The sequence below is a fragment of the Camelina sativa genome, chromosome 12 (genome assembly GCF_030686135.1).
Source record: "Camelina sativa cultivar CO46 ecotype springtype chromosome 12, ASM3068613v1".
Classification (NCBI taxonomy): Eukaryota; Viridiplantae; Streptophyta; class Magnoliopsida; order Brassicales; family Brassicaceae; genus Camelina; species Camelina sativa.
Window position 1 is genome coordinate 33655927 of NC_141891.1, and position 72089 is coordinate 33728015.

Sequence of the window (72089 nt, forward strand, 5' to 3'; positions counted from 1 at the left end):
ACATATAGAAGAATAATATTTAGGATATTTTTGGATTTCCAAAATTTTTGTGAATGTTAACTGGTTTTTTTACTGATTATTGTAACACCCGCGAACCGGAATCCCGGTTTAGGGTGTGCATCAATCAATGCAGTGGTAACATCGGTCGATGCTGGCTCAATTCTCTGCGTTTTGACTTAAGTCAAACGCTGCGTTTTGGTCAAAATAGAAAAGAAAACCCTTAGGGTCGAGGCTTTTGGTCTCATTTTCGTGGTGTGGCCGTTTTTGGAGAAAAGAAAAAGAGAGAAAAAGTTCTTGAGAGTTCTTGGTGATTTCTTGGAGATTTGGGGCGATCCTGTAGAGATCTGTAGATGGGATCGAAGTAGGAGCTTCCTGGGAGCGTGTTCTTGATTGTTTAGGGTTTAGTTTCTCCTGTGGCAAGGTAAGTGCATGACCATGGCTTATCTAAGCTAGAGAACTCATTCATCTTCATGTTGTGTGTTGTTAGACGTATTAGGATGTTGCTATAGACGTTAGGAAGCTTTCTTGTGGCTTGGGATCGAGTTTTGTGGTTGTAGGAACGAAGATCGGCGAGAAGCTTCGGGGGAAATCACGGTGCTCGACGTTGCGTCGATCGATGCATAACTTGCATCGGTCGATGCAAGTGCGAGGACGGCGCGTACAACTCTAGGGTTTTCGTGTTACGTCGAGCATGCGTCGGTCGATGCAGACTGGGTATCGGTCGATGCAATTTACACTTGCATCGGTTGATGCAGCTTCTGTGTCGATCGATGCTTCCCCAATTGGCATCGATCGATGCATGTGTGGCGTCGGTCGATGCTAAGTCCTGGTTTGTTAATGTCGTTTGTTGATTGCTGTGTGATGGTTATTAATACTCTATTGCTTTTGTGTATAGCCCAGTAGATGGGAGGATTGCCATAATGAGTGTTTATAAAATACTCATGCATTGCAATATGTGTTTGTGGTGCAGGTAAAGGCAAAGTGTGATCGTGGAATCAAGGCAATGAAGAGGAGGATGTTCTAGTGGTTCGCTTGGTTGTCTAACTTCTGTTAGGTTGCTAGAGTTGAGTCCTAGAATGTTGCTTAGGATTGCTGGTTCAATGGTTTATGTTGTTTGGATTATTAGTTTATGGTTGGAATTTATACTGGATATTATTTGATTGGTTATTATTGGATTATTATTTGGATATTGATTGGTATTGGTTATTCCGTTGTTGAATGAGTTTGTGGTTTGGTGGCTAGTGGGTATGGGACCACTAGTTGTAGTTTATTTTATTATATTATATTTATTATTTTTTATTTAAAAAAAGAAAATAAGGTCGGTCGTTTCATTTTGGTATCAGAGCCCTTACGGTTCTAGGTTTGGGTTCACTAGGTTTCTGTTGTAGATGTTTGGGATTGCATGTCTTGGTTGATTATGTGAGTTAGTCAATTTTGTGTGGCATGGAGTCCTAGAACATCCTCTTCGAGCCGACTGTGTGATTCCACGGTGAGTTATTGTTATGTTTCTTTGTGTGGTATTGATTTGTTTTATGCTTGTTAGCCTCTGTTCTTGGAAGATCAGTGGTTAAGGTGTTTGAGTTGTTGTTCGTGGACGGGGACGTGGTCATGGTCATTGTCGGGCGGGTCCCGAGGCCAGCGAGTGTGTGGTCCAGAGCTCCACGAGGAGGTACGTCAGAGGGTCGCAAGCGTATCAGGAGGGACCAGAGGGGGTTAGCCGGTGAGCGTGCCGGGGGTGCTGGGAACCTAGGTGTGGGGTTGCAGCAGGTGGAGCCCAGGGTCGAGATGATCGCTTGGCAGATCTGTTGGCGTGCTTTTGGAGCGGTTACCGAGAGGGGTACCAGTGTAGGCTCCAGTTGTGCCGCATGTGGCGGGGTGCAGCCGAGGGCTGCAGATGTTGAGGACTTTCCACCTTATGTTAAGAGGATGGAGCGGTTGTAATTGACCGGTATGAGATTATTCTCAAGAGGTATCGAGCCTAGAGAGGCGGATAGGTGGATATATGCAGTTGGAGCAGATATTTCTCTGTTTGGGGGTTAATCCAGTTGGATATTAGAAGTTTAGTGGGCAGGTGTAACATTGCAATGTTATACTCGGACCACAGGAGGTACTTGTGTCAAGAGATGTTTATAGTCGTTAAGGATTGTTGCTCCTGAGGGGATGGTGATTCCCCTGAATACCGATGGCTCGAGGGGCTGAGGGCTCCGAGAGTGGCAGAGGGGACGTTGTTCTCCTGAGGGGATAAGTAATTTGCCTGATACCAAGATCTTGAGGATTGTGGTCCAAGAGTGAGACGGTATAACTCGAAGACGCTGGTCTGAGAGTGAGATCGGTATGACTCGAAGGTTGCGACCTAAGAGTGGAAGAGGTGGGAGCAAGCAATGTATAGAAGGTGAGTATAAACACAACGACGGAATGTAGACCTCGAGAGTGATGGTGGTTTAATCTTGGATTTTAGGATTATGTTGGCCGATGGGCCAGGGTTTTATGAACCAAAGCGGTTATGAATCTGTGGCTGATTTGCCAGGATTGTGAGGCTGGTGGTGCTGGAGTCCCAGGAAGGGGAGTTACAGCAGGTTTAAGCCGGGAAAGGCATGTTTGCCAGATACATAAGTTCACGAGAAGCCTTCATGGCAGGATAAACTAATCGTTGCGACGATGCTGGATGAAGTTCATTGGAGATGGACAGGGTTGCTAGATTCAAGGTTTTGGTAAGCTTGTTGGAGGAAATAAGTCAAGTGGTTTGGGTTTAGCGGCCTGCAAAGCATTTGACGCGGTAAATCAGAATATGCGAACGTATGGTACTTGTTTGTTTTATTACGCTCGTATTGATGATTTGCTGTGGAGAATAGCTAAGCGGAAAGCTAATTCTGGATGAATCTATCTTGTGGAAGTTTTCCCTACGAGACAAGTTACTAGAGGTTCTTGGAGGAACAAGAGGGTTGACATTCAGGTGGCTTCGAGTTGATGTCGGCATACTTGAGTGTTTGTTTGGCAGAGCTGAAGAAGCAGCTAGAGGATTTGTTGAGTAAGGGATTCAACCGTCCTAGTGTATCATTGTGGGGAGCGCCAGTGTTATTTGTCAAGAAGAAGGATTGGAGTTTCCGGTTGTGCATTGATTATCGGGGTTTGAACCGGGTCACTGTGAAGAACAAGTACCCTCTTCCTAGGATCGATGAGTTGTTGGATCAGTTGAGGGGTGCTACTTGGTTCTCTAAGGTAGATCTGGCGTCGGGTTATCATCAGATACCGATAGATGAGGCAGATGTGAGAAAGACGGCTTTCAGCATAAGGTATGGGCATTATGTGTTCGTGGAGATGCCTTTTTGGTTTGACTAACGTACCAACAACGTTTATGAGATTGACGAACACTGTGTTTCAGGAGTTTCTAGACGTGTCTGTCATCATTTTCGTCGATGATATCCTGGTATTTTCTAAGAGTCCTAAGGAGTATGTAGTGAATTTGAGGGCAGTTCTGGAGAAGCTGCGGGAGCAGAAGTTGTTTGCTAAGTTGAGCAAGTGTAGTTTTTGGCAGCGTGTTATGGGTTCTCTGGGTCACATTGTTTCTGCGGAGTGAGTTTCTCTAGATCTGGAGAAGATTCAGGCTATCAGGGATTGGCCTAGACTACAGAATGTAACTGAGATCAGGAGTTCCTTGGTTTGACAGGTTACTACAGGACCAGGAGATGAAGTCTCTGGTAGGAGGAGTGTGGACCGTGGAGACGGTTGCACAGGAGTCCTTGGCTGATGGTTGTTTGAGATTCGAGGACGAATCTATGTTGGTGGGGGAGAATTGTAACATCCGCAAACCAAAAATTGGTTTTTTCTGGGATGGGTGTCGATTGACACCAAGGTGGTGTCGGTCGACACCAATGTTATCTGGTTCGATCAGATTATTTTAATCGTCGATTTTGGTCGGTTTGGTTTAAGGAGAACCACTAAACCGTGTTATTTAAGTAGGAGAACGACCTAGGTCGTGTTTTGTTGTTGTCTAGCCGCTGGAAACAAAGAGAAAGAGGAGAAAGGAGAGTAAACTTGAGTGTTCAAAGCAAAAGGAACAGAATCGTCAGAGTTTTGGAGAAGGAGGATCCGACTGCTCAAATCGTTTTTAAAGGTATTGATATTTGGTAGGATTGTACGTAAGAGATTTTCGTACACTCTCCTTTTTACAGAAGTGAATTTGAGTTAATATTGTAAAAGATATCGGCAGTTTGGTGGGGCGTTTCTTCTCAGACGCGGATTGAGACCAGCGGGTGTTTCGGGATCTATTGTGGTTTCATCTGAGATCTGATCGTGCTGAAATTTTGTGGGAAGCTTCGTGACGTCTAGGGATCGCTTTTCACCGGAGGGATAGCTTTTCACCGAAGGGATTTGATAGTTAACGGTTGGTTTTCATTTTAGGAGGTGAGTGCATGACCATGGCTAATCTAAGCCTTTGATTCCCTTGTTCTTGCTTGTTGTTGCTTGTTTGTGTGTTTTTCTTGCTGAGATTGGTTGATACAGGTTCCTACGGAGGTATAAGACTTGGGTTTTGAGTATTGGACGATTAGGAGGAGATTGGGAGCGAGATTCGACTCTCGACCTCGCGCGGATCGCAGTTGCAGAGGGAGTGTCGATCGACACCACTTGGTGTCGGTCGACACCAGCAAGTCAGGCATCGATCGACACTTTGGGGTAGTGTCGGTCGACACCATTGTGCCAGTGTCGGTCGACACTAGGCTGGTGTCGGTCGACACCTCCCTTCCAGCGAGACGATGTCTGATTTCCTGGTTTGTGTGTTTGTTTGTTGCTTGTTTTGGAGCTTTGGAATCATTGTTGCTTGTGTGTATAGCCCTGTAGATGGGAGGATTGCCTCACTAAGTATTTGTGATAATACTTACGCATCTCAATTGTTGTTTGAGGTGTGCAGGTAAAGGCAAAGTGTGATCGTGGAATCAAAGGCAATGAAGAAGAGGATGTTCTAGGGACTCGATTGGATGTTGTCTGGCATTGCTAGGTTGCTAGATTTGAGTCATTAGAAACATTGCTAGGTTGCCGGTTTCATGTTTCTTGTTGTTTGGTAATTGGATATTGCTTATGCTATAATATTGGAATGTTATTGGATATTATTGGATATTGTTATTGGTATTGTTATTCCGCTGTTGATTGTGATTGTGGTTAGGTGGCTAGTGGATATGAGACCACTAGTTGTAGTTTATTTATATATATTATTATTTATTATTTATTATTAAAAAAAAAAGGTCGGTCGTTTCAATATTCAATATTAAAATGTTACAAGATAAAATTTGAAAACATGTATATTACTAATTAATTATTCTCCATATTTTTCTTTTAATTTTTACCCGCGTAATAACACGGGCTTTATCTAATATATATATACTAGGTATCAACCCACACTATGTGCAGGATAAATCGATTTAAATAAAATATTATGAGTAAATTATTATTTGAGATTTAATATTCTTTTGTATAAAACAAAATATGTAAGTAAAATTGTTTTTGTTTATTCAAATTTGCGTTTATTTTCTGTAAAATACGTTTCACCCGTGAAATATTTGAACTTAGAAAAGAATTTTGAGGTGGTGTAGAAAGTTTTGATGTTTTTTTGTATTTCTAAAATCAAATTCACAAATTTTATGTTTCACATTATTATCTATATCACTATACCATTAAATAGATAAAACAATATTTTTAAACTAATTGATTTAATTTCAACTCATCTTAAGTTTAAAAATGCAATGAAAAAACGATAAAAGTCATAAATAAATGAATAGTTTTTTTTCTTGTTTTGTGAAATGTTATTTATTTTGAATAAGTAAATAAGTTATGAAAATAATAATTAAATACATTTTTGGATTTAATAGTTGATTAAATCTTTCGTATTTAAAAACTAATAGAAAAATGTATTAGCTCATAATATTTCAGTGGTATGTTTATGTAAATAACAATGAAAAATAAAGATATTTATTAAGAAAAGTACAGAAGCTCTGTGAGCATGACACATAAGTTTTTTTATAAGAGTGCTTCTATTTTTAATATATAGGGATACGATTACATGAATGTTTACACAACAATTCACCTACCATTATTGACTATATGCAAAAAGTAACTTTTGGTTTTTCTTACCTTCTTTTTACATTCTTTCGGAACTTTTTTTCTTGGTTTATTTTGATTATTTTGTCACAAATTTTCCTGCTGTTAGATAAAACGAAAACAAATTATCTCTTAGTTATACGTATAATATATCTCATTTACAATTTTGCTATTACATGAGTTTGCATAATAGTACATAAGACACTATATGCAAAGCTTTGCAAACCTATACGTAGATGGATTTGGGTTAGAACATACACTTACTGACTTACATATGTTTGTAAATTCGATTTCTGCCACGACCAACACTAATGTGTGTGGGGGTTTTTAGTTAATTTAGATTTTGTCAGATTATTTACTCTTGTCTGCTTACTAAACAATCTTGATAAAAATATATGTTTTTTTTTAAGATAAATCGGTGATTTGGCTAACGGTAAGTCGGGATGAAGAAAAAAAAGACTTAGTAAAACCGCTTTAAACCATTCATCAAATACAGTCTGCAGCGGTGCGGTTTAAAGATAATAAAAAGAAAATCGTTGCAGACCGTTTTTGTGTACAAATAAAGTTACTCCGTAACAGTCTATTTTCCGCTCTATTTTTGGGACGGACAAAACCGCTGACGAATTTGTCCGTCCTGATCGTTGTCACCATTCATACCCAAAATCTAACTTGGAATTTAAAGTTTTTTTTTTTGCTTTATTGGGTGTAGGAAAAACTTTGACTTCAGCAATGATATTTGGTAGACTTTGAAGTTTGAAGCATTGATTTTTGGTAGACTTTGTCAAGTTGAAGGGAAGGGAGAAGACCCCAACATCTAAGTTTTGTTGAACACAAAAACTATTCACCTAATTAATTTACAATTTATAACAGTTCACTAAAACAAATTAAATAGAAAAAATGATTATTATAACGAAAAAGATTAGAATAAAGTTCTTTTACGGGTACGACTAACGTATAAACTTTTTCTGTGCGTGTCTGTGCTTTTCGATTTACATGTTTCTTCAAACCCAAGCTTCCTTTTTTATAGTGAATTCTAAAGTTTATGTCGGTTTATTTTGCAGACTACCCAACTCGAATCTTGTATGTGTTAGTTAGACAGTTAAGATCCTCTATGGATCTTGGATGTATGTGAATACAGAATATCATGTTACTATAGATATGATTCTATCAACATATTGTACTCTATAAATAATGTCCTTCGATCAATGTTAATCTCCATGGAGTTTACATTATAACATGGTATAAGAAATCCTAGCCTCCTGCTAGTTGTTTGCTCGATCCATCTCCGCCCACTTCTTCATTCTCTGCTTTGTTTCTCTCCTTCGTCCCTTGTTTCTCCTTTTTCTTCTTCTCGTTTAAACTTCTTCTTCTTCTTATTTGTTTGGCACCCCATCTCTCATCATGGCCAACAAAACACAGAAAACAGACAAACCATTCGGTATTTCCCAAACCAAGGCTTATATTTAAATCACCCTTGACATGACCAAGACGAACTACGACGTCTGGAGAGAATTGTTTGAGACTCACTGTGATGTGACCCGAGGACACGGTCACGGTACGATCGCGGTACGGACGCGGCTTGAGCTCTCGGCCAACTTTCAATCGGTGAAGCTGTTCACGGCCGAGGTTCTGGGCTTCGGATCTAGGAGAGAATCAAACGAGGGAAACGAAATTTGAAGGAATTCAAACGAGCCGTTCGGGAGATACTTCGGTAAGCCACGAACGGTTCAATCAGACAGTACGGATGCGGGACGAGCGGGTGGACGTCTTTGAGGGAAACGATAGCGGGAATGACTTGAGGTGATTCGAGGGGACTCGAGAAAGATGAAAGTGGACAGATGGAAACGTGGTGAGGGGAAAATACGGATGGATCGATTGACGACACAAGAGGTTTGGCTCTCCTCTTGATACGGTCGCTAAAAAGGGCGAACCCGGTTCGCGACTTGTTAGGGTTTTCTCAAGGTTCAATCCCGGATTGAAGAAAGAGAAGAGTGAGACAAGTTTCAAGAATCTCTCTTGAGGAAAAGTTTTATTTTCATACAAGTCTAAGGAGGAATAAGGGCTTAAGGAGAGTTTAAATAGCTAGGTCTAGATAGGAGCTTAAGGACACGCGGATTCATCTTGATCCGCACATCGTCCTTTTGACGTGTCCCCTTTACAAAGAGAACACATCGCCACCTTTTGACTAACACGCTTAGCCACAAACACTCTCCAACGTTCACAAACATAGGATCAAAAGAGAATATTCTCAAGTTCAAAATTAAACCAAAAATAAGAGGGAAAGAGAGATAACCGCCTTGGCCTATTGATCTGTTGACGACCTCCGTTTGGCCGTCGGTCTGAGGGTGAGCCGCGGTGGAGTACAGTAACTTCGTCCCGAGCTTGCGCCAAATAGTTCGCCAAAAGTGACCAAGGAACTTGGGATCCCGATCGGATATGATGGTGCGCGGAACGCCATGAAGCCTTACGACCTGACTAAAGAACAAGTTCGCCAATTGCACAGCATCATTGTTCTTATTGCATGGAATGAAGTGAGCCATCTTCGAGAACCTATCAACAACCACCATGATACTATCTTTATGTGCCAATAGGGGTAGGCCGAGGATGAAATCCATGGAGTGATCGATCCATGGTGCGGTGCACACGGGAAAAGGCATGTAGAGGCCATGCGGGTGAGTTGTCGACTTGGAGGTGCGACAAACTATGCAACGGCCGACGTGCTTCTCTACCATACTTTGCATCTTTGGCCAGTAAAAATGCTCCTTGAGCACGGCCAAGGTGTTGGTGATGCCAAAATGACCCGCTAAACCTCCACTATGGGCTTCACGAACTAGCAACTCCCGGATAGAACCATTTGGTATACACAGCCTTCGACCTCTGAACAGGAAACCCTCGTGAATGTAGAACTCGGTGTAGATTCCTTTCCCATGGTTCTGGAAGCAATCTCCAAACTCAGCATCTCCAGCATAAGCATCTTTGATGCTTTCAAAACCCAATACGCGCGCGTCCATTGTGGTGATTAGTGCATGCCGTCTCGACAAGGCGTCGGCGACTATGTTCTCCTTGCCCTTCTTGTACTTAATGACGTATGGAAACGACTCAATGAACTCCAACCATTTCGCATGACGTCTCTTGAGGTTGGTCTGGCCGTGGAGGTGCTTGAGAGTTTCGTGATCAGTGTGAATCACAAACTCTCTCGCCAATAGATAATGTTGCCAAACCTCCATGGCACGAACGAGGGCGTATAACTCCTTCTCATACGTAGGGTAATTAAGCGTAGCTCCACTAAGCTTCTCACTAAAGTACGCCACCGGTTTGCCTCCTTGAGTCAGGACAGCTCCGACTCCAACTCCCGACGCATCGCACTCAACCTCAAAAGTTTTGTTGAAGTCGGGCAATGTAAGCAAGGTTGCTTGCGTGAGGCGTTTCTTGAGCTCGGTGAACGCCTTGTCTTGTTCCTCTCCCCATCGAAACTCGCTGTTCTTCTTGATCACGGAGGTGAGAGGCGCGGCGATCGTACTGAAATCTCGCACAAACCTCCGGTAAAAGCTGGCTAGGCCGTGGAACGACCGGACTTGAGTGATGCTCGTTGGGGTGGGCCACTCCTCTATTGCGCGTATCTTCTCTCCATCGACCTTGAGGCCCTGCGAACTCACAACAAAGCCTAAAAAGACCAATTCATCAGCAGCAAACACGCACTTTTTCAAGTTTGCGTAGAGTTGCTCTTCGCGGAGGGTAAACAAGACAGCCTCTAGGTGTTTTACATGATCAGTCAAACTAGAGCTATATACCAATATATCATCAAAATAAACCACTACGAATTTATTGATAAACGATCTCAAAACATGGTTCATAAGACGCATAAAGGTAGAGGGGGCGTTAGAAAGACCGAATGGCATTACCAGCCATTCGTACAAACCCTGTTTTGTCTTGAAGGCCGTTTTCCACTCGTCACCCTCCTTCATCCGAACTTGATGGTAGCCGCTCTTCAGATCGATCTTTGAGAAGACACTGGCGCCGCTAAGCTCGTCTAGCATGTCATCGAGGCGTGGAATGGGGTGGCGGTATTTGATAGTGATGTTGTTGACGGCTCGACAGTCAACGCACATCCTCCATGATCCATCTTTCTTCGGGACTAGTAGCACTGGTACAGCACACGGGCTCAAACTCTCTCGGACGTAACCTTGCGCCATGAGCTCTTTGACTTGTCGCTCAAGCTCCTTCGCCTCTTCGGGGTTGACACGGTAGGCTGGCCGATTGGGAAGCTGCGCTCCTGGGACTAGATCGATCTGATGTTCGATGCCTCTGATCGGTGGTAGGCCTTCGGGGATTTCTTCGGGGAACACATCGGCGAATCGCTTAAGGACGCCGCGTATGACCTCAGGTAAGGCTTCTAGTGAACCATCAAGACCTGAAAGCAATGCATCTCGAAACAACATCAAAATCACTTGGGCTGAGTCCTTAAGGGACTTTCTAACATCACCATATTGAATCAGGAAATTCTTTTTATCGTTCGAGTCTTTAGACAACTTGTCTTGCATTTCATGTACTTGCGTGGGGCTCAAGGGTTTCAAGCAAATACGTTTGTTGTCATGAACGAAAAAGTATTGGTTAGTATGGCCGCAGTGTGTGGTGCGCTTATCAAACTGCCATAGGCGCCCCAATAAGAGGTGGCTAGCTTGCATAGGCACCACATCACAAAGAACTTGATCCTTATATGGACCGATACTGAATGGGACCGTGACTTGTTCCTTTACTTGGATCACGGTCTTATCATTTAACCATCTCAAGCGATAAGGGCGAGGGTGGTTTGTGGTTTCAAGAGAAAGTTTCTTGACAAGACTGGAACTTGCCACATTAGTGCAAGAACCTCCATCTATGATCAAGCCACAAACGCGACCACTTACAGTGCATCTCGTGTGGAAAATGTTGTCATGTTGGTTGGCGTCATCCGTGGCTACACCGGCATTCAGGATGCGGCGTATCATGAGCAGTTCTCCGACCTCGGGTTCCGCAACAGCTTCTTCCAGCTCGGTTTCTCCTCGCACCAATTCTTCAGTGGCCTCATCATCGGACTCGATCTCGCCAGCCTCAGTCAGTATCATCGTCCGTGCGTTCGGACAATCACGAGCGTAATGGCCTCTCCCTTGACACTTGAAACATACAATGTCGCGGCTCCGGACGTCGGTCGTGTTGCGTCGCGGATCTTGGCGCTCATTGTTGGCCGGCTCCCTAGGTTTGAACCTCGAGTCCGCGCTGGTCGCCTTTGGTTTTTCCGGCAATCGGTTTGATGGCGACGCATTAGGAGTCCAATTGGTAGCTCCTTGAGTTCGGCCACGAGGCGCAGAGGCGCTCTTCTTCTTGATTTGAGTCTCAATTTGCACCGAGAGATGCAACAACTCCTCAAAGGTTTGATAGGGTTGGCGCTCGACCTTGCGTGCAATGCGTTCTTGCAATCCGTCCAAGAACTGAGCCATGAGTGACTCTTCGGAGTCATCGACTTGCAACCGGTTGCGCAAGTGTTCAAATTCTTCGTAATACTCCTCCACGTTCCGTGCGCCTTGCGTTAGTCGCCGAAACTTCTTCTGGAGCTCGCGGTGGTAGTAGGGAGGCACGTAGCGCCTTCGCATCTCTGCTTTCAAGACCTCCCAAACAGTGATAGGTCGGTCACGGTTGCGTCGTTGTTCAGCCTCCAGTCGATCCCACCAGGTAAGGGCGTGATCGGTGAATTGTGCCACCGCATATTGGACCTTTCGTAGCTCCGGATAGGCATGGCACGAGTATAAGTGGTCCATGCGACTTTCCCATTCAAGATAGGCCTCGGGGTCGGACTTGCCTGCGAACGTTGGTGGGACCATCTTGTGGTTCGGCTCATAACGTCTCGGACCTTCGTCGTCTTGATCATCATAGCGGTGTCGTCGTCTAGGCCTCGGTTCAAAGTCCTCATCGGACTGATCACTCGCCGGCTCGCGTCGTGGTCGCCTCGCGGGTAACGGATCTTCGCGAGGAGGATTCATAAGTTCAATCCTTGTGAGGCGATCAGCTAGTTGCTCTAGGCCGGTTCGTAATGCGGCGAGGGTGACACCAATCTCTGGTGGCGCTGGTGGAATTTCTTCGGCCATCGTACGGACTGGTTGTCGGTGACGTGGCGTGGCTCCGCGGTATAAGTTTGAATTTAAACCTCGCAAAAAGAATACCACACGTGAGTCTCACACGCTCAAGAGGACCACACAAAGATTCGTTTCACTATCAATGATTGAGGACAGCTATGACACATGCAATCCTATGACTAAAACAAATAAAGCAAAAGCAAAAGTAAAAGTGCTACGCGACAAGAATTGCTTTATGCCTAAGGCCGGAAACACAAAACTAATCGCGAAACTAGCTTTATGGATTTAAAAGTGAGCTCGCAAGAACACAAAGGAACAGAGATATGAACACGAAGAACAAATGCGAATTCTAACAACCTAAGCGGACGAAAGACAATCCTAAGCATGCACCAAATTAAACCAAAAAGAACAAGCGAGTCCTATGGAGCTAAAAGATGCAAGCTTTAAACTCAAAGATTGAAACTTTAAAGGAACAGAGAGTTCTGGAAAGAAACAACCTCGTAGGAGCTTTGAAGCTCTGATACCAAGCTGATGTGACCCGAGGACACGGTCACGGTACGATCGCGGTACGGACGCGGCTTGAGCTCTCGGCCAACTTTCAATCGGTGAAGCTGTTCACAGCCGAGGTTTTGGGCTTCGGATCTAGGAGAGAATCAAACGAGGGAAACGGAGTTTGAAGGAATTCAAACGAGCCGTTCGGGAGATACTTTGGTAAGCCACGAACGGTTCAATCGGACAGTACGGATGCGGGACGAGCGGGTGGACGTCTTTGAGGGAAACGATAGCGGGAATGACTTGAGGTGATTCGAGGGGACTCGAGAAAGATGAAAGTGGACAGATGGAAACGTGGTGAGGGGAAAATACGGATGGATCGATTGACGACACAAGAGGTTTGGCTCTCCTCTTGATACGGTCGCTAACAAGGGCGAACCCGGTTCGCGACTTGTTAGGGTTTTCTCAAGGTTCAATCCCGGATTGAAGAAAGAGAAGAGTGAGACAAGTTTCAAGAATCTCTCTTGAGGAAAAGTTTTATTTTCATACAAGTCTAAGGAGGAATAAGGGCTTAAGGAGAGTTTAAATAGCTAGGTCTAGATTGGAGCTTAAGGACACGCGGATTCATCTTGATCCGCACATCGTCCTTTTGACGTGTCCCCTTTACAAAGAGAACACATCGCCACCTTTTGACTAACACGCTTAGCCACAAACACTCTCCAACGTTCACAAACATAGGATCAAAAGAGAATATTCTCAAGTTCAAAATTAAACCAAAAATAAGAGGGAAAGAGAGATAACCGCCTTGGCCTTGCGCGTGAAGCAACTTAGCCTTTAGGCGTTTTGCGTTTAGCTCCATGCCTCGTTAAAACCTCCTCCGGTAAACCCATTGGGACAAACCCGGAGTGAGGAAAAAGAGTACATTTCCTCGCTTAACGACTTGACCATCTTCACTCTTGGGTAAGAGTGAAGACTAAGCGGACTGAGCCTTCGGAGTCTTCGTTGGGTGGCTGGTGTCGGACGTAGGTTCGGACAAATAGGTTGAGCCGCTGTTTGGCCGCCTTTGCTGAGCTCTTGGAACGTGTGGTGGCTCCGGGAAGGGTCGTTGGAGCCTTGGCCACGTCTGAAGAGGTTGCCCTGGTCGCGTCCGATGCGTCTTAGTCAGGCGTCTCGGTCGCGTCCGGCGTGTCTTGGTCTTCTTTGCTTAGTCAGGCGTCTCGGTCGCGTCCTGCGATCACATCACACTGTCTCACCTTCGCCGTTCTCGGCCACCTCGACCGTACATCCGCTCCAACTCCGGCAACAAAACAGTGGTGGACAGAACTTGATGGCTTATTAAAAATGTGGATCTACAACACAATTTCAGAATCGATCCTCGATACTATTCTTAAGACCAAGGCCACTTCCTGTGACATTTGGCTCACCATCGAAGAGCTCTTCCACGACAAAAAGGAGGCCCGCGCTATGCAGTATGAAACTGAACTGCGGACCCTCACGATTGGCGACTCCAGCGTAGCAGAGTATTGCAAACATCTTAAGACACTTTCTGATCTCCTCACCAATGTTGACTCACCTGTCACCAACCGTCAGCTGACGAACAAATTTGACTCCATCATCAACGTGATCAAGCACAAGACTCCATACCCCTCATTCACTGTCGCTCGCTCAATGTTGCAATTGGAGGAGGAATGTCTCTCCAAGCATGTGAAACCCGCCCTTAACCTACCATCAAACACATCATCGCCAAAAATCCTCTACACCACTATTGATCAACACTCTTCGTGTGGTTCTCTATCTGGGTAAAACATATGTGGCGCACACAGAGGCCGAGGTTGTGGAGGCCACCATAACAGAGGAAGGGGTTGACACAACAACCACTGGTCGTACAACAATATACCATGGGGATATGGTAATCTGCCATACAAACCTTCTCCATACCAATAACCCTACTTCTCGTCTCTGCCTCCCTACTGCGGACCTCTGACCCAAATGGCTTACCCTTTGGCACCACCGATCAACCATGCCACTCATCAACCTCGCCAACACAGTGAGGCCCACGTAGCGCAGACTACCACACCGTTGACCTACCTCCCAACTGCATTGACGAATGCATTCCATACCATGACACTACGAAACAACCATTCGTTTCTCTTGCCCCCACAAGTCACATCAAAATGTACGGGCCGAACGCACATTACGGACCATTAACAATCTTGTCCGTACGCTCATCCATCAAGCGCCAATGTGCCCTCGTATTGGGTCGAAGTCCTACACACCACTGTTCATACAATCAACCTCTTACCATCTTCGGCGATCGCCAATCAGGTACTGTAATACCCCTGATTTTTATCTAGTATACGGACGGAAGGTCGCAAACGTGGATGTGTGGCCGAGACTTGGAAAATTTTTCGAAAAGAAAAATCTGATGGAGTTGTTAGTAGACCAAGCCTTATCGAGAGGATTGATCGAAGAAAAATGGTTGAATTGATTTTATATCAAACCATGAGAGAGTTAAAGCTTTATATCGGCTACCGGCAAGTATCAAGAAAAGAAGGACCAGCTATCAGTGACAATGGGCAGTAAGGCTATGGAAAGATGATAAGTTGTCGATCAAAGGACATGATCGATTGTTTACTAAAGGTTATGGAGTTGGCTATCAAGGGTTAATCAACAATTTGGTCGATGGAAAAAATCAAATGTATTGAGAAAACTAGTTTTACCGAGAAGGAATTGTTATGGCAGAGACAAGGGAGTGATGATCGAATAAGTTTGGATATGGAGACAACAAGGTTAGTTAGTGGTTAAGGACAAGCCACACTACGTGAGTTTAGCTGTAAAAATCGGTCGGAGAACTCTTCGTTGAGTGTTGGCAGTGAAGCTTCTTTGTTGTAAAGGTGCTTGTGGTGTAAGTAGGTGCGTCAACAGCCGGGATTGTGTCGTTCATATGGTGCCACACTTCTGGATGAGAATGGTGTGTTCCAAGCGTAAGTGGGCAAAAGCTTGAGTTTGGATAAGGATGAAAGTGGTTAAAGATAAGCATGAAAGTGCATAAGGATAAGCTTTTTGATAATGCTTATCCACCACCTCGTGCTTGCATTAGCTTGGGAGCTAAGTCTCCTCTCCCTATATAAAGCCACGAAATCCATCCTTAGTTATTAGCATCCAAACCAAAAATCTCACCTTAGATACTTAGTTAGATCGTTAAGCTTTTAGAGGCAAGTCGGGTAGAAGTTGGTCGAATCAAGAGTCATGGTCGGATTTCCGGTAAGTAAGTTCTGCCCTTAGTCTTTTATTTTTTAAGAATAATTTTCTAAGTTTTTAGTTTGATCTGAAGCTTAGATCCATCCTTGGAGAAAGCTAGTCGGATCGAGATCAATAGGCGGACAAGGCTAGAATGTCACTTTCTCGACGTTAAGGCCAAGGTGAGTACTGAAGCATGTGTAGTAGCACATGACTAGGATTTTATTTTTTGTATGAGTTTAGGATTTAGGTTGCATGTTTATGCTTGTGCATGATAGTTAGATCTACGTTTCTATGTGAGATCGATTTGTTCGGCTTGTTTAGATCTAGCATCCTTGCTTGAACTATTTTCATTTTGTGAAGTTTGTGTGAGGTTTAGGAACTATACTTGTTCCTAGATCTATTTGTTGTTGTGAAGTTGCTTATGCAATTTTATGAGGTTAAGCTAGCATTGGTATAGCCGTTATGCTGCTTGGTTGTTTATGGTATATAATTAGTATTTATTGGCATGATAATCGAGCGTTGTGTGTGTTGTTGGTTAATTGCTTAGATTTATATTTGTTTGTTTGTTGTTTGTTTGTTTTATTGATTGTTTGTTGTTAGTTAATCTTGTTGTTGCTTGATTTTGTCTATGTTAGTAGATCTTGTTGCGAGTAGTACTGAGATTACATTAGGCTCGTTGTAAGTAGTGTGGTGTTAGTCATTTCTATGGCTAGTGTGTGGCGAGGTAGTGATTGCCCCAACGGCTCGGAGCTATTCGCTACCACCGTGCAGTACTTGAAGAAGTAGTAAATTTTGTTGTAAGCGAATACGTCTCTTGTACACGGCTTTCGGAAAAGGGATGTGATCCTTCTAGCCTTTGTGGCTAAGGGTCGGAAGACATTTCCTTGTGGGAAATCAGAGTCGCATTAACAGTAAGGGTCTCAAGGTTTGGCAGTGAGTAGTGTGATGGCTGTTGTGCCATGTTATTGGTAGTGTTAGTTAGCTTCCGTTGTGAATACTCTGTATGGAGTATGATTGCTTGTTTAAGCTTGATTGTGTGTTGTGTGCTTCATTGTTGTTTGGAGGATTCGGTTTGGGGTTGTTGATTGTTATATCCCGAACTCTACTTTTGTTTTTCAGGTAACCGTAGTTGGGAGACCTTTTGGGAAAGCACGAATGCTGGACACCGGTGTAGAGTTTGTTGCCTTTGTAAAACTAGATTTATTGTAATTGACTCGATTTGGGCATTAGGCTCTGGGATCCCAATCCTTTGTAAGTGTTTTCAACGATTTAAATTAATAAAATGATATTTTTTATTAAAAGCCTTGTGTTCCACTTGATATTAGTCTTGTCCGGACTAACATAACTCGCGGACATGGTACGGGTTGAAAAGCCTTAGGCCATGTACGAGATAAACGATACCCGCGGATGCACTGACTAAGGTTTTAGATTCGTTCTAATAACCTCGGTTGGATTTTCTACGGGCACCACACGTGACGCGTCCGATTCGTTCTTAGTTCTAGAATGGTTTGGGGGTGTTACAGGTACCGTACACCAAGCTGTTCAATAAGCGAGCACAGTATTCTCACCATTGCACGTTTGGATGCCTATGTTATCCGAACGCTTTGGCCACCTCCGAACACAAGCTTGTACCATGCGCCACTCCGTGTATCTTCTTGGGGTACCCAACCAACCAAAAGGGATACCGCTTCATGGGTATTGCTACCCGAAAAATTCTCTTGTCTCGTCATGTCACTTTCGATGAATTGGTGTTTTGTTTTTTGCCACTTTCCTCCGCCGCTTCTCCACCGGTTCCTTTGCCTAAACATATCCTTCCGTTGCCTCCAATTCCCCGGTTGACCATCCTGATAACAGGCTTTTCACCCAGGGTATCAATTCCCTATGCAGTTGTAGTACAAAGGGTTATCAATCCAAATGGTTGTTATGCTCGCAGATGAGATATGGTCAGAACTATGCAAGTCAAGCCAAGCAAAAATGGGGTTTGATCTAACAATCCTAAAATAATTAAAAGAGAATAAATAAACAAGAACCACACGACCTAAGCACTGGATGCAAGCATTCGAGTACATGATCGGGTGGAGTGATCTTGTAAACAAGAAGAGTATGAACAGCTCGATGGTGTACACGAAGCTGGGGATCGAGTACCAGTTCGGGTATAGGGTCAAATTATGAATAAAAACGTAAACAATCAAGATGTGAAAGCTCCTAAGGATGGGGTAATCGAGTCATAAGTGTTCCTGACCAGTATGGATGTCCTACATGCCTCAAGCAAATATTCCCTAGACAATGAATCTCTAAAATCTTGTTAAAACACTCTCGTGATAGAAACAATCAACCTTGATCACTCCCCTACCCAACTCTCGTTGGAGAAACATGACCAAGCAGGCAATACAAACCGATTCATTATTGTCAATAAACTCCTTACACATCTAATCTCTTAGGCCAAGTTAGTAAATCTCTAGCATTGATTGATTCAAGCATTTCAACTACATCTTTTGATGGCAAAACACCCTAGATCTAATCTCAACCTCTCGGTCTGTTGATAGCATTAAGAACACCAATAGAAAAGAATTTATAAAACATAAACAACCAAGCTAAGACATCCTAACCGATCAAGAACACATAATTGTCTATCCCATCCCTATAAACTTTGTTTCACTACTCAGATCTCATTGCAGAAAACATAAAAACATAGATAAACGAAAATTTCATTGTATTGAAAAGTAAGGTAGAAGTAAAAGAGTACAGAGCAGAAAACTAAAATGATAGCAAGAAATGTAAAATAAATCCTAACAAAGTGAAAAAAAAAGTGTTTGAGTCGCTCAAGATCTCTCTCAGAAGCTCTCGCTCTCTGTGTTGAGTGTCTGCGGCGTGCTTTTGCGAGAGGAAGAAGAGGGGGGTTTATATATGGAAACCCTTTTAACCTAGCTTCCCAGTCCTGCCCAAGGGTCTGCTCGATGGGGTGCACGAGGATACGGTCAGGTTGTTCCTCGGGTAGGTCTTTGGGTTGTTCTTCCTTCTCTTGAATCCTCCTCGATCGGGTTTGGGTTCAGACTGTTATTCCTGCTCGATAGCTCCTTCGGGTACATGCTCGGATTTGACCTTGTTTCTCTCCATTTTATGTTCTAAAGCACCTGTTTTCATCCAAAATGTGCATATGTAAGAATGCAACACCCTAAATGGCCTAAATCCGAATTCCTACAGTAAATGACCTAAAAATGCTAAGGTTAGGGTATATATAACGCAAAATATGGACAAAAAAAATGCTTAAAACATGAAAATTAGAGAGTTATCACATCCACTAGAGGAGCCACCCATCACAAATTTAGTTCCCTCCTCATTTGATGGTCACCCGTAGTAAAAGTGGTATCACCAAACCACAAATTTCGTTATGTCTCCATACAGACATAATCTCTCCCCTACCAACATCACATGTACAAGAGGATAAGGATCCATTTTGGAATGATGCCATGACAAAAAAAACACAATGCTCAAATTAAAAGGCATATGTGGGATCTTGTGCCCCGGGCAGTTTCTACTAACATAGTTCGTTCCATCTGGCTTTTCAGGCACAAGTTCGATACAAATGGCAAGCTTAGTTGTTACAAAGCTCGGTAAGTCGCCAACGGGAAGTTACAACAACTAGGCATCGAGTGCGACGAGACGTTCAGCCCGGTCGTCAAACCGGAAACTATCCGCGCAGTGGTTCATACGGCGACTGCTCGCAACAGGACAGTACACCAACTGGACGTGAAAACGCCTTGCTCCATGGTGACCTAAAGGAAACCCTTTATATGCACCAGCCTCCCGGGTTCGTCGACCCAACTAAACCCAATCATGTGTGCCTTCTCCACTGCTCCTTCTATGCTCTCAAGCAGGCACCCCGCATGTGGAACTCTCAGTTTGCTACTTGCGCTTGCTGCATTGGGTTCAAACAGAGCATCTTGGACCCATCACTCTTCATTCATCACCACGGCCGTGGCATTTCTTATCTTCTCCTGTACGTTGATGACATAATCATGACCGCCTCATCCGACCAACTTCTTCGCCGCATTATCTCGTCTTTGAGCACTAAATTTGAAATGTCGGATCAAGGCCTATTCCACTACTTTCTTGGCATTTCCGTTAAGAGGAACGACACTGGTATTTTCTTTAGTCAACAAAACTATGCCGCTGACATACTCCATCTCGCAAGTATGACCAACTGCAACACTAGCACTACACCCGTGGATACCAAAGCCAAACTTGCAGCCAACGCCGGCGCTCTGGTCAAGGACCTAATGCTCTATCGCAGTTTAGTAGATGCACTTCAACACCTTACATTCACCCGCCTTGACATTGCTTATGCGGTCAAACAAGTGTGCTTGTTAATGCACAATCCGCGGGAGTCACATTTCACTGCTTTAAAGCGCATCCTCTGCTATATCACGAGAACTATCTATCACGGTCTATAGATTCATCGTTTGTCCGTTACTATTCTGGTTGCATACACGGATGCTGACTGGGCCGGATGCCCCACCACGAAACAGTCTACCTCTGGTTAATGCATTTTTCTTAGTGATAGTCTCATTTTGTGGTCCGACAAACACAACCAACCACATCCCTGTCTAGTGCTGAAGCAGAATATCGGGGTGTTGCAACGTTGTTGCGGAATCTACATGGCTACGTGCCCTTCTCTCCGAAATGCACATTTCCCTGTGCTCACCAGTTCCCGGACATATTCACAGAAGGACTTCCATCTTCATTGTTCTTGGACTTTCAGGACAGTCTGAATGTCCGCTCCTCCGCTTCACCAACGCTCCTACTGCGGGGATTGTTAGTTAGGTAGTTAAGATCCTCTATGGATTTTGGATATATGTGAGTATATTATAAAATATCCTGTTAGTATAGATATGGTTCTATCAACATATTGTACTCTATAAATATGACCGTATGAAGCAAACATATACAATAATATGTATATTTCTGATACGTATCATATTAACTATATTTTTGTTTAGCTATGAAGTTATCTGCTGATATGGTTTACCAAATCCATGAAGTTGATTTTCTTAGGCATAAAAGTCTAATGTTGTATTTATGTATGTTAATGTTGCAATGCTTTTGGACGTACGTAAATTAACAAACACTAAGAAATACTCTTGTTAACGAAACGCATGATACCTTTTGGCAAGGGTTAACAGTGCCGTGCCAAGGTCCGTAGAGGCCTAAGGCAAAATTTTAAAATGAAGCTTCACATATTTTATTTTTAAGAGAGATTTTTTTTTGGTTACAAAAACAAAGAAATATTATTAATTTTTAAAAAAGAAATCTTTAAAAAGTAAAATATAATAGCTTATGTAAAGGAAAGAAAAACAAAATTTATGTGAATGTTGAGTTTTGTTTCCAAAAATTTCCTAAAACACTACATAAAAAATGCTCAATCTAGTTTACAAATAAAAATGTGGTCTGTGTTTGATTATTTTTTCTGTGTGGACTAAGGCAAATGCTTTTTTTGCAAAGCATAAGGCACGGCTCTGGGTTAACACAAAACTGTTTGACAATATTTGTTCGATGATCCAGTAAATAATTAATTTAAATTATTTCAATACACTTTCACTAAAAACTAATCCATGTTGTGAATTATAACTATAAATACATTTATATGTGTTTGTAATATTTTGTGAAATGAACAAGAAATAATCAAGAGAGAGAGAGAGTGATGTAGGGACGAGAGAGAGAGATTGGGAAGTCCTTTTCTTTTGATCAAAGACAAAAACTATATTTTTTACACTCTTACACAACCCCTTATTTATAGGACACAACAAAACACATGAGTCACTACCCTTTAGTTTTAGTAATGACAAGTGGAGAGATGTAGTAACAAATGTTAACACTTCAAACATTACATAGACAAGTGTAATGCCATGTGTCTTGTGATGGATAATCACACTTATTTCATAACACTCCCCCTTGAGTATCCATCACCAGCGATGAATTATACACTGCCTCATTAAAAACCTTATCATGGAAAAACCCAGTGGGATAAAAACCATGACAAAGGAAAAAGAGTACAGTAGTGTAAACTCCCCCTCGAAAAAAACTTCATAGGTCTCGTAGATGCCCCATTCCAATACTCTGAGTATGCTTTCGGAATGTTAAAGTAGGAAACACCTTTGTAAACATGCTTTATAGTTCCCAACGAATAGTGATGCAATCTCTCCCTTCATTGGCATTCTCCGTCGAGGTCGATCTTTTGCGTGTTATCTGCTGCCTCGTTAAAAAACTTGTCATGGAAAAACCCAGTGGGATAAAAACCATGATAAGGGAAAAAGAGTGCAGCCACGCGAATCATCATATTCTCTCCATTATTTAAGTAACTCTGTTACATTATTACTTGAGTTGATGGACTGTCTATCGACTTCTTTATTCTTCTCGAATTCTTGAGTGTAAGAGAGGAATATGTCTTCTTTTGTCGCTCTTGGTGTAGCTTCCTTTGATTTGGGGGACATAACAGAGTCTTCAAACAGAGTTGTTGCCTTTTAGTTTCTTCTTGCTAATGAGTCTCAACAAGCATTAACTAGTTGATGCTGATCAAACCCTCAGTGCAAAGTTCTTCGCCAACATGTTATGAGGCTCCCATCTTTGGCGGGTAACTATTGGTTGACGTTCGAGCGTCATCTGAGCCATTATGGATTCTCGATGGCATATGAAGCACAATTATTTTGGCATGAATTGAATAAACGACGACCGAAGTCTATCACTAAAACGTCCCGAAGTCACTGTTTTGCGATATATCTTTATATACATCTGATATAAATCTTCCATCTAAAAAAACAACAAGACCAAACTCGGGGCTTCTAAAAGATAGTAAGTCCAAGTTAATCATACCTTTGCAATAGAAGATACGCTTTAACTCATCTCAAAATCTACTTATAGAAAATGAGTTATATGCTGCAAAGAGATTAGTAGAAAATGCTATTCACAATTCATAAAATATATAAATGTTCGTCAGCATTTATATATGATTTTATATGACTATATATATATATATATATATATATATATATTTGACTTCCTTTAGAAATGATTAGTATAACATCTATTTTGAAAGATGTTTACAAGATCTTTTATTCAAAAATAACCCTTTAAGGGTTTGATGATCATCAACGAGTTCTCGAGAACATAATTATCATATCATATATCTTTCGGGGTTAGCTCTTCAAGCATCCCATGAGACATATTTCAAGTCATTCATATAGCATCCATTTTGTTTGATAAGGTATTTTAACAAAACATGGCGCGACCCACCATTTTGTTATATATCATTATACCCTTTTGATGCTTGGACCACAAGTCCAAAAATTACTCGTCTTTCATAAGAGTTTAATATAAACTTGAATACCTCTTTTATTGGCCAATATATCTCTCTATACGCTCACAGAACGGAGATTTATGATCCTCATTAGTCACAATGCGCGCTAGATCATTTTTATTGTCGACATGTTTGTCTTTGGTTCCATATTTCCCGTAATGACATGGTTAATCGAGATCTCTTTAATCATTATATAAAAGATTTTATTCTGGTACCTGATTTCGTTATTAACCATATCAATCGGTTTCTTTACTCCTCTTGAGAAGTATCTTGCTCTTCTTTAGGAGTTTATGTGCTCCTCTCTAGGAGTCTATTAGCTCTTCTTTAAGAGTCTATCTACTCCTCTTTAGGAGTTCATTTGCTCCTCTTTTGAGAGTATAATCCTCTTTTTAATTTGCTCCTTTTTCTTTTCGACGATTTTATTTATCTTAGGAACCAAAGTAGTCTATCACGTTTCTTATGTGTCATAGATTTAGTATGTCATCCGTCAGAGACATATTTTATTGGAGTATTTTTAGCTGGGATGTGAGATTTCTCAGAACTACAAGTTCATATTCATTTATGTGAGGATCAATAATTATATGAAATCTCATCCACCAGCTTATTGCATTTGATTTGCAATATATGTTTTGAATAGTGATCTGTTGAACTTTTGAACTTTCAAGTTCATATTCATTAGATTCATTTGTTCAAAGATCCAAAACTATTCAATGATTCTCCCATAAATAAGGGGAACTTTTATCATCCAACATGATGATATACAAATCTTGCAGTAGGCACATCTCTCATAAGATGGCTTTAACATTATTAGAGCAGAGACTCATCTCTTGCATCTCTATATTATATCCTCTGTGGATGATATTTATATGCGGTGTGGAGGAGCATTTTAAAATATATATTACACACCCATAAGATTCAAAATGAGAAATATTTAATCTCCAACCATGAATATATAACATGGGAGAAATATTTCTTTATAAAATGTTGGCCTCATATATAATATTGACTACATGAAAAGCTGCATGTTCCATGTTTTGACATAGAGATTAAATCACCAAGAACCGTTTTGCAATCTCTTTGAGTTGCGCTATGAACGATTCATTATAGCTCATTTCAAGAGTGAACATCATAGATGTTCCACTTTATCACATGCGACATATATATGTGATAAACTATAGGATATGACTTCACCATAGTTATATCGTTATGGGGTGTCAAATTCACCAAAGTTTATCGACTTATTGTCGATGTGGGATTCCTTTAATTCTCCCCCTCGAGATGATAACTCTTGCAGTTCATTCATCTCGTACTGAATCCCACTTAAGGATCAATAACATACCAATTTTGGTTATGTCTATTATCTTAGATCCTTATAAGATGTGAGATTAGTACTATCCCCTCTCAAGATGATGACTTTTATGTCTATTCACCTTTGACCGAATCTTATTTTTAGATCGGTTATATTTGGGGTTTGATTTGGGGATTTATTAAAGAAATCAAACCATCATATATATACAATGAGCTTGTTAATCCAAAAGGATGGTGATTGAGCCAACATTATATGATTCGGGAGGCATAGCCTACCACAGAATTAAGGAGGAGATATACAACCATCGACTCCATAAATATAAACAAATAGAAATTTAACGTAAATTAGATGTTACCTGAAATATGAATGAAGTCATGTGCGTACAACTTCATAGTGGCATGCAATACTTTTAAAACAGTTTTCCATTCTCTAAACAAAATTCTCAATGATTTTTAATATCACTGATTGACTAGGATGGCTTGACCGGTAACACTATGCTTGAAGCATTAGAGAATTTCATATTTATTATCATTTTGCCATCTTTGTTTTTGCATGATATAATTATATATACATGCGTGTCTCCAATATGGTCAAACATGCGATACCATATTTATTTATAGTCTCAATATAATAATTTTACGCAGACAAAATTTCTTTGAAACTCTATGAGTTTATTTAAAACAACCGGACCCGTTTTTTTTTAAAATAAGTACAATACATAATTAAGCATCTCATACTACTTAATTAAACCACCCAAACCACAATTCCTCATTAAACCGATAACAACCAATATGCACAGCGGAAACATACCAATATACAGAACCAACACATCATCAATGCAATAACATTCCTAAGCATTCTATCCATCAACCTAGCATAACTCTATCCAAGGTTCCAACATAAACAATATAACCAAGTCCAACAACACACAACCGAGACCCTAGATCATCCTCCTCCTCATCGCCATGATTCCACACTACACAATACCTGCACCACAAACACAATGAGATGCGTGAGTATTACCAGAAATACCCAGTGGGACGATCCTCCCATCTACGAGCTATACACACAAGCAAATCAAGAGTACAACCACAAATAAAACATAACAAACCAGACATTGAACAGAACATCCAATAACACATTCCTCACACCTACACAACTTCACACAAAACAAGTTATACAACCCAATCGCTTAGATAAGCTCATGGTCACGCACTCACCTTATCAAACTGATTATAACAACGAATATAACCAGTTGAGACTCTCCTAACGTCTGAAACAGCCCAGCAATTCCCTACAACAAGCCACACAACCAGAAACGACTTATAGCAAAACTGGACAGAAACATTAGAAAAGAACAGTCTTAAAGACGAAACCCTAAAATAAAAACCAACCGTTAACTATAAAATCTCTCCGGTGAAACGCTAGTCCGAGACGTCACGAAGCTTCCCACAAAATTTCGTGCCGATCAGAAACCAGACGAGACCACGATCTCAGTTACAATTCCCGATGGTTCCAACTCGCGTCTGAGAAAATGTGTCTCACGAAACTGCACATAACTCATCGAGTTTAAAACCAAATCCACTTCTGTAAAAAGGAGAATGACGATGAAAGGCTTGTGAATAACACTACCAAATTTCGTTACCTTTGACAACGATTTGATATATCGAAACTGTTTCTTCCCAAAGCCTAACGATTCTGCTCCTTCTCCTTTAATCTCCTTCACACCACAATAGGCTCTCTCCTCTCTCTATATCTCTTTCTTCCTCTCAACACAAGTATTGAATAACAGCCACGACCAAATAGAGAGAAGAGGCATCCATTTCATTATAAATATATCAATTAGGGTTTCCCAAAACCTGCTCTAAACCGGGTGAACTTAAACCAAACCGGGCAATTTCATGATTTCACATAAATTGATCGGTTCTTCCACTTTTCTTTGGGACACGGGCGTTACAATTCTCCCCCTCTAACAAAAGATTCGTCCTTGAATCTGAGAGCATTGTCCCTCCACCAAGGACCTCCGTGCAACCGTCACTACGGCCCGCACATTCCCCGACCGGACTGAATACCGTCAGTAAAGGTTTTCCGTGCAACTGTCGCAACAGCCCGCACATCCATATGACCCAACGGTCCACATAACCCTGGCCCCACTAGTCAAGACAACCCAAAACACGAGATCAATCCCGACCTCCGAGGTCTACATCCAGTCACTACACTCATAACCACGTTCTAGACATTGTTTGCTCTCTCACTCATACATTCTTAGGTCGCAACCTTCGAACTGCACCGCCTACACTCTCAGACCGTCGTCCTCGAGCCATACCGTCTCACTCTCGGATCGTCACCCTCGAGATCTCGGTACCAGGGGAACTACTCATCCCCTCCGGGGAACTAATAATCCCCTAGGAGAACTAATCATCTCCTCTGCCGCCCTCAGGGTCGCAACCCGCCAAGCCCGCGGTGCACCAGGGGAACTAATCATCCCCTCAGGAGAACTAATCATCTCCACAGGAGAACTAATCATCTCCTCTGGAGAACTAATCATCTCCACGTGAGCAAACAAGTCCTAACGTCAATTAGCATCTCCCGACGGGAACTACCTCATGTGATTCACGTAAAACATCGCAATGCACTACCAATCACCATATTCTCTCACCAGAATATCACCACCACCATGACCACTCTTCAGGCCAACTCAAAACATCTCAACCATTTGGGTGTTTGCACACGCCCTTTCCATAAATAGACAAGTTCTAACTATTCATAGAACTTTCTATTTATTTGCAATCGCACTTTCCGTAAATAGGCAAGCTTTAACTATTCATAAAACTTCTCATTTTTAGAACCCGCACATCTCGTAGCACCGTAACACCACCAATCAAAAATCTTTGAGAACCAATCATCTCATCTGTGACCACTCTTCAGGTCAACCTCTAAACATTCCCGCCACTCCAGGCATTCCACATCCCCTTTCCAAAAATAGTCAAGTCCTATCTATTCATAGAACTTTCTATTTATGGAAACTTCCCTTTTCTGGAACTTTTTATTTTTCCTTTGCAACGACACTTTCCATAAACAGCAAAGCTCTATCTCCCTAAACACTTTCCATATTTAGAAACTTTCTATTTATGGAAACTTCCCACTCCTAGAATCACATAATCCCTTAACCCATCCCTCGTCAAAATTTCATAAGAACTAATCATCTTATTAAATCTGTAATAAGGTCATCTCGGTCTGAGCAAAACCTGTTACCACACTCACAGAACCTGCTGGACCTCCAACAACACCAGTAAGCACATCGGCCACACAATGTCTCAGAAGACCGCCACACACGGGCACACACTAACTCAAAATTCCGCCACAAAGGCCACACAAGCCCCTCCAAGGCACACACCGCTAAAAATTGACAAATTCTAACTTCCATAAAACTTTCCATTTTTAAAACTTCCCTCTTTTGGAAACTTTCCACTTATAGTAAATTCTATTTCGGGAAACTTCTCTCAACACCACCGCTTCACGAAAATTTCGGACTCCAAACACCACCTCATCTTGTTAAATAGTGGCACTCCAGCCACTCTAGGCGAAGTAAGTCTCCAACTTAACTTCTTGGAAATCCCTTTCAAACACATCCACTTTCACAAATCACCGCCAACAGTATTTCCCGATACCGGCGTGATCCACCAATTTCCAACAACTTGTCAATAGCCAACTGCACCTCCCGTACAGAAGCTAAAAACACTACACAACTAACAACACATAAAACAACTTACAGTGGAATCTCATTGAAGGCTCGAAGAGGATGATACTAGGACTCCATACCACATACAAATTGACTAACTACTCATAATCAATTCCATCACACAACAACATGTATCAAGCAACAGGAAAATATTCACCCAATTAAATTCCTAACCGCTCTAACCATCCACTTAACCATCCTAGAACCGTAAAGGCTCTGATACCAAATTAAAACAACCGGACCCGTTTTTTTTTTAAATAAGTACAATACATAATTAAGCATCTCATACTACTTAATTAAACCACCCAAACCACAATTCCTCATTAAACCGATAACAACCAATATGCACAGCGGAAACATACCAATATACAGAACCAACACATCATCAATGCAATAACATTCCTAAGCATTCTATCCATCAACCTAGCATAACTCTATCCAAGGTTCCAACATAAACAATATAACCAAGTCCAACAACACACAACCGAGACCCTAGATCATCCTCCTCCTCATCGCCATGATTCCACACTACACAATACCTGCACCACAAACACAATGAGATGCGTGAGTATTACCAGAAATACCCAGTGAGACGATCCTCCCATCTACGAGCTATACACACAAGCAAATCAAGAGTACAACCACAAATAAAACATAACAAACCAGACATTGAACAGAACATCCAATAACACATTCATCACACCTACACAACTTCACACAAAACAAGTTATACAACCCAATCGCTTAGATAAGCTCATGGTCACGCACTCACCTTATCAAACTGATTATAACAACGAATATAACCAGTTGATACTCTCCTAACGTCTGAAACAGCCCAGCAATTCCCTACAACAAGCCACACAACCAAAAACGACTTATAGCAAAACTGGACAGAAACATTAGAAAAGAACAGTCTTAAAGACGAAACCCTAAAATAAAAACCAACCGTTAACTATAAAATCCCTCCAGTGAAAAGCTAGTCCGAGACGTCACGAAGCTTCCCACAAAATCTCGTGCTGATCAGAAACCAGACGAGACCACGATCTCAGTTACAATCCCCGATGGTTCCAACTCGCGTCTGAGAAAACATGTCTCACGAAACTGCACATAACTCATCGAGTTTAAAACCAAATCCACTTCTGTAAAAAGGAGAATGACGATGAAAGGCTTGTGAATAACACTACCAAATTTCGTTACCTTTGACAACGATTTGATATATCGAAACTGTTTCTTCCCAAACCCTAACGATTCTGCTCCTTCTCCTTTAATCTCCTTCACACAACAATAGGCTCTCTCCTCTCTCTATATCTCTTTCTTCCTCTCAACACAAGTATTGAATAACAGCCACGACCAAATAGAGAGAAGAGGCGTCCATTTCATTATAAATATATCAATTAGGGTTTCCCAAAACCTGGTCTAAACCGGGTGAACTTAAACCAAACCGGGCAATTTCATGATTTCACATAAATTGATCGGTTCTTCCACTTTTCTTTGGGGGTGACAGCTTGTCCTGTGGGAAGGTTGTTAAAGGGTGGGGACCAGGGTTCGAGGAACGCTTGGTGCACCAATAACCTACTGTGGATTTGGATGAATAGTTCCAATTGCCCAGTGAGGGGTTAGGATCGATGCCCTGCAGGGCCAGCTTGGGGTCCGTTGGGGCGGCTAGCAGAGAGGCTAGTGGGGTCCACGGGACAGGTTGTTACATTATTTGAGACTTTGGACAACACTAGACATCGATAATTATGAATCTGATGTCTTTGGAAATCGAGAGACTAGCTCATCTAGATCTTCCAATTATTTTTGCACTGTCTATAATATATTGACATATGCTTCATATATTCTCACAAGAAAAATATATTTTTGATCTTAAAGACATCTCATTAAATCTCATATAAAATATATTTATCATTTTAGCAAATAAAATAAATAGATGGAAAAATTTATAAAAAAATAAAATAGAAATCATAGCTTCCCATGTAAGGATTCAAGAGGCCTCATTTTCATTTTAGTGAGGCAACGACAAAGCCTTTTATTTGATCATGAATTAGGCAGAGCCTATATATGTATAATGATCAATCCGGATCTTATATAGCTTTATATTTGATCGTATATGAGGCAGAGCCTGTTATATAAAATAAATTTTTCAGAGAAGACATAGCTTTTTATTAATCGTGAAGGAGGCAGAGCCTACCATATATAACGATCAATCCGGAAAAGACAATCTTTTATTTGATCATGAAGGAGGCTGAGCCTACCATATATCTCACGATCGGTCCAAAATATGATTTAGCTATATATTTGATCATAAAGGAGGCAACGCCTACAACTCGTAAAAGCTCCAGCGGTAAAGACATCGTGCTGATAACGTGTTGTGAATTATAACTACAAATACATTTATATGTGTTTGTAATATTTTGTGAAATGAACAAGAAATAATCAAGAGAGAGAGAGAGTGATGTAGGGACGAGAGAGAGAGATTGGGAAGTCCTTTTCTTTTGATCAAAGACAAAAACTATATTTTTTACACTCTTACACAACCCCTTATTTATAGGACACAACAAAACACATGAGTCACTACCCTTTAGTTTTAGTAATGACAAGTGGAGAGATGTAGTGACAAATGTTAACACTTCAAACATTACATAGACAAGTGTAATGCCATGTGACTTGTGATGGATAATCACACTTATTTCATAACAATCCAAGAATTATTTATCACACCTACTAAACTTGTGTTAATATTTTTATAAATATGGTAACGATTCTTTGGAAATTTTTCTAGGTTGCCACATCAGCATTGGAATATAGTCTACTGAGTATATTAATTGCTAATTTGCTATGTGTCATAGTTTTTACATTGATTATCAATAAAATCAGTTAAAATTAAATTTTAATAGAAGCTGTAAAAGCATTAATAATAGAAAATAAAACCAAAAAAAGATAAAAAAAAAATTAAAGAAAAAAATTAATTTCAATCATTTATTTATTTTTCCATTTTGCAAAACAATAGATTATAAATATATAACTTTAACTATTTGCTTTTCAGTGCTAAGTTAATTGTTATCTTATACTTTTAGAATGTAAGATAATTTTTATTTATTTAATCTATCTATTTCCATTGCTTACTTCAAATATTTAAATATATTAGAAAAAAAAGGAATGTGTTTTTTTTTTTGACAACTAATTTTTTTTTGACAGCCATCCTTGATTTTCTTCTTCTAAATATGATTAATAAAGTGCTAATCCTCTGTTTAAATATAAGAAGAAAATTGAAAATAATAATGAAATCTTGCAAAAAAATTTGAATAAAAAGCCTATATAGTATTTTTTATTAATTTTAAAATGGTATAGATTTCATGGAGTGATGTATTCATTTAATTAGTTCAAATCTAATTATCTCTTTAGTCTTTACATACCATCCCTTAAACCAATAATATTTTGTAACCCATTATGGACCATAAATTAATATCCTTATCTCCAAATTATATATATATATATATATATATTTATATATTTCTTTGTTCAAGATCTTCAGCTTGTTTATAAATTGATGAACTAATCAATTATCTTACAGAAGACGCTAAGAAGGAAACTAGAAGACGTGAAAGTATGGAGAGGACACCCTCACTTATATTTCATGTTAGCTTGCTTATTATATTCGTCGCAGGTACTTTATATATTTTGTATACTTTCAATTGTTATATTCCATTAGATAAAAGAGAAATTACATACATATGTGACACTCACATGAAAATGATGAAAAGAAAAAGAATAACATTTTCTGGAGAATAGTCACATATTCTTTTAAAATTAAGACTAAAGTAAGATTTATTTTTTCTTAAAAAAATTCTCATTGTTATGTTCAAATTTAATATGGTATACAATATTGCTCTAGTTGTGAATCAGACAAGAGCAGATTCATGCATCAACAGCTTAGACACATGCACTTACAAGGGAGTGCCACCTTTACCCCCTTCACCCCTTTCACCCCATTCACCCCATCCACCCCTTTCACCCCATTCACCCCATCCACCCCTTTCACCCCTCAAAGTTTGCAGCGGTGGAACTAGTACAATGTGCAGTCAAAATTGTCCTCAGAAATGTTGTGATGCGAACTGCGCACAAAAATATACGTACTAATGATTTTGTACTTCCCTTGGTGATTTTAATTTGTGCGAATGTCAGTACCCTTGCTAAAACTGGTTGAAATTTTTTGAGAAAACAATTGTCTTTCTTTTCATCTTTTGTTATTGTAAGTATAATAATATGGCTATAAATTTTACTACTATATTCTTGATTTGTGGATCACATAGTTCCTATGAACCAAACTAAAAAGGCCAGATAAATTTTGATCCGAGATTTTTTTTTTTTTTTTACATGTACATAGATACGTACTAATGTTCTACAAGATTTTTTTTTTTTTTTTGGTTTAAAAGTATGTATCGTTTTTTAACTTCACTGCATTTCTTTAGATCATAAATACATATTTTAACCCCAGTCAAAACTAATATAATCATAAATACCTGTTTTTGTTTTCAATTTAAACTCGAAACCAATCAAAAAGTGAATCGTGCAAACAAAAAATAACACTGCCATGGATCCGACTCAAATATCTCGTTTGGTTCTCGACAACGGAGGTTTTGAAAATTAATAATTGGCTACGCTGTGATTCGCTTCTAGATTTGTTCGGTTTTGGTTCTCGTAATTGTTACTTTTATGTTAAAGGGAAGCAGATTCACGAACATGTACATATCTAAGCATCCAAGCAATGTTCAAAAACACAGATATGACATGATGGGCTCGAACGTCGTGAGCGGCCCACACGCATACGTCGGCCTAATCCTCGCTATGTGGATTGAGTCGGTTTTGATATTGGTGTTCTTTGTTTTGGTTTTATTTTAGGGTAGGATAATTACGTTTGGTTTTGGTGATTATCCTCTGGTGTTCTCCTCTTCTCTTTGGGACTTTATAGTCTCTTCTATAAAAGAAAAAAAATAACCATAGAAGGTAGTCATAACTACCTATTAAAAACCTTAGTGTCTTGTGTTCTTTACTATTCTGATTGGGACCTTAACAATTGGTATCAGAGCTAGCATTCTGCTTTTGATCCTGACCACTTGTGATGTCAAAAGCAAACCTGTTATCGTCAAACGTTTGATCTGGATAACTACTGGTGGTGTCAAACATGGCAGGAACTAACAAAGAAAAAATCGAAGACTTGGAAGCTAATGTCACGGAACTGCGAGAGGATATTCAGAAGCTCAACCAGGACATGAACGACAGATTCCAGATATTAGAAGATTCATTAAACCGCTTAGCAGATACACTTACGACGGGACGAGAAGGGGACAACAGTGCTACACGATCAACTCTACGAACCAGGGACAAGCAACAGCTGTTAGCCCAAGGAGACAACGTCAATAAGAACGCTCCAGCGCGAACAGTGAAACTTGATTTCCCTCGCTTCAAAAGAGGAGATCCGAATGCGTGGTTGAGCAAGACCAAACAATACTTCGAATACAATAACACACCAGTCTACCAGAAGGTTCAGTTTGCTGCATATCACTTCGAAGATGAGGCTAATGAATGGTGGCAGGCCACGGCCAAGGCTCTATGAGAAGATGGAATTCAGATCGCATGGGCTGTGTTTGAAGAAAAATTATGGGTTTGCTTTGGACTGACTGACGGTGAAGATTTTGATGAGGCCTTGTCGAAAATACGACAAACAGGAACTCTTTATGAGTATCAACGGGATTTTGAGGGATTGAAGAACAAAGTTGAAGGATGGACCCAAAAGGCACTAATCGGAGCTTATGTGGGAGGGTTGAACCCAACGATCGCGGACAGTGTAAGGATGTTTCGACCTAAAACGCTGAAAGAAGTATTGAATCTAGCCCGTCTCAAAGATGAATAGATGCAACGCCAGAAAAAGAAAGGAAACTTCAGTACCATATATCAATCAGGAACCAGTACACCAACCAACAAGTTCAGTACGACAAGAGAAGTGGAGCCGGTACCATCACCTAAGAAACTCAGCTGGAAAGAACTAAAGAAAAAGAGGAGTCTAGGCTTATGTTTTAGTTGTGACGAGAAATATATTCCTTGCCATAAGTGTAAACAACCTCAGGTGTTCATCATGGAGGGTGAAGAAGATGGAGAGGCAGAGGACACTAATGGGGAAGAGCAGGAAGAGGGAGAACATGAGATTACTAGTTATACATTGACAGGGTGGAGTGCACCACAAACAATGCGACTCCAGGCTCGAATTGGTAACAAGACAGTAACGGCTCTAGTGGATAGTGGGTCTACCCACAATTTCATTAGTGAGAGAACCGCATGCGACCTGAGAGTTGCAATTACTGCGGTGAAGCCTTTTTCGTTCAAGGTCGTGGATGGGAAGACATTACAGTGCAAAGGGAATTTTGAAGTCGTAGTAGCACGTCTTGGAGAAGTTGATTTCACAATGACAGTGTACGTCTTACCATTTGTCGGGTTGGACGTGGTCCTAGGAGTTCAGTGGCTTCGTAGCTTGGGACCAATCGTGTGTGACTGGTCTGCACAGACTATGGAGTTTGAATGGGAAGGGTCCATGCGTAATTTACAAGGGGTTCAAGCGCGTCTACAGGAGGCTACTTTGTAGGAAGTAGAAAAGGAAGCTCGACAGGTTCAGGCTCTGTTTGCTATTCAGATTGGTCAAGCGGTATGGAAATAACTGGGGATACTGCCTGAGATGCAGCCTCTCATACAGGAGTATGATGACTTATTTCGTGCCCCAACGACACTTCTTCCCCATAGGAACATTGAGCACTGTATACCGTTGCCAGAAGGCACGGACCCAGTGAATGTCCGGCCCTATCGCTACGTGCACTTCCAAAAGGAAGAAATCGTGAGGCAAGTGAATGAGATGTTGCAAGCTGGTATTATTCTCACTAGTTCCAGTCCGTACTCATCACCGGTCCTACTTGTGAAGAAGAAAGATGGGACTTGGTGGTTTTGTACGGATTATCGAGCTCTCAACTTGGTTACCATCAAGGACAGATTCCCGATTCCAACTGACATGTTGGATGAACTCCATGATTTGGTTTTCTTTACTAAACTAGATCTTACTGCAGGGTATTACCAGCTAAGAATTCACCTGGAGGATATCCCAAAAATGGTGTTCCGTACGCATAATGGACATTACGAATACATGGTGATGTCATTCGGTCTGTGCAATGCTCCATCTACATTTCAGGCTTTAATGAACGATGTCTTCAGACCATTTCTTCGTCGCTTTGTGCTGGTATTCTTTTATGACATTCTTGTCTATAGTTCTACTTGGGAGATGCATCTTGAGCATGTTGAGCAGATTTTTTTGATTCTCCGGCAGTCACAGTTGGCGGTAAAGCTTAAAAAGTGTAACTTTGGTCAACGGGAACTGGAATATCTTGGGCACATTATCTCTGCTGATGGTGTAAAAGTTGATAGAGCTAAGGTACAGGCTATGCTGGATTGGCCAGTACCCAGGACAATCACGGAGCTTTGCAGATTCCTTGGCTTGACGGGGTATTACCGTAATTTTGTCAAGGATTATGGCCTTGTGGCACGTCCTCTCACAAATTTGCTTCGTAAGGGTTGTTTTGCGTGGAGTGTTGAGGCGGAGGAGGCATTCTCGGCTTTAAAAGTAGCCTTGACCACGACACCTACGTTGGCGTTGCCTGATTTCTCGAGGCCATTTTTGATCCAGGCAGATGCATCGGGTGAGGGAATTGGTGTTGTTTTGTCCCAAGTGGATAGACCAATAGCTTACATGAGTCAAGTCTTAGGGGTGGCTAAGCGTTCTTGGTCCATGTACGCGCAGGAGATGCCAGCGATAGTTATTGCGATTCGAACATGGAGGCCCTATCTCTTGGGGCGGCACTTTATCATACAAACCGACCAGAGTATTCTACGATACTTTTTGGAGCAACATATTTTGACACTGAAACAAGAGAAATGGATGGGAAAACTGGTCGGGTACGACTGTGAGATCACTTAAAAACCTAGCAAGGCGAACCTAGCTGCTGACGTGTTTTCCCGGGTTACGGGTAGTCTAAAGTTGAACAGGGTTTTTATCCAACAAACAAGTCTCTAGCATGATATCCGCAAACTGGCCAAAGAGGATGTTTACATGCAGAAGATTGCAAGGTTAGCTAGCTCTGCTCCTGGCAATCCTTACTCATGGCGTAATGGGATGTTGTGTTACAAAAATTGGGTGGTGGTGCCACCATCTTCTCCTTTGGTTGCTCAACTACTACGGGAGCACCATGACACCCCCTTGGGAGGTCACTCCGGTGTACTCCGCACATATAAGAGATTGGCACAGCAGTTTTATTGGCTGTTAATGCACCGGACAGTGAAGCAACATGTGGCGGAGTGTGATATCTGTCAGCGTGCTAAGTCGTCGTCCCTTGCACTGGCGGGACTACTCCAACCGCTACTTGTACCGGATCGAATTTGTTAGGACGTCTCGATGAATTTCGTCGACGGACTTCCACGCTCCAATGGTCATACGTCGATCATGGTGGTGGTTGACCAGTTGTCCAAATCCGCTCACCTGGTTGCGTTGGCACACCCGTACACTGCTAAAACGGTGGCTACGAAGTTTGTCGACACTATCGTCCGTCACCATGGCATGCCTTGCCGTATTGACAGTGACTGTGTGTAACATCCGTGAACCGAAATTCCGGTTATGGAGTTGCATCGGTCGATGCATAGTGTGCATCGGTCGATGCAAGGACAAGTTCCCTCGTATTGACTTAAGTCAAACGCTGCGTTTTGGGTGAAGGAAAAACACTTAAAATGATTTTTTTCTCATTCGTTTGGTGGTGGCCGTGTTTGAGAAATAGAAAGAGAGAAAAAACTTTGTGAGAGTTCTTGAGCGTTTTTGGGAGATTCCTGGAGGTTTGTGGCGTTTCATGGGAGATTTGAGGCTTAGAACGTTGTAGGAGCTTCCTAGAGGCGTTTTCTTCTTGTGTTTAGGTTCAGATTCGTCTTGGCAAAGGTAAGTGCAGGACCATGGCTTATCTAAGTTAGAGAACTCTTTAACCTGCTTGTTGTGTGATGTTAGACTTAATAGATTGTTGCTATGGACGTTAGGAAGCTTTCTTGTGGCTTGGGATCGAGTTTTGTGGTTGTAGGAACAAAGATCCGGCAAGAAGCTTTGGAGGAAAACAATGCTTGGCTTTGCATCGGTCGATGCACTTTGTGCGTCGGTCGATGCAGATGCGAGGACGGCGTGTAAACTCTAGGATTTTCGTGTTATGTCGAGCATGAGTCGGTCAATGCATTGGGAGCATCGGTCGATGCAAGTTAACCTTGCATCGGTCGACACAGATCTTGCGTCAGTCGACGCAGATCTTGCGTCAGTCGACGCAGATCTTGCGTCAGTCGACGAAACCTCCATTTGGTGTCGGTCGATGCATGTTGGTGTCAGTCGATGCAGAGTCCTGGTTTGTTATTTGTTGTTTGCTGATTGTTGTTTGATGGTTAGAGATGACTCTATTGCTTGTGTGTATAGCCCAATAGATGGGAGGATTGCCTTACTGTGTGTTTATAAAATACTCATGCATTGCAATGTGTGTTTGTGGTGCAGGTAAAGGCAAGGTGTGATCGTGGAATCAAGGCAATGAAGAGGAGGATGTTCTAGGGACTCGTTTTGATGTTGTCTAGCATTGCTAGGTTGCTAGAGTTGGGTCATTAGAAACATTGCTAGGTTGTTGGTTTCATGTCTTTCTGATGATTGGTTATGGGATATGGATTATGTTATAATATTGGTTATTATTGGATATTTATTGGTATTGTTATTCCGCTGTTGGTTGTGATTGTGGTTAGGTGGCTAGTGGATATGAGACCACTAGTCTTAGTTAAATTATATTATATTTATTATTTATAAAAAAAAAAAGGTCGGTCCTTTCATTTTGGTATCAGAGCCCTTACGGTTCTATGTTTGGGTTCACTAGGTTTCTGTTGTGATGTTTGGGATTGCATGTCTTGATTGATTATGTGAGTTAGTCTATTGTTTGTGGCATGGAGTCCTAGAACATCCTCTTCGAGCCGACTGTGTGATTCCATGGTGAGTTTATGTTTCTGTGTTTTATTAGAAATTGTTTGCTTAGCCTTCTGTTCATGGTAGTGCAGATGGTTAGAGGTGATGCTGTGGCTGGTCGTGGTCATGGACGCGGACGTGGTCGTGGATGCGGATGTGGTCGTGGTAGGGGCAGAGTCCCAGTGGTTAGTGAGACCGAGACCAGAGTGTGACAGCTGAGGGTGTTGGCGAGTCGTAGGGTGTTCCGGGGGATTCCGTGAGTGTGGCGGGAGGGGCGGTGTTGATGCTCCAGTGGCTGGTGATGCTAGGATCCCGGGTGTGGGAGTCCCAGTGGGTGGAGTCCCTGGTACTGACATTGCGGCTATGCTAGCACAAGTGTTAGCACGGTTACCACCAGTGGTACCCACTCAGGCTCAGGTAGTGCCACCAGTGGTGGCAGAGGAGCGGCAGCCAGTGGTTGCGGATGTGGGAGCACATGGACGTTATTTGTCTATGCTCAAGGAGATGAAGGGTCTGTTCATTGAGAGGTTTTTGGGTGGTACAGATCCTACTGTTGCGGATGCGAGGAGGACGAGTGTGGAACATAACTTCCATACTCTGAGATGTCCTGAGGAGTTTTGGGTGGACATAGAGGCCTACTATTTGAGTGGTGATGCGGAGTTGTGGTGGAGATCAGTGGCTGCTAGGAGAGTGCAGCCGAATTCGTCTTGGAGTTCAACTGCAAGTATTTTCGTAGGGAGGCATTGGATCGGTTGGAGGTGCAGTTCCTTCAGTTGTCTCAGGAGACACGGTCAGTGCGAGAGCTGGACTTGGAGTTCAGTCGACTTCTTTGTTATGGGGGTCGGGCTTTGGAGTCTGAGGAGGCTCAGATCAGGAGGTTTTTGAGGGCTCTACGTGATGATTTGAGAGTTCACTGTAGAGGGCGGAGTTATGCTACACGTGCAGAGCTGGTTGAGACTGCAGCAGAGATTGAGGAGGATATCCGGGCACAGTCAGTGGCGGTAGCTCCAGCTATTCAGCCTAGTAAGGCTCAGCAGCAGGATGGTTCTAGCAGGGGCGGTAGGCCTGCACAGAGAACCAAGAGGAGTGCTCCGACGATAGTTGTCCCAAGAGGAGTGCTCCGACGGTAGGGCCTCGGGTATGTTATCATTATAGGGAGATAGGGCACATTAGGCCTTTTTGTCACAAGTTGCAGCCGGCAGCAGTGGCAGCGTTGTAGCAGGTGCAGCCTGGAGGTCAGCAGGTGGCACGGATTGAGTAGGCGCCACGGGTTTACACGACTGCAGAGACTGGTGGAACCAGTGCCGGGGTGATCACAAGTATAATTTCTGGTACTTAAGCTTTGTGAATTTCTAGTAGGTTCAGATTTTATGTTTTTCCTGTGATAAAGTGTTAGGTTCTCAATACATGAGATTTGTGTAGGGACCTTGTTGGTGGGCGGGTTTAAGTCCCATGTTATGTTTGATTATGGAGCTTCTCATAGCTTCATTACTCCGGAGTGTGCAGAGTGTGCGGGAATCAGAGGGGATTCCGGGGAGCGTACAGGAGTTGTCAGAGTTGCGGGAGGCAAGTTCCTGAGAGTTATTGGACGAGCTAGAGGAGTTGATATTTAGATCGCAGGAGAGTCGTGGCCAGCGGATTTGCTTATCAGTCCTGTGGAGTTATATGATGTTATTCTCGGGATGGATTGGTTGCATCGGCATAGGGTGCATTTGGATTGCCATCGGGGTAGAGTGGAGTTTGAACGTCCAGGAGGGAAGTTGGTGTTTCAGGGTATTAGACCGACTTCGGGGAGCCTCGTGATCTCGGCCATTCAGGCTGGGAAGATGATCGAGAAGGACTGTGAGGCTTATTTGGTTACTATATCTATGCCAGAGTCAGTGGGGAAATCTACGGTTAGCGGTATTCTGGTAGTGGAGGAGTTTGAGGATGTGTTTCAGTCTTTGCAGGGATTACCACCATCTTGGTCGGATCCTTTTACCATTGAACTGGAACCGGGGATGATGCCGTTATCCAAGGCTCCTTACAGGATGGCTCCAACAGAGATGGCAGAGCTGAAGAAGTAGCTAGAGGATTTGTTGAGTAAGGGATTCATCTGTCCTAGTGTATCACCGTGGGGAGCGCCGGTGTTGTTTGTCAAGAAGAAGGATGGGAGTTTCAAGTTGTGCATTGATTATCGGGGTTTGAACCGGGTCACTGTGAAGAACAAGTACCCTCTTCCTAGGATCGATGAGTTGTTGGATCAGTTGAGGGGTGCTACTTGGTTCTCCAAGGTAGATCTGGCATCGGGTTATCATCAGATACCGATAGATGAGGCAGATGTGAGGAAGACGGCTTTTAGGACGAGGTATGGGCATCATGAGTTTGTGGTGATGCCTTTCGGGTTGACTAACGCGCCAGCAGCGTTTATGAGATTGATGAACAGTTATTTCAGGATTTTCTGGACGTGTCTGTCATCATTTTCATCGACGATATCCTGGTTTATTCTAAGAGTCCTGAGGAGCATACAGTTCATTTGAGGGCAGTTCTGGAAAAGCTGCGGGAGCAGAAGTTGTTTGCCAAGTTGAGCAAGTGTAGTTTTTGGCAGTGTGAGATGGGTTTTCTGGGTCACATTGTTTCTGTAGAGGAGGTTTCTGTAGATCCGGAGAAGATTCAGGCTATCAGAGATTGGCCTAGACCGCAGAATGCCACAGAGATCAGGAGTTTCCTTGGGTTGGCAGGTTACTACAGGAGGTTTGTGCAGGGTTTTGCAAGTAGAGCACGCCCTATGACTAAGTTGACGATGTTCCTTTTGTGTGGTTACAGGAGTGTGAGGAGGGCTTTGAAAGCCTTAAGGAGATGTTGAGTACTACGCCGGTGTTGGCTTTGCCTGAGCAGGGAGAACCCTATGTGGTTTATACTGATGCATCTAGAGTTGAGTTGGGGTGTGTGCTGATGCAGCATGGGAAGGTATTTGACTATGCTTTGCGGCGGTTGCGGAAGCATGAGGGCAGCTATCCTACCCATGATTTGGAGATGGCTGCTGTAGTTTTTGCCCTGAAGATTTGGAGATCTTATCTTTATGGTGCAAAGGTACAAGTGTTTACAGATCATAAGAGCCTGAAGTATATATTCACTCAGCCTGAGCTGAATTTGAGACAGAGGCGGTGGATGGAGCTTGTGGCGGATTATGATTTGGAGATAGCCTATCACCCTGGTAAGGCTAACACGGTTGCACATGCTCTGAGTCGGAAGAGGGTAGCTTCGGCTCAGGAGCAGGAGATGGATTCTCTGGTAGGAGAGATCAGTGCTTTGAGCTTGTGTGTTGTTTCACAGGAACCGTTGGGTTTGGAAGCAGTTGATAGAGCAGATCTTCTGAGTAGAGTGCGGTTGGCTCAGGAGAAGGATTTGGGGCTAGTGAATGCCTCTAAGGATGTGGTTTCAGAGTATCAGGTCTCAGATAATGGTACTATCTTGGTGCATGGTCGGGTTTGTGTGCCCAAGGATGAGGAGTTGAGACAGGAGATCCTGAGAGAGGCTCATGCGAGCAGGTTTTCTATTCATCCAGGAGCGACTAAGATGTACCATGATCTCAAGATGTACTATCATTGGGTCGGGATGAAGAAGGATGTGGCTAGTTGGGTTTCGAGGTGCGATGTGTGTCAGCTAGTGAAGGCTGAGCATCAGGTTCCTTGCGGTTTACTGAAGAGTCTACTCATTCCTGAATGGAAGTGGGATATGATCACTATGGATTTTGTGGTAGGATTGCCAGTGTCACAGACCTTTAATACTATTTGGGTCATTGTGGACCGGCTGACTAAGTCAGCACATTTTCTGGCCATTAAGAAGACTGATGGAGCAGCGGTCTTGGCTAAGAAGTATGTGAGAGAGATAGTCAGATTGCAGCTTATCATCCCCAGACAAATGGACAGTCTGAGAGGACGATCCAGACGCTGGAAGATTTGCTGAGGATGTGTGTGTTGGATTGGGGTGGCCATTGCGCAGATCACCTGAACCTGGTAGAGTTTGCTTACAACAACAGTTATCAGGCGAGTATTAAGATGGCTCCTTATGAGGCTTTGTATGGGAGACCGTTATGCTGGACACAAGTGGGGGAGAGGAATATGTTTGGTGCTAGTTTTGTTCAGGATACCTCATAGAAGATTCGGGTTCTCAAGATGAACAAGAAGGAGGCTCAGGATAGGCAGAAGAGTTATGCTGATAGGAGGAGGAGAGACCTTGAGTTTCAGGTAGGAGACAGAGTGTACCTCAAGATGGCCATATTGCAGGGTCCGAACAGGTCATTGTCAGAGACTAAGTTGAGTCCGAGGTATATGGGTCCATTCAGAGTGATTGAGCGGGTTGGACCAGTGGCATATAGACTGGAGTTACCTGAGGTTATGCATGCATTCCATAAGGTTTTCCATGTGTCTATGTTGCGGAAGTGTCTTCGTGAGGGTGAGCAGGTGTTGGCTAAGATTCCTGAGGATCATCAGCCTAACATGACTGTGGAGGCGAGACCAGTGAGGGTTCTCGGGAGGAGGATCAAGGAACTTCGAAAGAAGAAGATTCCTTTGATGAGAGTCCTTTGGGACTGTGATGGTGTTGAGGAGCAGACTTGGGAGCCTGAGGCGAAGATGAAGGCAAGGTTCAAGAAGTGGTATGAGAAGCAAGCCGCGACTTGAGCTTGTTTAGCCTGGTCCCATCTGTAATCCGTGGCTGGAGCAGGAATGGAGTATTCTAGCCCATCTCTCTTGTTTACTCGGTCGCTTGGGATGGTTGGTTGTGCGACTCAGTAACAAGATGAGGTGGTACTCGGGGTACAAAGTTTCCGTGAGGCGGGGTTTTTGGAGGAAAGTTTCCTGAAATAGGAGTTTCCAAAAGTGGAAAGTTTACAAAAATGGAAAGTGCTAAATATGGAAAGTTTTACGGGAGTTAGAATTTGCCTATTTTAGCAGTGGAGAGCCTTGGAAGGGCTTGTGTATGGTCTTAGTGGCGGACTTTCGAGTAAGTGTGCCGGGTGTGGCGGTCTTTTTAGACATCGTGTGGCCTTTGTGGCGGGCTATTTAGCCGTGTGTGGCCTTTGTGGCGGGCTGTTTAGCCGTGTGTGGCCTTTGTGGCGGGCTGTTTAGCCAATTGCGTGGCCTTTATGGCGGTCTGTTTAGCCAGAGTGTCTTTGTGACGGTCCTTCGGGACAGATGGTCTTTGTGACGGTCCTTCGGGACGAGTGGCCTTGGTGGCGGTCCTCTTTAGGACATTTGTTTGGCCTTGGTGGCGGTCCTCTTTAAGACATTTGTTTGGCCTTGGTGGCGGTCCTGATTAGGACATTTGTTTGGCCTTGGTGGCGGTCCTCTTTAGGACATTTTGTTTGGCCTTGGTGGCGGTCCTCTTTAGGACATTTTGTTTGGCCTTGGTGGCGGTCCTTGTGGCATGTATATGATCCTTGTGTGGTCATGAGGTATTCCAGTGAGGGGATATGTAGTTGGTAGGACATTGAGATGTTTTACGCGAGCCACGAGAAGGAAACCTGGATAGGGATAGGACGCAGACGTGTTCAGAATTGTTTGCTCGCGGCTCTTAGAGGACTTAGATTCTCCTAGTACTGCCATATTCAGAGACTTTGTGGCTTGGGAATATGGTTGGTATATTGACTTTGGATGACGATCCGGGGGCGCGCTTTAGGGTGGCAACCCGAGAGACGAGTTTTTGGACGTTTCCTTATATATTATAGCATGCGGGTTTAGGCCCGATGAGGAGCCAACATTTGGCATGCAGACTTAGGTCTGATGAGGAGCCAATAAAAACTCAAGGTTCAGGCCTATGAGTAAAGGAAAGTCCAAAAAGTCGAGAGCAAATAACGCCTGGAGCGTGACTCTATCGCCTAGAGGTGACCTTCTGTAGATCGGTCGGAGGAGTGCGGGCCATGAAGACGGTTGCACGGGAGTCCTTGGCTGATGGTTGTTCGAGATTCGAGGACAAATCTAGATTGGTGGGGGAGAATTGTAACATCCGTGAACCGAAATCCCGGTTTTGGAGTTGCATCGGTCGATGCATAGTGTGCATCGGTCGATGCAAGGTCAAGTTCCTGCGTTTTGACTTAAGTCAAACGCTGCATTTTGGGTGAAGGAAAAACTCTTAACACGATTTTTGTCTCATTCGTTTGGTGGTGGCCGTTTTTGAGAAATAGAAAGAGAGAAAAAGCTTTGTGAGAGTTCTTGAGCGTTTTTGGGCGATTCCTGAAGGTTTGTGGTGTTTCTTGGGAGATCTGAGGCTTAGAACGTTGTAAGAGCTTCCTAGAGGCGTTTTCTTCTTGTGTTTAGGTTCAGATTCGTCTTGGCAAAGGTAAGTGCAGGACCATGGCTTATCTAAGCTAGAGAATTCTTTAATCTGCTTGTTGTGTGATGTTAGACTTGTTAGATTGTTGCTATGGATGTTAGGAAGCTTTCTTGTGGCTTGGGATCGAGTTTTGTGGTTGTAGGAATGAAGATCCAGCAAGAAGCTTCGGAGGAAAACGATGCTCGGTATTGCATTGGTCGATGCACTTTGTGTGTCGGTCGATGCAGATGCGAGGACGGCGCGTAAACTCTAGGATTTTCGTGTTATGTCGAGCATGAGTCGGTCGATGCATTGGGAGCATCGGTCGATGCAAGTTAACCTTGCATCGGTCGACGCAGATCTTGCGTCGGTCGACGCAACCTCCATTTGGTGTCGGTCGATGCATGTTGGTGTCGATCGATGCAGAGTCCTGGTTTGTTATTTGTTGTTTGCTGATTGTTGTTTGATGGTTAGAGATAACTCTATTGCTTGTGTGTATAGCCCAGTAGATGGGAGGATTGCCTTACTGAGTGTTTATAAAATACTCATGCATTGCAATGTGTGTTTGTGGTGCAGGTAAAGGCAAGGTGTGATCGTGGAATCAAGGCAATGAAGAGGAGGATGTTCTAGGGACTCCGTTTGATGTTGTCTAGCATTGCTAGGTTGCTAGAGTTGGGTCATTAGAAACATTGCTAGGTTGCTGGTTTCATGTTTTTCTGATGATTGGTTATTGGATATGGATTATGTTATAATATTGGTTATTATTGGATATTTATTGGTATTGTTATTCCGCTGTTGGTTGTGATTGTGGTTAGGTGGCTAGTGGGTATGGGACCACTAGTCGTAGTTATTTATTATATTATATTTATTATTTATATAAAAAAAGGTCGGTCCTTTCACGGTGACCTAATCTTTGTGAGTTTGTTTTAGAGAGAATTCTGGAAATTGGCAGAGACGTAGTTGCGGATGTCTTCGGCGTACCAACCGCAGTATGACGGTCAAACGGAGGTGGTTAACTGGTGTATTGAGCAGTTTCTTTGGTGTTTTGTTCAGAACCGGCCCACGCAATGGAGTTCTCTTTTACCTTGGGCATAATTTTTGTACAACACGACTTATCATTCATCTACGGGAAGAAATCCGTTCCACGCACTGTACGGTCGTGCTCTGCCGACTATTCCGACATATGAGATTGGTTCTTCAACATTGGCTGAGGTTGTCGAGCAATTGGCAAGTAGGGAGGAGTTGTTATCTGATTTAATGCAGCACTTACATGCTGCAAACAACCATACCAAACAGCACTCAGACGCGAAGCTACGTGACATGCAGTTGGAGAACGACAGTTGGGTTTACCTTCGTCTTAAGTCGTATCGACAGCAATCAGTTCTCCGGCGTACTTCGCAAAAGCTTTCTCATAAGTACTTTGGCCCGTTCATGGTGGAAGAGAAGATTGGCGAGGTCGCTTATCGTTTGGCGCTTCCGGCTGGCTCAAGGATCCATCCGGTGTTTCATGTTTCCTTGTTAAAGTCGTACATTGGGACAACACTGCCGACACCAGGAGAACTTCCTCCGCTTAGGGAGAACGAGTATCTATATTTGCAGCCTGAGAAGACTCTTCGAAGACGACAATTGCAGGTCAGTAACAAACAGCTGTGGGAACTGTTAATCAAGTGGAAAGGCTTGAGTGATGAGGATGCAACGTGGGAGGGGGAGGAGCAAGTCTTGGCAAGTTTTCCTACCTTTGTTCCCAACCTTGAGGACAAGGTTATTCTTTGGGGGCGGGGTATTGATGGGCTCAAACGTCGTGAGCGGCCCACACGCGTACGTCAGCCTAATCCTCGCTATGTGGATTGAGTCGGTTTTGATATTGGTGTTCTTTGTTTTGGTTTTATCATAGGGTAGGATAATTACGTTTGGTTTTGGTGACTATCCTATGGTGTTCTCCTCATCTCTTTGGGACTCAATAGTCTCTTCTATAAAAGCAATAAAAATAACCATAGAAGGTAGTCATAACTACCTATTAAAAACTTTGGTGTTTTGTGTTCTTTACTACTCTGATTGGGACCTTAACATGACGTTAGGATTAAAAGATGGGAAATTGTTGGTAGAGGAAGCCTGACAGTGGTGTAACATCCGCAAACCAAATTGTGAGTTTTGGGAGTGGGTGTCGATCGACACCAGCAATTTCCGGTTTGACCAGGTTGATTTGTTTTATCGATTTGGGTTTGTTTGGTTTAATTGGAATCTCCAAACCATGTATTTAAGTGGAGAATCGACCTAAGTCGAGGGTTTTGGGTTGTGTTTGTCGCCGTTTGAGGAAGAAACAGAGGGAGAAAGAGAGAGCTTGAGAGTGTAGAGGTTTTTGGGTTTTTCTTGGCTTTTTTTGTGAGATATGTTGCTGTAGGAGGGAGTGCTGTTGTTGGGAAGGAGAAGCTTCCTAAGATGTTGGATTCATCGGTTTTGAACCAGATCTTCCTGCAAAAGGGGTGAGTGCATGACCATGGTTGATATAAGCTTGAGATCTCTTTTGTTTGGCTTGTTTTGTGTTGTTGTGGTGTTTTTCTTGTTTGTGTTGGATGCTATAGGATTCCTTTAGTTTTCTGTGGTCTTTGGGCGAGTCTTGGGACGGATTGGAGGTGGTTAGAATCGGAGATTTGATGATCGGCTTCAAGCAGAACGTGTCTGCGGAGTCGGTGTCGATCGACACCAAGTTGAAGTCAGTGTCGATCGACATGAATTTGTCTGACGCTTGGTTTCTTGGTTTCTTGTGTTGTTTGTGTTGCTCGACATTTGAATCTCAGTTGCTTGTGTGAATAGCCCAATAGATAGGAGGATTTTCTCACTGAGTATTTGATAACATTTACGCATCTCAATTGTTGTTTGTGGTGTGCAGGTATGTGACATGAAATCATGGCGATGAGGAGGAGGATCTAGGATCTCGTTTGTGTATTGTTGGTTATATGGTTTATGTTGGAACCTTGGATAGAGTTATGCTACGTTGTTGGATATAATGGTTAGAAATGTTATTGTATTGATAATATATTGGTTCTGTATTGTTGGTATGTTTTGCTGCGTATATTGGTTGTTTTTGGTTTAATGGTGAATTATAATTTGATTGGTTTAGTTAAGTAGTATGGGATATGTTGCTATTATAAAATAAAAACGGATCAGATTGTTTGAAAAGGTGTAAGGCCAAACGCGGGCCATCGTGCATTAGCAGATGCGACGGACAATTTGGGGTATGTTTGTGCACACTTACGAGTGTGTGCCACCTTCACCCCCTAAACCCCCTAAAGTTTGTAACGGTGGAACTAGTACAATGTGCAGTCAAAATTGTCCTAAAAAAATCTCGGATGTTCTACAAGATGTTTTTTTTTTCAAAATATGTATCATTATATACTTCACTGTGTTTCTTTAGATCAGAAAATACATATGTTAACCTTAGTCAAAACTAATTTAAGCATAAATACATGTTTTGTTTATTGAAAACAGAAAACTTAATTTAAGCTTTGTACGCACCGAATGCAAATAAACGTCTATAATCGCGTGAATTACACGATAATAACACACCTTATAGTTATTGATGGATTTGATATACGTACTGATCCATAACAATAACATGATCAGTTTAATGTATTTGCAATATTTTTCTTCAGTTTCCTTTATAGCATCGTCAAATATCTACACACAACATGTATGATAAAAAGGTTATCTAAAACAAGATGGGAATTAATGGAATTGGCTACTTGTCACTTGACTTGTCGAACTTTCTAACTCTCTTCAATAACTAATTTATCATTATTTTTAATAACATTGCAGCCAAAAATAAAATGAAACCAAAAAGAAAAAAAGAAAAAAAAACATTGCAACTAAATTTCTTAGTATAGTCAACGAAGCTAGGTCCTTTACCTTCCTTTCACCCTTGTTTATCTCGCCCTACCTTTGATTCTCATAAGGCTCCTTCCCTCTCTAAGCTTAGGCTCCGTTTTGTTTGAAGAAATACTAGTCTCTTTTGTCTGCACTTGGTTCTTCTCTTTGTTGTGGCTTGTTGTGGTTGATAGCTTTCTCGAACTTTCCTCTTGTTTGGTTTCTTTGAGAGGTTAGACTTCGCTCCTTGTCTTGCTTTGCAGATTTGTTAAGATCTGATTGCGTTTTGAAGTCTTCTATCTAGACGTTATGGAACGCTGTAGTCGTCGTCGTATCCAGAAACGTTCGAGTCTTGTTGGCCGGGTTATGAAGTTCTTGGGTCTTGTGTTGAGAGATTGGCTCTCATCTTGATAGGAGGTGGTGGTTGTTATTGTTGGATTGGCCTGTGGGCATTCTTGGTAAAACTCAACTACAAGAGCTTCAGAAGAAGAAACTTTGCACTTTGAGACTAGTTTATTTCATAAAGGTTCTGACTAGTTTGCCTTTGTTCTTAGTTCTTGGGTTGGTCCTCTTTCCAAAGTTAAATTAGTTTGCTTTGTTGTTTGCTTCTTTGTTAGTTTCACTTATGTTTCCGGGGATTTCTACTTGTCCGCCGGCTTTGTTTCCCTTTTTTGGGCTTTAAATTCCGGGGAAATATTGTCTTCCACCGGCTTTAGTTGTATTTCACGATGTATTCCACCTCGTTTATTAATATTACCAGATGACAAAAAAAAAAGTCAACGAAGCTAGGTTTCATTTGTACTCTCTTCAAAGTTCTGCTCTAACTCGAACAATTGGGACTATTAATTATAAAAAAAAAAAAAAAAAAAAAAATTTGAAATGTAGAGTCGTAGATATATATGGGTATATCGTGTTTGCATTTTTTGTTAAAATATTTAAATAACTATTTAATTTATGTATTCATTAAGAGAAATCATACATCATACATGATATACTTTTTGTTCGAAATGCAGAAGTTAAGGAATAGAAGAGTAGAGAATAAAACATTACATCACTGAACTCCACAACAAGTCTCATGATTCTTATTAATAAAAGAACATTGATCTTAACTTGTTCTTGTTTCTTCCACCATCAAGATTTATCGAACCTAACCCAAACAAATTCGCCGAAGGAACCATGTCCAGAAACGAACTCACCCTAACCACACCTCCATTGCCTTTGTAACTGTAACCTCCAACATGCATGTGGTTCTTCTTCAGTGCCGGTTTTATAAAACTACTGTTTAAAGAAGATGACGAAGACGAAACCTGACGCTTCATAGAGTTCGAATCGGCTGAGTTACACCCAAGTAATGGCAACTTCACCTCGTCTTCTTGGTCTCCGATTTCTTCTATTTCAAAATCTTCGATTGGGTTAATATCCGGTCTAGGTAAGCCGGTTTTATATTTATCGGATTTACTACGATATATTGGCTCCGGAATCTTTTTCATTTCTGTAGGGAGGATTTTGCCTTCGTTAAAGAAGTCTTCGGCTGACCACGAGCTCTCGCCGGAGATTACGTCGCGAGAAACCGAGAACTCGAAAGGGAAGCCCCAGTAAAAGTTGGAGAAGTCCAACGGATTTTGTACCGGACGCTGCTCGATTGGTATGGAATCAGAATGGCAAAAATCGTTAGAAAATGAGATTCTTGGACTGTCACTACTACTTTCTGGCATCGTTAGAATCTTTTGGAGGGGATTGAACAAATAGATGGGATATGAAGACTCTATTGTATGTGTGAGATTTTATGTATAGGGGACAATTAAATGAAGGGGTGTGTTTATTTTCAAATGTTCGGTTAAAGTTTGGTATATGTCTTTGATTTTTAGCAATTCATTTATAAGTTTTTATTTTTTGGTATAGTGTCAATTCATTTTTCCGATGATTTTATCACTTGTTTCTGCATGATGCTGATGATAATTTTTTTTAATCTACTTCATTTATAGATATAGCTCTTGTTCTAAGTTTTGTCGGACAAGCCAAAACCCACACCCAAAACTTGGATCATCACCTTCTGAGTCAGAACCTTTTGCGTCGGATTTCACGGCTAGGGTTGGGAGATTGCTTCTCGGAGAAGTAACATCGGTCTTCTTAGAAATCATGTCGGTGGCCGAGTTAATTTAGATTTTTGTCAGATTATTTACTTTAGTGTGCTTACGAAACAATCTTGATAAAAATATATGTTTTTTTTAATACTAGGTTTTGAACCCACGCTACGCGTGGTTTATTTGATAAATTTTGATGGAAATTATATATACTCACTCCGTTTCAAAATATAAGAAATGACCACTTTAAAAAAGTTCAACCAATCATAAATAAAAACGCATAATAAAATATATTAAACTAATCTAAAAATAGCATAGAAACTTGAAAACATCTTATATTATGTAACACAAAAATCTTCTCTAAAACATCTTATATTATGAAATGCAGGGAGTATGTGATTGATGACAGTAATAAAATATTATCTTATAAAAATAAATTATATTAGTATTAAATCAAAATTTAAATTTCAGATACACAATTTTTAAAAACATAAAAATGAGTTGTGTTATACATTCAGATCAGATCAAAAAAATTATGAATTTAACTCGACGTCCAGGCAAGACGAATCAAACTGCTGACCTCACATATCCTAAACCATTTATTTGACCACCAGAAAAGCGAAATAATTTTGTAATCTTGAATTTATCTCGTTTTTTATATTTAATTGATCGCTACCACGTATGTTTTCGTGTTTTTTTATTCAATGTTTTCTTATTTTTCATATTCTTTCTTGTCATTTTCATTGTCAAATTTTATGGTAATTGTCATCGTTACTTTTATCATGTTCTTCGTTATACTCTTATTCTTTTTCTTCTTTTTTTCTTCAACTTTTTCACATTCTTTCACTGAAAAACATTTTTTAGACTACCATACAACTTGTTAACCCATCAAACTCCAAGACCAAAATCTTTTATTTTCTCATAAAATTTGTGCAATTCGTAAAGTCCAGCATAGTCAACACATGCATCCAATTATTGATAATTTTATCCATATACTTATTCGGTTTAAGATCGACATGTATTGAAACTTCTCAAACCAATGCAGAGAAAGTAATATGAACACTGTATAGTTAAAATAATATTTGTGCTTTTCGTCGATCCTTCTTCTTTAAACTCAAATAACATCAACTGAAGGTCTTTCGACGTCAATCCTTCTTTCTTAGACTTAAAAATAAAAATTTTACTGCAAGAATATCAAATCTTATTTCTTTTATTTCTATAAAATTTAATTTTTTTCTTCTAAAAATTCTTAATATAGATTACTACTATATTTCTAAAAATGTTAATTAGTGAAATATCTAATTCTTATTGGTTGTTTTAAATCTTTTATGGACACCTTTAGGAGTTTATAGCTTCAACTTTTTATTAGTATAAATATAATATTTTAAAATTTCTATGGAGGTTAAGTAATTGTAATATTTTCAAACATTCTATGAAGTTTAAATAATTTTAATATTTGAACCTTTTAAAAGTTTCAATATTTATAATATTTTAAACTTTTAAAATTTATAAATTATAATATTTTAGAAACCTTTTATAAGCTAATAAAGTTTAAAATTTAAAGATCATAAGATTTTGAAGTTTTAAAAGGTTTCAAGCTATAATATTTGAACCTTTTAAAATTTTCAATATTTATAATATTTTAAACTATTTTAAAAACTTTTTAAAAGCTAAGAACTTTAAAAAGTTTCAATATATATAATATTTAAACTTTTAAAAATTTTCAATATTATAATATTATTTTGAAACTTTTTAAAGTTTTAGTTTGATCAAATAAAAAATCGGATCAAACGAATAAAACTTTTTAACTTGGACGCCTTATAAATGAAGCTTTCCTGCTCATTCGCTGTTGGAAGCATATTAATCTTTATTTGTACTGGTTCTGAACCAATGCTAAAAGATTTCTAACCAATGTGGACGTTGTACATAGTTCTTTTCTTTCTGTAAGTTTTAAAATTTTCCTTTTTCTTAAAATTCTGGAAATTTAAAAAATGTTAATGAATGATATGTCAAATACTTATAGGTTATTTAAAATAATTCTTAATATTGAAAATTCTGGAGATTTTAAAAAATGTTAATGAGTGACATGTCTTATCCCTATTGGTGGTTTAAAATCTTAGGTGGACGCCTTTAGGAGTGCGGTACGGTGATTTGGTTAATTAATCGGTGATTTGGTTAACGGAACCGGCTAATTCGGGATGAAAAAAAAGACTTAGGGTCCGAATGGTCACCGCGGTTTTGGTTGTGCAGAAAAAGCGGTTTTGGAGTGCGGTACGGTTCAACTGCGGTACGTGCGGTTTGCGGGACAAACGCGGTTTATACAAAATAAGCGATACAGAATGATATTTGATTGGTGAAAAAACTATTTGCAGTTCAGTATTAATTGTGTGAATAGTAAAAAAAGGAAAAGCGGTGCGGATTACATATATTATAAATAAATTTATTAATAATTAGTATGTTTGTATATTATTGTATGTTATGAATTAATATTAAAAATAATTGTATTTATAAACCTTAAATACTATAGTTGATCAAAAAGTAATTTTTTTTTTGACATATTGATAAAAAGTTCAACTATATAAAGATACAATTTTAAAAAAAAATTATCGATACATATTGTATCTATAGTATACATATATAAAGTTCAACTAATTTATATTGTTATCTATACATATATAAATATATTAGTTAGGAAAAAAATGATATGAAACATAATGAAAATGTTCAATTGTTATATAATTAAACCAACATGTATAATTTTAAAAAATTAAGTACACTGGATTACAATTTTTTTTTTAATAACAATATGATGAATCATAGAGACTCCATGATATATGAGTGTTTTAATAACACTATGATATTTAAGTAGTATGGACAATAGTATTATTTACTGAATATTTAGATTATTATTTTTATTCATTTTCAACTTAAAACATATATTACAACCCTATTTATTAACATTGAAACTGCATTTTAAATCAGTTTTTATAAATTTAAAATCTAACAGCATTTAAAAGTGTATTTTTCATTAATTTATTTTGAAAATATATTAAACAAAACCTATATAAAATTGGGAAGTGATTAAAAAAAAAGAAAATAGGAGATATGTTTTAAAAAAGAAAATGAGATCAATCCATCAGAAAAAATAAAAAGTTAATATTACCAAAGTGATGAAATATGAGAAGTGATTAAAAAAACATTACCAAAGTGATGAAATATGAGAAGTGATTAAAAAAAAACATTACCAAAGTGATGTTGGATGAAATCTCGGGGGAGAGATGGAAAGGAGAATATGAGATATGTTTTTTTTGCTTTTTGATAGAGTATAGTTACATACGCTTATATAATATATAGTACATTTATATAGAATTAAATAAAGCATTAAATAAAGCATCATCTGTTTGCGGTTCCAAAAACCGCTGGGTATTATCTATTGTATTTTTTGAAAGGCGGTCCATGGCATAATCTGCTGGATCAATCCACTTTTGGTTTTTCTTTTTATTTTTAGAAAAACGCATAATAACTTTTTTTGTTCTGATTGGGTGTACATTTGCGGTTTTGGTTCTTTTTCCCTGAAAACCGCAAATTTGCGTCATCCATTCCCTGCCTTAGTAAAACCAAAAAGAAAAAGATGTGTAAAACGAAAACGTAGAAAAAGTAAAATCTGACTTAGAATCTAAAGTTTGTTTTTTTTTGCTTTATTGGGTGTAGGAAAGACTTTGACTTCAGCACTGATATTTGGTGGACTTTGAAGTTTGAAGCATTGATTTTTGGTAGACTTTGAAAAGTTGAAGGGAAGGGAGAAGACCCCAACATCTAAGTTTTGTTGAACACAGAAACTAGCTATTCACCTAATTAATTTACAAATTATAACAGTTCAGACCATCTCCAATAGTTTTTCCTATTTTTTCCTTTATAATAGAGGAACTCTATAATAGAGATGGGTTTTATTCCAATGGTCCTCTATAAAATAGAGATTGCTATTTTTTTCTCTATTTATAGAGAAACCTTTGTAAAAAAAAATAGGGTTCCTCTACAAATAGAGGAAAAAATAGCAATCTCTATTTTAGAGGTGAGAATAGAGGACCATTGGAGTAAAACCCACATTTATAATAGAAGAACTCTATAATAAAGACAAAAATAAAGGACCATTGGAGATGCCCTCAGGAAAAGATTAAATAGAAAGAATGATTATTATAACGAAAAAAATTAGAACAAAATTCTCTCTCGAGTACGACTAGCGTATAAGCTTTTTCTGTGTGCTTGTCCGTGCTTTTCGACTTATCTGTTTCTTCAAACCCTAGCTTTGTTTTTATAATGAATTTCTAAAGCTTATGTCGGTTTATTTTGTTGACTACACAAGCCGAATCTTATATGGACTACATACTAATATAGATTTGGTGTATAGTTCAGATCAAATATGACCATATGAAAGCAAACATATACAATAATAAGATTTGTTATAAATGTCTCTTTTGAGATACTTTTTTTCAAAAATATTCATTTTATTTTCACTTTACCCTCGTTTACACAATTACAATGTATTAAATTAATTCTTAGAATTTTTTTTTAGGTTTGGGTTCTCAATTTTATGTTTAGGGTATAGTTTTTAAAAGGTAGAGTTTAGTATTTAGGGTTTAGGGTTTAGAATTTAATCATTTTATATATTAAAAAGGGATATTTTTGAAAATGCACACCATGAAAATGTATTTCTGAAAAATGACATACTAAAAGGTGTATTTTTTAAAATCCCCCTACAATAATATGTATATTTTTTATATGCATCATATTAACTATATTTTTGTTTAGCTATGAAATTATCTGCTCATATGGTTTACCAAATCCATGAAGTTGAATTTCTTAGGCATAAAAGTCTAAAGTTGTATTTATTTATGTTAATGTTGCAATGCTTTTGGACGTACGTAACTTAACAAACACTAAGAAATACTCGGGTTCACGAGACGCATGATACCTTTTGGCAAGGGTTAACACAAAACTGTTTGACAATATTTGTTCGATGATCCAGCAAATAATTAATTTAAATTGATTCAATACACTTTCGCTAAAAACTAATCCAAAAATTATTTATTACACGTACTATATTTGTGTTAATATTTTCATAAATATGGTAACGACACTTTGGTAATTTCTCTAGGTTGCCACATCAGAATGTGAGTAGAGTCTACTGAGTATATTAATTGCTAATTTGCTATGTGTCACAGTCTTTATATCAATTACTAGATTTTAACATGTGGTACATCACAAGACAATATTTTTATACCAAAAAACTAAATTTTAAAAAATTTTATTTGTTAATTTTGTTTCTTTTGTTTAGTGTTTAAGATTGTATAATTGCACTTTGAATGTTAATTCTAAAATTTAACCAGTTGTATACCGCTGACGAAAGCTTTTTAACCTAGCGAAAAGCACTTTTGCGCAAGCAAAGTAGAAGCTTTGCCAGAAGCAAGACGAGGAAGTGGAGCTGTCGTATAAGCGGTCGCTTCCCCCGACCGACTAAACTAAAATACAAGAGTCGCGGCCTACTTTGATTGCGAAGGGGTATTAGTTGCTCTAGCGGACTAAGAATCAAAAGAAAAAGAAGCTGTTGAGGTTCCGACGTAGGAGAATGAAGCCCTTACAGATAATTATTTAGTTTTATTTATTATAATATTACATTTTTCCGTACCAATTTCATATGGTCATAAAAATTTAAACTTTTAGTGTTTTTTAGATGACTCATAAAAAAATTATTCTTACATTATTATATTTTTAAACTTTTAGTGTTTCTAAATTTAATCTGTAAGTTTAATGATTTTTAAATTTAACCCGTAAAAAAATTATATCCGTAAAAGTTATGCAGTAGACCGCAAATTAAAATATATTATAAATACTTCAATTTATTAGATTTAATCCGTGGAATAACTATTTTTACATTTTTTATCAGCAAATTAATGACCATTAAAGATTTTAATTGTTCATATCAAACATTAGAGTTTAAGGGGGTGGTATTGGTTTGAGATTTATGAAGATTTTTGAAGAGTTCAACAAAATCATTAAAAATGAATAAGTGAAAGATTGTTATAGATTGCTAGAGAGTTTTGTTGATTAGTTTTCTAAAATCTTGTAAAGTCCTCCAAACAATCCCTGTATTTTTATGATACTTTCCATGACTTTATTTTGTAAAGAAATTGTCTAAAATCATGAACCAATAACATAATAATTGAACTCATTAACAATCTTAGATTCTTTTGTTTTAATTGAATAATACAAAACTTTTAATGACTTTATAAAAGTCTGAATCCAATAACCCAGATTTGTTAAGATTTTAAATGATTTTTTAAAAATCACAAACTAATAACACTAAACTTTAACAGAGTTTAACAAAATTTTGATCTAATAACAACAGATTTTACATAACATTTAAAATCTTTAAAACTCTATTCAAATCTTAAACCAATAACCCGTAAAAAATTATTGAATATTAGAGTTTTTAAAGGAAAAAAATATTGTATAGATATTTTTGGCATGTGCTATTGAGTGTAATAAATTTCTAAATTTTTAAATTGTTTTAAGAAATTATAAACCAAATTGGTAGAGACATTTTAGGAATCTAATTAATTTTTTTTGTGCAATTTTTTAAGAATTAACTTTGTAAATAAATATAACTTAAAGGGTAAAACACCAAATATACTTCAAAATGATAATATAGATCAATTAACGCAGTCAAAATAAAATTTAATAGAAAATGTAAAAGCATTAATAATAGAAAAAATAATAAAAAGATAAAAAAATATATATATATTTTTCCATTTTGCAAAACAATAAATTATATATATATATATATAACCTTTAACTATTTGCTTTTCAGTGCTAAGTTAATTGTTATCTTATACTTCTAAAATGTAAGATAAATGTTATTCATTTAATTTATCTATTTCCATTGCTTACTTCAAATACTTAAATATATTTGAAAAAAAAGAAAATGGAAAATAATATTGAAATCTTGCATAAAATCTTGAATGAAAAGCCAATATAGGATTTTTATTACTTTTAAAATGGTATAGATTTCATGGAGTGATGTATGCTTTTAATTAGTTCTTTTGTTGCGTATCTTTTATTGTCAAAGAAAAAAAAAGATGTATGCATTTAATTAGTTCAAATCAAATCTAATTATCTCTTTAGTTCAAGATCTTCAGCTTATTTATAAATAGATGAACTAATCAATTATCTTACAGAGGACATTAAGAAGGAAACTAGAAAACGTGAAAGTATGGAGAGGACACCTTCACTTATATTCCATGTTAGCTTGCTTATTATATTTGTCGCAGGTACTTTATATATTTAGTATACTTTCAATTGTTATATTCCATTAGATAAAAGAGAAATTACATACATATGTGACACTCACATGGAAATGGATGAAAAGAAAAAGAATAACATTTTTCGGAGAATAATCACATATTCTTTTAAAATTAAGACTAAAGTATGATTAATTTTTTCTTAAAAAATTCTTATTGTTATGTTAAAATTTAATACGGTATACAATATTGTTCTAGTTGTGAATCAGACAAGAGCAGATTCATGCAACGACAGCTTAGGCACATGCACTTACGAGGGGGTGCCACTTTCACCCCCTTCACCCCTTTCACCCCTCAAAGTTTGCATCGGTGTAGTTAAAACAATGTGCAGTTATGTTTGTCCTGAGAAATGTTGTGATGCGAACTGCGCACAAAAGTATAAAGGTGGGCGTGGATTTTGTAATCCCTTTGGTAATATTATTTTGTGCCAGTGTCAGTACCCATGCTAAAACTGGTTGAAATTTTTTGAAAAAACAATTGTCTTTCTTTTCATCTTATGTTATTGTAAGTTCAATAATCTTATATAATAAAGAAGGGTTGCTCCATATATTTTCAACCAGAAAGTGACATATGTTACTATATTAAAACCATTCATTTTGTTCATAAAAACTTCTAAACAGGTTTTAAAATATTTCATTGGACCTATATGATTATTTCTAGCCACAACAACAATCATGAAAAACAACTAACGATCTTTCAATTGGCGATTACACATAAAATATAAATCTGTGAGCCTTTTGGGAGCTAAAATACGAAACAAGCAAACCAATATGAACATACAATCTTACGGTGAAGAGTGAGGAAATTAGCTATTGATTTAGCATAAGTAATCCGCATAAGACTTGAATAAATCATATATAAATGCAAAGAATGCAAGTAAAACATTTGTATTTGTTCGGCGAACATGAGAACAAATATGGGGGAAATTGAAATAAAGATTAAAACAATGTTCAGAATCCTCGATTTTATTTTTGTTTTACACAAATACATGAAGAAATATATATGTATATTCAACTGTAAATGACAGTAAAAAAATCTATATATTTGTTCTACACCAAATATTTTTCATAAATATCATAACAATTTTATATATAAGAAAATGAATGAGTACTTTTATAATTACGTCAAATGAGTACTTTCCACCATGTTCATGGTTGACCAACCAATTAGTACACTTGAATGTGAATTACCTACATAAATATCATATATGTAATTTGTTATCAACATGTAAACGACTCTAAATATTTTACACAACTATATTATTAAATTATTTTGCAATGTTATTTTAGTAACTAAATTATCATCTTCTGCTGAGTTTCATCTCTCACCCTTGCATTATAAATTTGTATTATAATAATATTTCTAATTATAATCATCTTAAATGTATAATTAACTCATTTAACCCACTAACTATACTATCAAAACATTTTCCATATTTCTTGGGACTTTTAACCTATAATATTTTTTTACATTAAAAAAATAACTGAATGCATTAAAACACCATTAACTAAAATTTGTTTTGTGACATACACTCAATTTTGCATAACCTACACATTTGTTATTAACAAATTCCCTCTAAATAGCAAATACCTCACTAAGCACCATCAAATATAAAACCCCCAATAAAAATTAAAATTCTATAACATAATTTATCTATATAACTAATGGTGTTTCAAATACTTTTTGGGGTATTCTCAAAAATACCCCTTTTTCAATTTCCTTTTTAAAAATACCCCTCCATGTTGACCATTTTTAAAACTACCCCTCTTTATGAACAAAATGACCAAATTACCCTTTCTTTAAATGACAACAAGAATGTACAGTCACCAAAATCAAAAAAAAATTCCCGCCAAAAACGAAAAAATTTCCCGCCAAAAATGAAAATTTTTCCCGCAAAAAAAAAATTTCCCGCCAAAATCAAAAAATTTTCCCGCCAAAATCGAAAAATTTTCCAGCCAAAAAAAATGAAATTTATACCTTATAAAAATATTGTAAATCCTGTTAAACACCTTGTAAACCTTTTAAAAGCGTTTACAATGTGTTTAAAAACCTTTTAAAAGCGTTTACAAGGTGTTTAAAAACCTTTTAAAAGCGTTTACAAGGTGTTTAAAAACCTTTTAAAAGCGTTTACAAGGTGTTTAAAAACCTTGTAAAAGCGTTTACAAGGTGTTTAAAAACCTTTTAAAAACCTTGTAAAAACATTTTAAAAGCTTTTACAAGGTGTTTAAAAACATTTTAAAACCTTTTTAAAAACATTTTGAAACCCTTTTAAAAACCTTGTAAAAGCGTTTACAAGATGTTTAAAAAACCTTTTAAAAACCTATTAAAACCTTTTAAAACTCTTTTAAAAATCTTGTAAAAGCGTTTAAAAGGTGTTTATAAGGTTTCTTCTACCTTATAAAACCTTTTAAAAACCTTATAAAATTTTTTTGGCGGGAAAATTTTTGGCGGAAATTTTTTTGTCGAAAATTTTTATCAAAATTTTGTGGACAAAAAGATTTTTGGCGGGAAAATTTTTTCGAAAAATTTTTGGCGGGAAAATATGTCGGAAATTATTTGGCGGAAAAATTTTGTTTTTCTTTTTATTAAATAAAATACTTTTTATTTAAGGGTAAAATAGTCATTAAAAATTAAAGGAGGGCAAAAATAAAAATTGCCAGAAAAGAGGATATTTTTGAAAAGGGGTATATCAAAAGGGGTATTTTTAACAAATTCTCATTTTTCTATGTGTCATTCTTTTTCAATTTAATTTTTAATTAACGACATAATTATTTACTTCTGTTTTAACTATCTCTAGAACATAGAATTATTGTTGCATAATTTTCTCTATATCGAGGTAATATTTCCTCTTCTACATATACACTTTCTGATGAAGAGGAAGAGGAAACTTAAGATGAAAATGAACTTATTGGTTTTTTTTTATGATGATGGTAAAAGAATTGAATTACTTTTGTTGTCCAAGCACTTATTTTCAAAGAATGCTGTATTGCTAACAAAAAGAAGGTGAATCTCCATTTTAAAAAAACTGAAAGCAAAAGAATAGCCACAACATGTGTATAAAATAAATCTTTTTCATGTTCTTAAGTTATAGCTGACAAGTTATTTAATTGCTATATGTGTATGGAGATAAAAATTATAGAAAACAGTTACAATAACCATGCAAAAAAAAATACTATAAGGAACAAATGAATGTAACTAAAGAAATGAATAATGAAATCATAAAACACTAATAAATATGACAAAAAACAATTCTATGGCACAAAATAAAGATAATGAGAAATCAAACAAAGAGGTTTCTTCTATTAACAAAAAAATGATTATATAAATAATTAATAATACGATAACAAACGCATAGCCCAAATATTAATTGACAGAACTATATAATTTATCTATTAATTAGTTCACTATAAAAAAAACAAAGAGATGACCCTATTAAGAGTGTATTAAATCCTTTTCCACGGAAAACCCTCTTTTTCCACGGAAAACCCTCTTTTCTTCAAGGCGTGATAATCGAGGAACCTTTATTGCTTCTCTCTTCTGACGCTGACGACGGAATATTTTTTTGGCATCGGGACTTAACCCGGATCCTTCCTCCTTGTTCTCATTCTCTTCATCTTGTCTTCTTTTTAGTTATATCAAAGCTTTTGTTAGCCTTTAATCCCTTCTAACCCTTCCCAATCACATACCTCCAATAGCCGATCTGAATTCCAAAGAGAACAGCCGCTGGCAAGAGCTTCCCAGCCCTTACCCGCTAAAGGAATCTTTCTCGGAGATGGTATCCGAAGACCCAACTATTGTAAGATCTAGAACTTTGATTCACCAAGAGGAGACCTCATACCAGGTACCCTTAATGATAGGAGTAGATCCTCTTGAACCATCTGATGCGCCTTACCTGGTGGAGACGTCAATGGCTCACGACGGTCTTCTCATCATGGTATCGAGTTCCTGTACCGGAGAACTTCAGCTCCTAGGATTCCCTTATGATGCATGAAACCTGCAACCACCATCCCTCCTTTTACCGGAGATGTTTGAGCCCCTGAATAAGACATCCGCTCAACCCAGCCGCCGCATGAACTTTCCTCTGCATCTGCTTGCGAAACTAGGTTTTCCATTGGTGGGCCCAACAATCCTCAGCCAGCTAAGGTTTTGGAGTCCGTTAACAAAAGATGTCTTAAACGATCTTCCTCTGCTTTTATCTAGGTTTGATCGGAATTCAAATATTTTCCACTATAGACAATTTGTGTGTAGATTTACGGAACCATTTGTTCGAAGACTGAATTTGGAAAGTAAAGCACCATTGTTGCTAGTTGGGTTAAAGTTTTCTGTAGGGAACCTATTTCTATATCTACCTAGTGATTTAACTGTTGAAGAAAGAAGCTTGAATGAACTCGACATTATGATCCAGACCATACGGCGCTATGATTACCGATGTATCTTCACTCTCCCTTCACAATCTCGTCTGCTTACAAAGAAATTTAAACTACAATGTATCAACTTTGTGAAGTATCCTCCAAAGACCCTGAAGTCTAGTGGAATTATGGGGGTTACCACTACATCTTCCAGAGTTTCAGACCGGATCCAAATACCCCGTTCGACACTCTAATTATCCTCAACCAGAGCACTTGAAACCCAGCTCAAACCCTTTTGAAAGCTCTTATTCGGGTAGACCTCCTCACTGTTATTGCTTGACCACACAAGTTCCAAAACTCTTGCTAGGAATTGGTTCATTGCTCTCAAGACTACAATCTCGATGACCCTTATTTACATCTTTTTTTTTTTTTTGGTATGAATGTAAAATTTTATTCATAAAAAAAAACCTGTTCTTTACAACAAGTGCCACATAGCCGAGTTTAAAGCGTTAATACATGGAAGACAAACTTAAGTTCTAGTAGAAAACCAGCGGACAAGGATATATTTGTAGTCCTGATGGCCTGAATTTAGAAGCAGAAGGAGCTTGTTCCGAATGATCCTGTCTATCTGTTTGCCTAGACGCTGAGCGGAGATGGGTCGTGCCTGCAGTTGTTACGCTCCTGCCAGATATAGTGTACCGTTGCCTGGAAGGTGTATCTGAGAAACAACAAAGAGGTCTTATCAAGGGTGGTGTCGGAGATGAGTGTCGTGAGTGTATCCCACTCCGCTGTCGAATGGTTGGCCAGAAATCCATTTGTTAACTTGCTCCAAACCTGGCGTAAGAACACTGGAAGAAGATGTGATTTTTTGTTTCCAGCGGTATAGTACAGAAGGAGCAAGAGGAGTCAACGTTTCTATTCCACCTTAACATACGATTGCCTGTAGAAAGTCTATTGAGCATTCCCAGCCAGGTTATGAAGGAAAATTTAGGTGTAGCCTGTGAAAACCGTACGCCCTTTGCCCAAGGACAGACTGTTTTCGCTATACGAAGTTGAGTCCAGGTATCACGAGTGGAGAACTTGAAATTGGACCCTGTTTTTCATTTTCAGAGGTGCACATCTGCAATGTGGACTGGCTTTGACGGTAGCAATTTCTTTTTCCACCTGGTTTAAGATATCCACTCTGTGCCTCTTGAGTCTGTGAGTGAGCATTACTGATTCTACTGTCCCATGCTTAGGAATTCCAAGCTCAATACATCCCCTGCTGCCTAACAAGTCGTATAGTGATCCCATGGGAGACCATCGATCATACCAGAATGATGTGGACCGACCATTTTGTATATCTTTGTGGTGGAAGTCTTTGGCTAGTTCTCTGAGCTTTAGTAATTTTTGCCACATCCACGAACCGTGAACGGGTGAATCAGTAACTTCCCATAAAGAGCTTTGGTGGATCAGGTAGATGTGGACCCACTGTCCCCAGAGAGATGTTGTTGATAGTAAATGCCAAATGAGCTTTAGACCACAAAAGGTATTGATCTCCTTTAGTGGCCTTAGTCCTAGTCCACCCTCACAGTGAGGTGAGCAAATATATGTCCAAGCAACCTTAGCAGAGTGAGCCTTCAGGTCAGGTCCACTCCATAGGAAAGCAAAACATAGTTTTTCGATCTCCTTGAGACATTTAGCTGAGAGGCGGAAAGCAGAGGACCAGAAATGTGTGATACTCATGAGGACCGACTTTATAAGTAGTAACCGTCCCCCATAGGACAAGAACTGACCTGTCCATGAAAGAATTCTGTGTCGAATATTTGCCAACAGTGGAGCATAGTCGTTACCTGTCATTGCCTTGGTGAGGAGTGGCAAGCCAAGGTAACGAACTGGCAATGTACCCACCTCAAAAAGGGAAAGTTGTTTGAATTGCCTCTTGTATAGCAGGAGAAACTCCGGCCATATACAATGTGGACTTCTCGAGACTGATCCTCAGACCGGAGTATCTAGCAAACTCATCAAAAAATTGAGTTACACCCTCATAAGACCATTGAGTACCATCGGCAAACACCATCAGATCATCAGCAAAACATAAGTGGGTAAGGAGGAGGGTATGACAGCGAGGGTGATAACCAAACCTATTCTCTGCAGCGGCTTTGTTAATCAGGTGAAAGAGAACTTTCATACAAATGACGAATATGTATGGAGATAGGGAGCAACCCTGCCGCAGTCCTCTTGCACTACCAAAAAAGCCAGCCAGCTCTCCATTCACCTGGACTGAGAAGGTAGCGGTGGAGATACAGAGCCGTATCCAATGAATAAACTGTTCAGGAAAATGCAATGTCTGCAATGTATTGAGAAGGAAGGACCACTAAACTGTATCAAAGGCTTTGGAGATGTCGATCTTCATTGCACAGCGAGGAGAGATGTCCTCCTTGTGATAGTCCTTGACCAGTTCAGAGGTTAAAAAGACATTTTCCATGAGTAGTCGGTCTTTAACGAAGGCAGTTTGGTTTGAAGCAATGGTCTCCGGGAGCAGGCCTTTGAGACGGTTCGTAAGAATTTTTGAAATCACTTTGTATATTACATTGCAGCAGGAAATAGGTCTATAATCCTTCATCCCTCTAGCATCCTCTTTTTTAGGAATCAAAGCTAGAATAGTGGTATTAAAACCCTTAGGTAGGAAGCCCTTCTAGAAAAAGACGGAACAACGACAGTGAAATCCTTACCAATAATAGGCCAGGCAGTTTTGTAGAATTCAGTCGTATAACCATCTGGACCTGGGCTTTTATTTGCAGGCATTGAAAACAATACACATCTGATCTCATCATCAGTAACCTCACGAACGAGCATGTCTGCATTTTGTTCACTACAACGGAAAGGTAGCAGAGAGATTAAAGAGTCCACAGTAGATCATTCATAATCAAGGGGAATGTGTCCAAGAAAATCCGAGAAGAAACTCGCAGCCTCATGCTTGATAGATTCCGGTGTGGTAGCCATCAAGCCATCCACACATTGAATTTCACGGATAGAGTTATGAGCTGCATGGATCTTAACCGCATTGTGGAAAACACGGTTGTTGTGATCACCGACTTGGAGCCAGTGAAGTTTAGAACGCTGCTTCAAGAAATCCTCCTCAAGCCGTGAAACACATTGAATTTCACGGATAGAGTTAATTACCTCTTTTTCTTTGTTGTATTGGCTTTGGGGATTGCCTATCTTTACTGCTCTTTAAACTATGGTCCTTATTTTGTATGTTGTGTTCTGTTCTAATGGAATGAATCATATGTATGTCCAAAAAAAAAAAAATAGTGACCCTATTAAGAACATATATACATATCCATGTGAGGCCAAGATTAACTACAAAAGATGTATTGACTTATTGAATCATACATAATGGATTGAAAAACTATATGAAAAAAATGTTTTTACTAATTGTTAAAGCTCTCGTTAAACCTTATATAACTCCACATACACATAAAAAAACAAGAAACAGAAAAGGAAAAATAAAAGGGTGAATTTGCTCACTGACCAAAACAATAAAACTATAGAAGCATATAACTAGCTATTTGAAAAAATTAGAAATTAGAATTAGGGGTAGGGAAAATTACCAATTTAGTGTTGATAGGTGTGATGATAAGTGGTGGTTGATGGTGGTGATGGTGGCCGGAGTTGGTCGCTGGAGTTGGTGGCTGGAGTTGGTCGCCGGAGATGGTGGCCGGAGATGGTGGCCGGAGGTGGTGGTAGTTGTCGTGGTAGGGGGTGATGGTGATGGTTTAAGTGGTAAGAGTAAAATATGTAATTAATATATAAAATATAGAGTATATAAGGTTTATATGGTTATTATAGTTAGTGGGTTAATTATAAAGTTTTTTTGAGGTATACAATGCAATTCCTCGAAATAAAATATATCTTACACATTTTTTAAAAACTATTCTAAAAAAAATACATTTATAAATAATAAAAATGGTCTCTCCTACTAACCAATCAAAAAGTGCTCACTCCTCATATTACATAGAACAATGTAAATGTCTAATAATTAGTATTTTTATAGTTTAACTAGTGACGGACCCGCACATACGTGCGGGTGTTTTTTTTTCATATGTGTTTCTCAAAGTAAATCTTGTTTAATTTAGGTATATTTTTGTAATTGTATTATTATCGTACGTTTTCATTAAGTTTAGTAGTAATTAAATCTAATATAAATGGTTTTAGTAATAGTATTGATTAGTTGGTAAGGAATACCCACAAAATGGTAATGGGCCTGTATGTTTTCAATTTAATTGGGCCGTAGAATACTGATTTGTGAATGAATAATTGTAGTAATAAAAAAAAAACAGAAAAGAAACGAAAGGACAGGAAAAAAAAAAATTGGGTCTTCTTCTCCACTCCTCTTCGACTCAAATCCACAACGAAACAAACTGAATCTAAATCGATATTCCTTTTTTCCTAAAACCCAGATACTTCATCAATATCTTTTCGTGGTTAGAGAATTGATTCTCTGAACGGGTAAGTTTAAAGTTGGAAAAGTCTTTTCAATTTCGTTTACCAATTGAATTTATTGTTTGCCTTGTAACCTTTAGATTTTATTCAATCATTTAAATAGATTTTTGGTCGTGGATTTGAAATTTTACAGATTGTTTTAAACCTGGATTTTGTTGTTTACGCAGATTTTAGTTTCCTTTTTTGTTCTTGGAAAGTGGCTCTCTAAACAGTGCTCTTTATATTTCATCAATCAGGTCAACAATTTCTCTAGTAGAAACTCAGATCTACCTTTACAATCACTGGTTTTTGATGTTCTTGGAAATCGATTGAACTGGTAAGTAAATGGTTTGATCTATTTCTCTATTTAAACCAAAAGTTAAATTTGTTATTTGATTTGTAAACTAATTGATGTGTTTTGTATAAATCCAGACTAATATACGTGGAATTTGTCCCATGTAAATACGGTATGAGATTTTTTCGTCCTTTAGATATTAGTCTGTTTCATATTCTGGTACAAAAATCTTATGAAATTACATTCTTTACTTGTCAATTCCCATTTTAAAATCTGTGTATTTTTGACCTTGTCAGGATATAAAACTGTTGAAGACTACGATTAAACCAAAGATAAGTATTGAAATCAATGTTAAGTTTAAACAATTACAGATTTTTAAGTTTACAAAACACTAATACGAATTTGTTTTGTGGTAGGCTGATTCTGAATATTGGTTATGATGACTACACTTATAAACTGACATTCGAGTAAAGAATACATCAGCACTTGATATTTGTAAGTTTTTCAAGTTCTATATTCATCTCAAATTATTGGCGTTTAAATCTTGTCTAAACTTTTTAATTGTTTATGATTAAGCAAAAAAAATTAAACACAATACTTTTATTTGAGATTTTTCCAAAATTATTTACAAAGTAAAGAAATATTTTTTTTATAGACAAAATTACTGTAATAAGTTTAATTTGTTATTTGTTTTGTAAATTAATTGATGTCTTTTTATTGAATATAGGCTTAACGTGGAATTTGTCCCATGTAAATCCGGTATGAGACTTTTTGATCCTTTAAATGTTAGTCTGCTTCATATTCTGCTATTAAAATCTTATGAAATTACATTGTTCACTTGTCAATTCTTCTTCTAAAATCAGTGTATTTTTGACCTTGTCAGGATATAGAAAACTGTTGAGGACTACGATTACACCAAAGATAAGTATTGAAATCAATGTTAAGTTTAAGCAATTACGTGTTTTTAAGTTTACAAAACACTAATACGATTTTGTTTTTTTTTTAGCTTGATTCTGTTTTTAGATTATGATGACTACACTTACAAACTGGCAGTCGAGTAAAGAATAAATCATCACTTGATACTTGTAAGTTAATCATAATCATCTCCAATTTTTGGCGTTTAAATATTGTTAGATATTTTTTATTGTTTATGCGTAACAAAGAATAATCGAAACTCACCGGAAATTCAATTCGTTTCTTGACACTAATTGTTTTAAAATGTGGGTGCTCTTGATTTCCTCAGGATATCAAACAGTTGAGGAACACAATATCAAAGATAAGAAACGGATTCAATTTTCCGTTAATACAATTCCGGTTTTAATTTATATAACTAAACTCTGATTAAATTTTATTTCAATCTTTAGGATGATCCTGTTTTTCCAATAAGATGGTTGAAGTTACAATTTGGAAGTGAATCAATGAAGAAGACATCTATACTATATTGGTAAGTTTTCCAAGCTTCATAATTGACTGTTTTGTCATATCTTTAAAATTCTCTCAGCTTTGTGATTGTTTATGATAAAAGTAAGTAAACTATATGCAAGATTTCTTAAAAAAAAAATTATTAAAAAATAAGGTTTGAATAGTGTGGAAAAAATGAAGTTAAACCCACTGAAGATTAAGATTCAGTTGGTTTACTTCAAACAAAAAAACCACACTATCAAACCACATAAAGCTATACTTAAAAGATAAAATCTTGGTCCTTAAAGTCAGGTCCTTAACATAAGCTTTCACTGCTATTCCTTCTCAAAAACGTTTCTCTGTAACTGGCACCATACTCTTCTACACACCATTCTCGATTCCTTTCATCCACTGTAACAATCCTTATGAAATACCAGAAGTAGTAATAGGTTATATATTCGAAAAACGTAGAAATGAAAAATTATGTTATTACTAAAAGTACAGAAAATACGATAGAAAAAATCATACCTTCACGAAAGATTTCTAAGTGAGTTATTTCAGATTCTGAAACACTTCTTTGAATACCACATTCATTGTTTGCTTCTGAGGGTTTCCTTCTTTATCCACAATCAAAATCTTCAATCCCTTTTTTGAGGTCACTCTTGAGACTGCAACATATAGCTGGCCATGTGAAAAACATGGTCTAGGCAAATAGAGGCCAACATAATCTAAAGACCGTCCTTGACTTTTATTAATAGTCATTGCAAAAGCAACAACTAAAGGTAACTGTCTTCGACGCATTTTGAAAGGCAGTTTAGTGTCTGAAGGAGTGAGCAATATCCTTGGAATTAATACTTTGTCTCCAACTCTGTCTCCTGTAATCACAATAGCTTCTAGAACAAACTCAGCCATTTGTGTGATCTGCAACCTTGTACCATTCATTAACCCTCCCCTTGGATCTATATTTCTTAACAACATAACTGGACAACCAACCTTCAATCTTATTCGATGATTAGGTACTCCAGAGACCTTTAGACTATTTAAGAAATCAGGTGTTAGCACTGGATTATTCTCATAACGTTTATCTGCTGGATCTATAGAATCTGAACTTAGGTATGTTCTTTCCTCACCTATAGACACATAAACACGGGTCAGCATTAATGGCAAACTTATTATGTATTAGAACCATCGGAATTTAAAAACAGCAAAATAGAAAAAGATTTACCTTCTAACTGATCAAGCATATACTCATTGATAATGCCAACATCCTCATTGGTCGGACATAAGATTGCTCTTTCTTGAAAGAAGTGTGGATCTTTTTTATCTTTCAAAAGCTTAGGATCTCCATAAATCTCTTTGCTTATTACCTCAATAGGGTTGTCTGCTGATGTGATTAAGAATTCTTCGGGGATATCTATCATAACTTCACCATCATTAGGTTCAGCTATCTTCCCATCACCAACTTTCAGTATCCAATCTGAAAAGTCCTTTAGCTCTTTAGCAGCTTTGGGATTCAAATCCTTTGCAAGAAGCCTCATATTCTTGGTCAGCCTCAAAACTTTACAATTTTCCCATATGTATGAAGCATTGAGTGCACTCATACATATTTCTGCTCTTCCAGCATTTGGGATAATGGGTAACACCTGTCTGAAATCTCCTCCAAAAACAACCGCTTTTCCACCAAAAGGTCGATTTCCTGTTCCTTTCATAATATCTGACAAACTTCTATCTAACGATTCAAAACAGTGCTTGCTCATCATGGGAGCTTCATCCCATATTATCAAAGATGCTTCAGCCACCAGTTGAGCTTGATCTGATCCAGGACTCATTGTACATACACTACCTTCATGGGGATTAAGTGGAATTCTGAATCTAGAGTGTGCTGTCCTTCCACCTGCTAGCAAAAGAGATGCAATTCCACTGGAGGCAACGTTTAAGACAATAGATCCTCTTGCTCTTAATGCTGCTGAAAGAGTTTTGTAGAGAAAGGTTTTACCAGTTCCTCCAAAACCATAAACAAAAAACACACCTCCCAAGTCATTATCCACAGCTTGCATGATCTCACCGAATATTTGTTTTTGCTCATCTGTCATTGAATTTAGCCATTCATCATATTTTTCCTGCTGCTCATCCCTATCATAGTTTTTTTCATCCACAATCAACACATTAGTGTCGTCAAGGCTATCTTCTGGTATCTGTGGCATTGTCTTGAAGGCTGACAACGATGTTCCATTGCTTTTCAATATGCTTTCGATATCTTGTAAGGCAAACTTCTGCTTATCCTCATCAGATAGCATGAGTTCTACAACAATAAGTCGTTTATAAAATTAAATATATATATATATATATATATATATATATATATATATATAAATATACACTTTATTTAAATAAAAAATAACTATCTTATACCTGGTCTTTTAAAGTATTCTCTCCGTCTCTTCTCAATATCTTCCGATAGTAGTTCCCATGTTTTCCACCAAACTTCTTCTGGTTCAGATAAACTAAACGATTGTAGCATTACCACAAAAAGACGACGTAAGTAGTTACCGGTGCTCCAGAAACTTGTTCTCACAATATCATCAATATACTCCTGATCATTGTCAAGCAGCCCCAAAGCAAAACATGCCTTTTTATAAGTTTCATAGACGACTCCTTCAACAGTTTTTAGATCATCAAAGCACTCTGGACCTGTCTGAGTGTTAAGAAGAACTCGTAGATAATATCCATCTTTCATACCTATGGGAACATAGTTTATCCTTCCTATGGCTGTACCTGGTCTCTTCCGCAGATTAAACTTCCTTCTCTTCCCGTCCCATGTGAAAAATTCAGGAATTTGCGCATAAGTTTTTGTTTTTGCCAATGAACTAACCTTATTCAATTCAAACCATGCGAGGAACATAGAATTGACTAACTCCCCCCTATCCAAAACTGTTTGCACTTCATCATCTCCCTTGAAGTAGATAAGATGCTTCCCTTCTAGGTGAAAAGACAACCTTTGAACTGATGTTGATCTGTAAGTTATTGGGTTTTTCAAGATTCTCCATCCTGCTTCGCAAGCTGAAACATACCTGCCATGTAATTTTTTTTATTAAACGAAATATATACAATTACCATGTTTGATTATGTAAGATTAATATTTACAATTACCATCTAACAATTACCATATTTACAATCAGACTAAATATTTACAACTACCATATTTACAATTACACAAAATTAATATTCATACGTACCTACAGTCGAAGAAATCTTTTATCTCATCAACGCTACTGCCACCAGAATCCTTTAAAACGTAAGTCTCTGTACTGACTTTGTTGGAAGTAGAATTTTCTTTTCCACCCTTTTTTTTTTGAAGATGGCTCTACAACAACTGAAACACGATCCTGCCCTTTAGTAATATACTTGAATAAGTATTTGACAGAACCCATTTGGTTGCACCACTCAACATTAATGTGAGCTCGGTATCGTAGTAACAATACTTTGTTATATGGTATAACATAGCGATTGTCACACTTAAAACCATTCTTCTCAACAAAGTGCTTTGTTTTTCTTCTTCTGTAAACTG

General features: G+C 39.0%; 3 protein-coding genes and 1 long non-coding RNA gene across 4 annotated transcripts in view; 1 reads left to right on the plus strand and 3 right to left on the minus strand.

Annotated features, from left to right (window-relative positions):
- Positions 1-25431: 25431 nt before the first annotated feature.
- On the minus strand, positions 25432-25896 carry LOC104787064 (uncharacterized). Its single transcript, XR_767771.3, has 2 exons — positions 25822-25896; positions 25432-25588 (listed from the first exon to the last, which is right to left on the minus strand). It is a non-coding gene; the product is annotated as an uncharacterized LOC104787064 (long non-coding RNA).
- A 23590-nt stretch (positions 25897-49486) lies between these two features.
- On the minus strand, positions 49487-50387 carry LOC104733020 (uncharacterized). The gene has a single exon (XM_010452628.3). It carries the CDS (start codon positions 50280-50282, stop codon positions 49653-49655), a length of 630 nt encoding a protein of 209 aa, XP_010450930.2. The 5' UTR covers positions 50283-50387; the 3' UTR covers positions 49487-49652.
- A 7460-nt stretch (positions 50388-57847) lies between these two features.
- On the plus strand, positions 57848-58554 carry LOC147933003 (defensin-like protein 182). Its single transcript, XM_087477599.1, has 2 exons — positions 57848-57979; positions 58208-58554. The coding sequence occupies exons 1-2, from the start codon at positions 57922-57924 to the stop codon at positions 58456-58458; spliced, it is 309 nt and encodes a 102-aa protein (XP_087333725.1). The 5' UTR covers positions 57848-57921; the 3' UTR covers positions 58459-58554.
- Positions 58555-69073: 10519 nt separating this feature from the next.
- The window catches only part of LOC147933004 (uncharacterized), a 4219-nt gene continuing 1203 nt past the window's right edge, over positions 69074-72089 (minus strand). Inside the window, exons 2-7 of the mRNA XM_087477252.1 lie at positions 71864-72089; positions 71758-71829; positions 71422-71592; positions 70934-71388; positions 69747-70823; positions 69074-69651 (exon numbers count right to left, since the gene is read on the minus strand). The exon at positions 71864-72089 is cut by the window's right edge and continues 291 nt beyond it. Of these exons, the coding sequence (XP_087333378.1) occupies positions 69074-69651; positions 69747-70823; positions 70934-71388; positions 71422-71592; positions 71758-71829; positions 71864-72089 (2579 nt within the window). The remainder of the gene's footprint in view (positions 69652-69746; positions 70824-70933; positions 71389-71421; positions 71593-71757; positions 71830-71863) is intronic.

Coding starts and splice junctions, on each gene's coding strand:
- LOC104733020 (XM_010452628.3), bottom strand. CDS start 50,282: ATGCCAGAAAGTAGTAGTGACAGTCCAAGAATCTCATTTTCTAACGAT.
- LOC147933003 (XM_087477599.1), top strand. CDS start 57,922: ATGGAGAGGACACCTTCACTTATATTCCATGTTAGCTTGCTTATTATA. Junction 57,980..58,207: donor GCTTATTATATTTGTCGCAG/GTACTTTATATA, acceptor ATATTGTTCTAG/TTGTGAATCAGACAAGAGCA.